The sequence below is a fragment of the Manis pentadactyla genome, chromosome 1, assembly GCF_030020395.1.
Source record: "Manis pentadactyla isolate mManPen7 chromosome 1, mManPen7.hap1, whole genome shotgun sequence".
NCBI classification, from domain to species: Eukaryota; Metazoa; Chordata; class Mammalia; order Pholidota; family Manidae; genus Manis; species Manis pentadactyla.
In genome coordinates, this window is record NC_080019.1 from 212,291,670 (window position 1) to 212,363,758 (window position 72,089).

The 72,089-nt window shown below is 41.8% G+C and overlaps 2 protein-coding genes across 5 annotated transcripts in view; one reads left to right on the plus strand and one right to left on the minus strand.

Moving 5' to 3' along the window:
- Window positions 1-3,206: 3,206 nt before the first annotated feature.
- IL5RA (interleukin 5 receptor subunit alpha) lies at window positions 3,207-36,223 on the plus strand. The gene is made up of 11 exons (XM_036878416.2): window positions 3,207-3,255; window positions 6,658-6,742; window positions 8,268-8,410; window positions 9,396-9,534; window positions 12,212-12,365; window positions 12,440-12,627; window positions 14,431-14,576; window positions 17,880-18,018; window positions 29,902-29,998; window positions 30,651-30,735; window positions 34,028-36,223. Exons 2-11 carry the CDS (start codon window positions 6,670-6,672, stop codon window positions 34,112-34,114), a joined length of 1,251 nt encoding a protein of 416 aa, XP_036734311.2. The 5' UTR covers window positions 3,207-3,255; window positions 6,658-6,669; the 3' UTR covers window positions 34,115-36,223.
- Window positions 36,224-50,719: 14,496 nt separating this feature from the next.
- The window catches only part of CNTN4 (contactin 4), a 979,742-nt gene continuing 958,372 nt past the window's right edge, over window positions 50,720-72,089 (minus strand). For all 4 annotated transcript variants that reach the window (XM_036878225.2, XM_036878221.2, XM_057507209.1 and 1 more), the window contains 9 exons: window positions 71,082-71,240; window positions 68,757-68,906; window positions 67,152-67,222; window positions 65,956-66,190; window positions 63,745-63,857; window positions 62,980-63,166; window positions 62,436-62,548; window positions 55,270-55,438; window positions 50,720-52,549 (listed from right to left, as the gene is read on the minus strand). In XM_036878225.2, the coding sequence (XP_036734120.2) occupies window positions 52,449-52,549; window positions 55,270-55,438; window positions 62,436-62,548; window positions 62,980-63,166; window positions 63,745-63,857; window positions 65,956-66,190; window positions 67,152-67,222; window positions 68,757-68,906; window positions 71,082-71,240 (1,298 nt within the window). In that variant the 3' untranslated portion in view covers window positions 50,720-52,448. The remainder of the gene's footprint in view (window positions 52,550-55,269; window positions 55,439-62,435; window positions 62,549-62,979; window positions 63,167-63,744; window positions 63,858-65,955; window positions 66,191-67,151; window positions 67,223-68,756; window positions 68,907-71,081; window positions 71,241-72,089) is intronic.

Consider the following 72,089-nt stretch of genomic DNA (forward strand, 5'->3'; position numbering starts at 1 on the left):
GCTTGGCATAGTGCACAAGTGAATAAGTGAGTTTATTAAATGAGTAATGAATGTGAATAAATGAATGTAAGAAACAGATCGCTAACACAGCCTATCTGGCCATAAATTCCTGCTTGCACATTGAGTAATAACTATTTTTAAGGCTTTTATAGTGACAAATACACTAGATCTAAAATTAGATGTGCAGGACTTTAAGTGATGTCTAGGGCCTCTGGCCTACTCCTTACATCTAAACTTTTCTGGGTGCTTTGTAGCAAATAAATGGATCTCTGTGTTCTTTCTTCTATTTTCCCTTTCCCCAAGAAAATAACAATTTCAGGTCATCTAAGAATGACTGATATGGTTTCATTTTGGCACCTGCTGAAATGGTTACCTTGGGACCCCTGCTGTTCACACACGTTATACCCACTGAGCCTTCCCCAATGTCTCATTCATGGTGCCCGTGGCCTGGCACCTTGCGAAGAGAACCCTGACCTCCCTGCCAAGCTGCTGAGGCTTGGGAGGCTCCCACTTCTCCTGCACTGGCTTCCCATCTATGTGGGCTACACCAGAGGTCCCCTTCCAAAGGCATCCACTAACTACCTGGCTCAGACACTTCATACATTCAGCACCATTCCTGTCTAGTCACACTCTTGGCCACATTTTTAAAAAGTCAGATTTGCTAGTCAGTCACTTCAAAATTTTCAAGAAATGAGACAAAGGACAGGAAAAGCCAACTAGTTTTACTTAAACTGAAGTATATACTGAGGACAGCAGAGGAGCCGAGTTGGAAACCAGGAGATGACAGGAGCGAGAAGGTCCTTGACAGGAAGGGAAAAAAAGGGACGAAAACCCTCCTCAGTCTGAAAATGAATATAGTTCTGTTTGGTGTTTCAACCATATTCCCTGGAATTTGGTTGTCCAAAATGCAAGTTAATGAAGTGGGAGGCAATTTAATGTAAGGCCTTGGTATAACTGGAAACAGGAACTATTTTAATGTTTTGGGGCTATAAAGTTTACTTAACATACTACAGGGTATAAAGGTTTTCTTAACATCTAGAACAGATTAAACAATCAGTATAAATTTTCTGCATTTAAAATGGATGGGCTGCCATCCCCATTTGTACAGGTTGGGTCCAGGCTATGAAGCCAGCGATTTCTCACACCCAGAAAACTCCCTACACTGCAGGATTTTTACACACTTATTTACTTGAGTACACAGGACGTGCTAACAAAGCAGAGAAGGGCTAAAGCCTTCCCCAGACAGAACTGCCGCCACGGCTCAGCATGCACAGACAGGCGGATTCCTCACGCCCCACTTCTTTTCGTCCAATCAAGTGCTTGGTGCTGTCTGCCGCACAGCTGCAATAAATGCCCTGGCTGCAGGAAGGACATAAAGAAAATAGAAACGCAACGCTTTAGAGTACCCACAGGAAAGTCGACCACCTTGTCACCCAGGCGTAAACATTACTTTCAACTCCTAAATAAAGCAAAAAACATCTTGCAAGAGAATGAAAATGGAGATGGGACGGCTATCAAATAGTGGCTCTCTGGACAAGAGACATCCTTGCATCTGACAGCAGTCTGGTCCTTGGGAGCTTTGGTTGAGGCTCGCCTATTACGGCCTTCTTAAAAACTCTGCCCTGTATTTGCTAGAGAAGCCCCACTGCCATCCTATCACAAAGGAAACTGCCTGTGAGTTTTTAACCATTACAGCTGCGATGATGAAACAGTGAAGAACTGCCTGCAAGTCCAAAGGTGCGCCCAGAGATAAGGTTCATTTTTGTGCCTGCAGCTGCTTCTGAGGGCATCGCTTCTCAGTAAGTGGGGATCCAGGGCTGATTCAGCATCGAGTGAGCAAATGCCTTTTTTCTGTAACGATACCCTGTGCTCCACCTTCTAATAATTTCGTTACATCAGGGGTGGCGGCGGAAGTATAGGAAAAGTGAGAAATAATGCCTTATAAATATATGGCAAGCTTTTAAATAAAGAAAAAGGGGAAACAAAACCCCTTGTACATATTATTAGCAGGACAGAACTAATAATGGTGCTATAAAACGTGCAAGTCATGCCAATTCTGGGCAAAGTGTTTTCTTCCTCTGCACTGGCTGAGTAACTGAGGTGTGCAAATCCAGGGCAAGGTGAGTCATAGTAAAATAACACCTGGAGTTTTTGTTGATGTTTATGTAAGTTTTGTTTCCCTCTGCTGCACATACTTTAGAGATTAAAATGAGAACATGTATTCTGCCAAGACTTCTTAGAAAATGCATGAGTTTAGAAAATAGGGTATAAGATACAATGAAGTATCTCGGGGAGGAAGTTTCAGAGTGAATTAAGAAAGCTACAGATTAAGAAACACCAACGATGAAGAGAGATGATCGCATGGCCTCTGAAGGCTTTCTGCTCTTTGCTTCTCCTGGGGCTTCGGGGTGTTCAGGATTGCTCGGTTTTACATAAAATATACAAAAGTTTGCTGAAATTTCTAACTTGGTTTTAAGTTTATGTTCACTAGCTTATTTATCTAAAGTGATGTAAACCTATTTCCACATATACAGAAGAAAAGGATGAAATGAAAAAGAAAAATGGAGGGAAAAAGAAAGGAGGAAAGAGATAAAAAAGAAGAAAATAGAATCTATTAGTACCCCATGAGCCTAACTTCAGAATCACATGAAAAAGTGACTAATTTAATAGCTATATTAACATATTTGATGCTCGATTAAATGAATTATAATGCTGAAAATTCATTACCTCAGTTTCTATTTTGTGTGAAAGGTTATATACCTGCTGTCAGGTTATTGAAAAATACACTAATGATGTAGCTATTTGTTAACTGCCTCTAAGTCCAAAGGTGCACCCAGAGATAAGGCTCATTTTCTATGCCTGCAGTTTGCTTTTCAAATCATAATAAAGTTTTGGAAATCAAATGACCTTATTTGTTTTCATTACCTGAAATGCTGCTTGGGGAAAATCACAAGTTGCCAAACGGACCACACTTCCCCCAAATGGACCAGACTTGATACATGCTCCTAGCCTGCTGTGCTCAGATTTAACCTAACCTACACTAGGTGTGACCCTACAGAGTTTGACTTGTTAAGGGGTGTGCGTTAATTTGCCTCTATTCTACACAATCCCAGGCACACTGAGCATCTGCCCCATGCCTGACACTGTGCAAGGTGCCAGGGCCGCCTGCGGCTGAAAGCATGAACATGATGCACGAGGTCCTGGCCCTCTCCCACTGAATACGGGCACTGGAAGAGAGAGGACCGCTGGAAACAGGTATGGCATGGATGTGGGATGACCAATCACCCCATGTGAAATTTAACCACTGGGAGATGTGCCTTTAATTCCTCCTTTCTCCATATTCAAAATACTTAGGGCGGCAGCACTATTTATACTTGGCTAAAGATTGTCTGTGGCAACAATTTGAACCTACAAATTGTATTTTATGGCCATTTCAGAAAATTATTAAGTCCAGTAGTAGTAAAAAAATTTTTTTAATTCATGCATTATATGTGGTCCTTATTTACTCATTTACACTTTTAGGAGTCTGCAGTTTTTCATCTGGGGGCAATGCAATATACCCAGTTAAACATGAAATCTGCATTTTACAACTTGGTTTATTTATTTATTCTTCATCCCCCAAGAGATAGGTTTTATTGCTGACTACGCTATACAAGAAAAAAAAGAGGAAGTAAAAAGTAAACTCTTTACTTTTAAGGGACTAACAGAGCATAAATCCTCTCAGTTGGTTTTTAATTTCTGTGCACTGAGTTTGTGTCTGGAATTAAATGTCACCACAGCTGACTCAAAAAGCTCTAAAAACAGGGCTTCAGTACAACCTTAAAGTTATAAAGCAAATGCCCCAGGCAGAAAAATAAGTAGAAAAGAAAAAAAAGGGGGAAATATTTGTAAGTCTGCACTTCAGTAGAATTTGACCAATTTTTAGAAACACTGGGGAAATCCATTGTCAGTTGTCAAAACTTTACCCAAGTCTCTAGAAACATTTGTAGTGCAAGAGATTGTGCTCCTTTTTTCTCCCAAATTTCAAAGGATATGACACCAACCAGAAGTCAGATTCTCAGAGGGAGCTTGAGAAATTTTCGATAGAGTCAATGAAATATCTTATGAGCAAGTAGTCTATGATATCTCTACGAGACTGAACATATCTTTCTGATGATTGTAGGTAGCTTATGTTTGCTTTATTTTGCTTACTTTGAATCTTATTTTAACAATTTAATGGTTTTCTGCTGAACTTTAACTGGTAGCCATGAGAAGAATGAGTTGAACATACTACCATTTCGATATGTTTTTTAAGCTAGGCAAGTAGCTCTATGTTTGCCCAATTAAATGTCGCCCAGTTGACATCTATGTAAGGGTGTATCTTTGGATTAAAGAGACAACCCAGCGAGACTTGGGTTTTTTTCCAGTAGAGATGATGGCTGTGCCTGGGCCCAGACACATTAAGGGGCCAGGGCAAAGGCTGAGGTAGCTTTCAGGGCACAGAGCAGAGAGTGAACAGTATTATGGAAAATATGGGTCAACTGTTGAAGCGCCAGTAATTCCCTGCCTGTGTGGAATTTATTTGGCTCACAAAATATGGATATTTTTGCAAACATTTAGACTCCTATTTGGGTATCTTGTGTTGTCTCTATAAGATGACTGATTTTCTTTCAAGGTTATCTTTTCGGACAGAAAATGTGACAATGAGATGTGAAAAAAATGCATGGCTGTGGTATGGCAAAAAAAGAAAATCACAAAACATTTTTGAATCATCAAATTTGAAAACTAATTGTACTTTCAATAGCTATAAAAATCAGAATACATAACGAATTCTAGGGGAGAGGGCTTAGTTGTGTAGAACATTCAAATTATCTCCCCACTGAGATATTCAAGTTTTATTACTTCTAATTATAAAGGATAAACATTTATTATTTTTACACACATGGTTACCACATACCACTTACTTATCCAGTCACCAGAGAATACCAATTTTGCATTTTTTTTCTGACCTAGAATTCCTCCTAGGAATAAAATAACATAAATAATATCATTTCAGGGAATGCTGACATTTCAAAGACATCATCTTACCTTGATGAGGAAGCTACCATTTTTGTGTTTTTTATCTGTGCTTCTCAAGCTTCCCTTTAATTCTTTAAAATTCTCACTTGTTGAAAAATTTAAAAATATCAGATTACTTCCTTTTATTGTCTTTGTTTTAAAATTTCTTTTTCTACCTGGTGTGGAATCATCAGAGAAAAAAAGAATTGTTTTTGTCAGAGGTGGCATAATTCTGATTAGCAATACTTAAGTTAATTTGAAAAAGGAATTGAATGATTTATGTGTTTTCTGTCTTCTACACTGTGACACTTAAGTTAAGCAGTGATAGTAGTTAATTAGTTCAAGATGTAACACTAAAGAGTGGTTTTGCTATTTCCTGAAGGTATCCATTCAGCTAAGGTCTTTCTTCTGTGGTTTTACCAAAACTTTATTTGGAAAATACCAAACCATCTAAATAAGTTTTTAAACTGGAAATAATAATCACTTAAATTAGTACAGAACATGTATTTTGCTGTTCGAGGAGCCAACACTGGGCTTACGTTACACTATTTACCAGCTGTTGGATCACTGACAAATTATTTAACCTTTCAGACTCCTTCTCTTCATTGCAAACTGGGTAATAAGCACAGAGGCACACACAGGACCAGCAGGGAAAAGCCCCGCAGCTTTTGGAAAAGGGCAGCTTTGTTACTATTTGGACTTCAAAATTAAGTTCACGTGAAAAATACCTCTCAAAAGTTTCAGAAGTGCTTTCTAACCTACAACTCCTAACAAGAGATCCTCAATTCTCTTCTTCCACATATTAAACACTCTGAAATGACTTAACCACCTTTCCAGACCGACACACACTGCATCATCCTAACAGTTCTGCTCTAGATTGATGTTCATTGTCCAGTTGTTTCAAGTAGGCAGAAACATTGTTTTTTATTTTCTCCAGGCCTATAACTATGTTCTTAATTCCCTTCCTACCCTGCTCCCACTTGAGTTTGTTAAAAAAAAAAAAAAAATCAGCCTCTCCAAAGCTCAAAGTACCACAGGTTTATTCTAGACATGTGATAGAAAGTTTCTCTTTGCAACATTATAATTGTTCTACATTTAAGTCTGTCATGTTGGTTCACATGTAAATATTCATTCATGAAAATGGTAATGGTGTTTATGTTCAACCTGATTAACTGTGTCTCAAATTTGTACTATTCCAAGATAGGCTCTGCCTCCCCCTGAACACCCTCCTCTCCCCACACTTCCCTCTCTCCGGGCTTCACTCTAGCGCATATCCATCCCACCACGAATGCCCTGCCCCACTTTGTGTCCAGAACTCTAGTTCATCCTTGCGGAGTCAACTCAGCCGTCTCTTTGCTCCTCCTCTACCCCATACATATTTTTATTGAAACAGCTTTTAGACTGGTCCGCAAAATTCTGATTTACATTTCATTCTGCCTGAGGCTATGGATCTACATTGGAAAGACAAAGTCCAAAATTGTTCATATTTTTAGCTCCAGCATATAACATATACTGCCTAAATGTTAAATGGACAAATGACTACACTTTACTTTAGATAGTACCATTGAACTTTCTTACAAATGGCAACAGGTGGCGATTTCAGTTTTCATCTTTCTGTAGGATGTGATCATCATGGCACCTGCATTATTGTTTCTTTTGGGGGCCACAGCAATACTGCAAGCACACTTACTTCCTGATAAAAAATGTAAGTACCATCATCTATTAAACTCAGTGTTTCCTTAAAAAAAAAAGTAAGTACAATACAAAAATGTTAGCATGTTCTCTTCTATATTATCCCTTAGGAAACGATAGGTGGATTTTTTAAAAAAGGAATAGATTATTCATTCTTATCAGAAATACAAGCTCTTTAAACGTGCTATATTTTAAGAAAGCAAAGTTGGTCGCAGTGGATGTTTTATGCTACAATAGGCAATCATATTCCAAGTGTGGGTGTACAGCCACAATGGAATAAAGCTGGAGCTGGTGTCCACATGTCTTCCCATGCAAGGGAATGGTAAGACGACCTCACAACCAAACAGTAAAACATCTAATTTTTACTGTTTGATTCAGAAACTTGTTGATCTATGGGCGTGGTGAGAGGACAGCATCTAAGAAACTGTGACATGGTCCCTATCGCACTGTGGTCTGAGAGGACTGTGACACGACAGTGCCCTATACCTGCTCTCCCAGCGCAGCGACCACCAGCCATGAGCCACTATCAGACACCTAAAATATGGCTCATGCACGTCTGATGTTATTTTACTAATTTAAACATCCGCATCTGGCCAGCGGCTACCAAAGGACAGTGTGGTACAGACAGAACCCCAGCAGTTGGTACATGGCAAGTCTGGATGCAGTTATGGAAAGTTATGAAATATTATAAGTCAGTGGAAACACCCTGACCAGGAAGCAAATGAATATAAAAGGAGGGTTCACAAATTTGTGTACCATATTTTCCTAATTAAAAAAAAAATGTGTAAAAACATATAAACATATACTCCTAAAAAAAAGATAATGAATATATCACATGTTCATGCCATTCTCAGTGGTGGGGTTGTGGGTAGTTATGTTTTGTTTTCTGTTTTTTTGTTTTCTCATCTGTGCTTTTCACAAAATTTCTAAACTGAATAGGAATTGATTTTGTAACTTAAAAATCGTGTTTTTGAAAGCAAAGGTAGAGAATGATTCATTAAGGAAAAAGTACCTTTCTTTCTATAAATGTCTACTTAAGTACTTTTGCTCACAATTTTTTTTTTTTGGCTTTGAAGCAAAAGGAAGAAATCCACTTTACATCATGAACCTGTACACACACATACATAAAGAGATTTATATAGTGGAAATCAGAGATTCATGAAACACTACTCTATTTCACGCACCCTGTTGTTTCTAGTCTATTTTCTTCCATGTCTTAAAAAACTATTTGTTAGCTTAAACCATTAAATTTTCCAAGCCAATCAATGGATAATGACCCTCAGTTTGAAACCTACAGTTATAATGAACAATGATATAGAAAAACATTCCTCTTTCAACAAAAAACTGTAGATGATATAGGCAAAGTAAGAAAGAGAATGAGTTTAAAGCAGTTTTAAAGATTCTGCTTCTAAAATTATTTTGGTATTACACATCCTAATGGCCATGTCGAATACCACACTATGCAAAGCATTTTGAAAATTTTGAAAATGCTGCTGTATACAACTGACCACTGGGTTGCTTTTTTTGCTTTTGCCTAGCCGTTTTGCTTCTCCCACCTGTCAACTTCAGCCTCACTGCTACTGGTTTAGCTCAAGTGCTTTTACGCTGGGAACCAAATCCTGATCAAGAGCAAAAGGATATAGGATATCACGTGAGAATACACACTCCACAAGAAGAAGATGTAAGTTTATTCTGACAGAGATCCTTGTTGCAATCTTCATTTTGACTGTGTTTTCCCTGATAGTTGAAAAAAAAAAAGAAAGAAAGAAAGAAGGAAAAAAAAGGCTGTTTATGTTCCCCGTAGTGCCTCCATTGAAATGGCTGGGAACCTGTGAACCTGTGCTAAGCATGTCACCTGGCATTTAACAGCAGCACAGAATGGTTTCAGTTTGGGACAATGCTTTCGCCGAAAAAAAAAAAAAAATTAGCAACTTCTAAGGTATAGTGGATTTGATAGTGGTTTTATGTTTCCTATAAGACAGCCAAGAGAAAAAAGAGAAGCTGAGTAAAATGGGAGGAGGCAGGGTGCTGAACCCAAGGAGCCAAGTTCAAATCCCGATTCATCCACTTCCTGCCCAGACAACCCCGGACCAGCCATCTAACCTCCCAGAGTGTCAGGTCACTGTAGGGATATATAAGGCACCTGGTACCTAGTCTGTGCATAATAAAATTAAATGAGAGGAGAAAAAATTGGTATTAACTTACTTTTCACTCAGTATGGAATTCTGGAGAATTTACTGTCAATTCTTTACTCTGGAGAGACTGGAACTAGAGATGGTGGTCAAAGGGAATGTGGCCTTAATTCTGACATTTTGTTTGTTTTTAAGAATGTGTTCATGTATCATTGAAGAATTACTATGTTATTATCATATTGCTTTTTAAAAAACATGTCCAAATACTAGACTTGGGCAATTTACTAATTTTTAAAAACAACCTTGAGGTATGACTGATGTGTACAAAGCTGTATGTATTTAATGTACACACCCTGCTGAGTGTGGGGTAAGTATGCAGTCATGAAACCAGAATATTACTTTTGTCTGGCAAAACAAAATTGATGCATTTTATTTATGTGACATTTCAAAAAATGGAAGAAATGCACATTAGATTAAAATAGTTTTAAGGCTATTTCCTCTTTATGTATCATGACTTATGTGTTGTGTTTTTAGTATGATACCATGAACACTGCAAGCAAGCGTGTGGCCATCCTTCACGAGGGCTTCTCAGCGAGTGTGCAAACCGTCCCATGGGACGGCCACTCTCTCAGGCCAAGCTGCTGGGTTTCTGCTGAACTGAAAGCTCCACTGGGTAAGGTGGGCCTCCTCAAGTCCCATTTTGTATTTTGGACTTTGCAGATATGGGAAGGTTGAAAACAACTCACTTTTCTTTTTTTAGTCATTGCTTCCTGCCACATATTCTTCACCTTAGCAACCTCCTAAGCTAGGCTGTGACCGCTTCCAAGTGTCATAACCCATCCGATTCCGATGGGCACGTCCCTGCAGGCACTGCTTATACCTCTCACTCCCCTGCTCCCACAGCCACAGGGCCACACACACATCAGGGCCCATCAGGCCCCTCATGACGGTTCTGAGACATCTTTCCAGCCACACCCTACAGGAATCTGCTGCTCTCCTCAGAAGGATTTCTAACCATGGCCCACCCACAGCCGGCTCATTCTTGCCTCAGAGCCTTGACTTCCCTGGGTTCACCTCCTCTGCTTGCCTTTCTGAATCCTTCCCATACTCCAAAGCCCAGGTCAAGCCACACCCCCTCTGTAAAGCCCTTTTATTCTTCACCCTGTGCACTGGCGGTGCTCTTCCTCCTCAGAATCCACTCACGGGCTGTGCTCCTCACTGGGTTCTTACCACGTAACTGACCTTTCACAGTGAACCAACTCCCAGGCGGCCATCCCCGACTGTGCGCCCACGGCGGGCAGAGACACTGCCTCACGCGTATTACATCTAGCACAGCAAGCAACACACACCTTCAACGGAGTATTCCCCTGTGTTGTGTTTGTAGATTTGTTTTCAATTCTATGGCTTCTCATACCAAACTGAGTAAAACTTTGCTTACAGTTCACAGAAGCCATGAAACTAAACCACCGAACTGCCATGAGGATCCCAGTGTCTGCATACTGTTCTCAAGGGGCAAGTTAGGGTTCCTAATACATACAGCCAGGGACACTTGTGATGAAACACTTGCAGACACACACGAGGGAAATAGGAGGAGCAGGTCACCAAGGCCGGGGATATGTGAGTGCACTTAATAACAGTCATCCTAGCCAGTCTGACCCCTGGGTAATTATAAGATCTCTTGCATGTCACTGAACGAAAAGGCCGTGCCCCGAGAATTATGTTGGCAATGAATGCAGCATGGTAAAGATTTTCCTATTTCCTCATTGTGACATGTTGTCTAGACAATACAGCAGCCGATCCACAATGGGCTTGATCTCAAGTACAGAGAGTAATACAAGAAAGACACAAGATGACAGACAGGTCTTTGTGTACCTACTTAGCCCACTTTTCCACCTCTCCATAATATATAACTAGAATTCACAACTATGTTTCACAATTCAAATGCCACATTTGTCAGGTGCTCACTGTGACACCTTGACCCCTACCACTGTGGGCCTTAGTATTTCCAACTGTAAATGAGAGAGTTGGTCAAGGAAGGTGTCCAGTGTCACTTCCCATTCATTCTTTCACAATTATATCTCTTCAATCCTAGTTATTCTCTGAGCATGCCAATACAGGTTGACACTAATGAAAAATTATTTCTTCATGAATCAAAATGAGTTCATTCTGAACAATTCCTTGCAAGGGGACTGGGAGACAGCAGACATCAGGGAACTAAGCTGTACAGGCATGGCTCAGTCAGTGCAGGAATAGCACATTCAGTGCAAGGCATGTGCATTTCTGGGTTTCCACATTCGTGCATGTGGATGGATAGAAACAAACATGCCTGACAGTGCATGCTGATAGCGCACAGTAGCCAGTCTTCCTTTTGTCTTTAATTTTTCTACTGACAACAGGAGGGGTGTGGGGTTGTCTCTTCCAGAGAGGAGACATCGGAGAGAATGACACAGGCTGACACTGATAAATATGATCTCACCCCTGACCTAAGCTAGGCTCAAGACCCCTTTCTGTTGTTCAGGATTGAGTCTGCAGACTCCCGCTTTGATGAGGTCCTCGCTGCCCCTCAGCCCACCGTGCTTCTTTCCTCCTCTGAGCAACCACAAGGGCAGTGTTCCCAGAGTGTGTCCTGAGGAACACCAGTCAACATGCTGACAATGGGGGCCAAAGGAAAACAAGGCTTTCCAGTCAAATAACCATGGGAAATCCTGGGTGAAGTGAACATAACAGGTTCCACTGAACATCTCAAGATTTCCTGATGACCCTGCATCTTAAAGAGGACTCTAACTGCTAGTCTGCACTGAGTCTCCAAAGAGGTGGTATTATTTTGCAGTGAAGACACAACTCATTCCTTCTGAGCAGCAATCTACATTTTTCATGATGCATTTGTGTACCACCTAATGAATCATGCCAATTCAGGATGGGACGTGGCATTGGACACCTTCCTTGACCAACTCTCTCATTTACAGTTAACTGGAAAAACCGAGGCCCGCAGTGGTAGGGGTCAAGGTGTCACAGAGAGCACCTGACAAATGTGGCATTAGAACCAGGCTGCTGAACACCAACCTCTGAATGACAATACATTATTCTGTTCTTGAACTGTCATACATGTATGTTATGCAAAACTCCTTCCTAAGTAGCTAGAAAGCATTTTCATGTCAGAAACTCAGGCTTTGCAAGCCTAGCTTCTTCCCCTTTGAAGTGGCCCTTTGCAAATCATAGGTTTCCCTAAAGCAGTGATGACTACTTTTTGATGACAGTTAAGATGTTCCCAATCACTACAGTATCAAAGGAAGTACAAAATTCACAAGGTATTGAGAGCAATGTTTTTTTGCTTATGTTTGACCACCCAGGATCTCCTGGAACCTCAGTTGTGAATTTAACTTGCACTACAAACACCATGGTAAACAGTCATAAGCACTCAAGGCCATACCAAGTTTCTCTTCACTGTGCCTGGCTCGTTGGCAAGGATGCCCCTGAGGATACGCAGTATTTCCTCTACTATCGGTTAGTACCTGTTTTAACTTATGCAAATGGATTGTTTCCTCCGCCTTAAAAAACTTTTGAGTGTCCCAATTTAGGTATGGTTCTTGGACAGAAGAATGCCAAGAATACAGCAAAGACACACGGAAGAGAAATGTTGCATGCTGGTTCCCAAGGACGTTTATCAGCAGCAAAGGGCGGGACACCCTGGCAGTGCACGTTAACGGCTCAAGCAAGCATGCGGCAATCAAGCCACATGATCAGCTGCTTGCTCTTCATGCAATTGGTAAGGCAGACTTAACTCACAGCTAAAATAACAGAATCCCCAGATCTCAGCATTAGCAGGGGTTATAAAGATTGCCTAGTCTGACCACTTTTCTGATACTATGGCTTCTCAACCTCAGCACCACTGATGTGTTCAGCTCCCCGAGTTGTACTCACTCATGAAGGAAGCCCATTACATTTCTTAGCAGCTCTGATTTCATCAAAATTCTGTCCACAGGTCCTGTGATGGATCCCCAAACAATTCTGGTCTCTTTCCCCACAAGAGAGCCTCTTAGCTCTCGAAAGGCAGCCAGGTTTCCCATCCTGAGATTTCTCTCCCCCAGTCCTTCTCATGATCCTTCCCCATCCTGGTCTGTCTCCTCTGGATGCACTTGAGTTATCATGCCTCTCTTAGCATGTGATTCTCAGATCTACACATAGTATTTAAGACTTCATTTGCTCAGGTCTCAAAACAGGAGATATTTTCCTTCATCCTAGATACTTGCATTAGTGAAACTCAGGAGCCTTTCACATAGCATTCTTGGTTAGTAATGCTTGTTTATTAACTGATGGCAGCACAGTTAACTAGTGTGAGCTGTGGAACCAGGCTGCCTGGACTTGGATCCTGGCTCCATCACTGACTAGCTGAGTGTTCTCAGTCTTCTCATCTAAAAAATGGGCAAAAATTAATGCTTCCTACAAGGTTTTAGTGAGAATTAGGTGTGTTGATAATGATAATGTGCTTACAACAGGGCCTTCTGTAAGTATCCAATAAATACACAAACTACTATTATTTAAAGGATATGATTTGGCTTGTGATACACCTATATTTATATCTATATCTAAATGGAGTATGACTCTTGAAAGAATCACAGAGCCTACTAAGTAGGTTAGGCAATTCAGTTCTGTAATATATTTCTTAGATGACCTAAAAATGTCACTTTCATGAAAACAGGTAATAATAAATGCTGAGGAGGACCTGGAAAATAATAATATGAAAATGGACAAAACCTGGTACAGCCAGGAATTCATTTTCTTGTATATTTTCCATTTCATTGAGACAAACTCCTCAGATTACTAAAAGGAATAAATATTTTCTTGGTTAAAAATGCTCTGCTTAGGGACTGCCAGGCTCTGGCACTGGGGGGGTCTTATTCTTACTTTGTCTCTACTGTTCATTAATCATGAACATAATCATAAGTCGCATAAGTTAAGGCAAGAACACTGACTTAGAAATAATTTCACTCACATCACATAGCCTTTAGAAAATCAAGTAAGATTCCATGGGAAAGAATTGTACAGTTGTAAGTAAAGACACATTTAGCCCAATCCATTCTTTTCATGCAAGAGCTTCCTATTCTACCTCCCAAACAAATCAAAACAAGACGCCTAAAACAAAATGAAACAAAAACTGAAGCCCAGAGTAGGAAGTGATCACTCATGGTCTCCCGCCTGCTCAACAGAGGCAGGGCTTGGCAGGAGCTCCAGGGCAATTACTCTCCAGGACCAGGTTTGCCTTTGGCTTGGTCCCACGCAAGAAGTAAGAAGGATGGTGGCGGGGTGGGTCATGCGATGAGATGAGGGAGAAGGGATTCAACCATTCAGTGACAACTGGGTCAGTCCTTGAAGGTTACAGGAGGCATCTCTACCTCTTAATGATAGAAAACAGGAGGCAAATATGAACCACTGAGTCCTGTGGCTGGGAGATAACCTAATTAAATCCTGAGGGTAAGTACTTGAGAAGATGCTATTTTAGAAATGCCTTGAGGGGCGCGAGTGGATTAGATTTGTCAGCCCATCACTGATCTCTCATTCTCTAACCTAGATCGAGTAAATCCTCCAATGAATGTCACAGCAGAGACTGAAGGAACATCTCTCTCTATCCAATGGGAGAAACCTGTTTCTGCCTTTCCAACCCATTGCTTTGATTATGAAGTAAAAATTTATAACATAAGGAAAGGTTATTTTCAGGTAATTCTTCAGATCACTCCAACAGTTGATAGCACTGTTTTAGAAATATTTAAAAAATGATCTTCAGCAACTGCTCTGGTTACAGCTTTGGAACTAACAAGGTCACAGGTAACTTCCATTTACCCAGTTTTTATGAAAATAAACCATACCTTAGTGGTCTTTTATCTTGAAAAGACTTACTTTTGGTTGAAAATAATACAAAGGTCAGATTAAAAACTCCTAAGCACTACTTCTGGTGAAAATGTCAAATGTAGTTTGCAAAATACTATGGCAGTTTCTCAAAAAATTTAAAATGGAATGAACATATGATCCAGTGATTCTATTTCTGGATATACAAATCCAAAAAAATTTGAAGCAGGTTCTCAAAGAAAAATATTTGTATATCCATGTTCACGGCAATGTTATTCACAATAGCCACAGGAGGAAAAAACCCACGTGTCCACGGATGGATGACTAGATAAACAACGTGGTACATACATAGGACACAATATTATTCAGCCTTAAAAAGGAAATTCTGACACATATTAGAACATGGATGACCTTTGAGGACACTATGCTAAGTAAAACAAGCTAGTCACAAAAAGACAATTACTGTATGATTGCATGTATACGAGATACCAAGAACAGTCAAATTCAGAGAGACAGAAAGTGGAATGGTGGTTTCCAGGGGCTGGGGGGCAGGGGTGGGAGTTGTTGTTTCATGGGTAGAGTTTCAGTTTTGCAAGATGAAAAGAGTGGACATTGGTTGCACAACAGTGTGAATGTTCTTCAACTGCTAAGCTGTATCCTTACAAATAGTAAAGATAGTAAATTTTATGTATGTGTATTTTACCCCAACTTAAAAAACTCTTTTGCACCAGTGGACTAAAAGTTCAAGGGGAAAGGAAATGAGAAGAAAGCCAACATTTATTGAGCTCCAATATGTGGCAACGTTTACTATGTTAATTTATTCTATCCTCATAGTAACTTGATTATATACTTTTACTTCCCATTTTACAGGAAAGGGAGGAACAGAGAGAGTAAATGACTTGCCCAAAATCAAAAAGCTAGAAAATTATAATAGAGAAATCAGGATCAAAACTTATGCCTTACTGATAGTAGGCAAAGCAAATTCAGTTTGATTGAACAAACATTTATAAATTGGCTTCTTTGTGGGTGATAATAAGGAGAAGACAGACACTGTTTCTGCTATCCAGGGGCCCAGCTAGTGGACACACTCACCCAGCCTCAGAGTCACCTCACCATAGTAAAGGTACAAGGGAGCGAGAGGGCAGAGCACCTGCCAGGCTCCACATACAGGAATTGAACGGCATTTTACAGGAGGAATCAAAACTTGCCTGGAAAGAGAGGAGAAGGACTTTTTTAGCCAGTGCTTCCCCAAATACCAGTGGTGAAAGACTGGCTTTCTTTGTTTAATTTGTAATCCACCACAGATTGGTACTTTTGTAAAATACAGTAAAAATGATTTGCTAGAAAAACCAAACACTGAGACATAAGGGCAATGATCACAGACTTAGATGACGCGGCAATGTCGAATGGCTACGAAGGCTCCCAAACGGACATCTCAATGTCTGTATTTACCTCTCTGCAGATCTGTGATAAACTGCTCCTGACCTGCACTAGGCAGCCAACCACACTTTGAGTGGTGGGGGGCTAGGGAGAAGGAATAACTTAATGGCTTGAGAGCACATGATTCCTTAGCCAAGTGGCATAATTTAGTCAGCCTGGACATGAAGCCTGCATTGTAATCATGACTCTAGATCTTACACTGGGACTTCTCCCAGAATGACCTATAAGATTTTACTTAAAAAAGAAAAAAGAAAAAAGGAAGAAAGATATTGTTTCTCTTTTTAAAACCACAACCATAGACCATGGAAGCCACTGAAAGCTTAGTATTAAAATATGACCGAATCTGCAGTCTAAGAGTAGTTTTGGTAGCAGATTGAAAGCTGGAAGTGTGTGGGGAAGGGTCATAGTGAATGGGTACTACAATAGTCCAAGCAAAAAGTCCACCAGACCTAAAACAGGCAGTGGTCATGGGGCAGGTATGGGGAAGAGATAAACACATCCAGGAGTATGTGAGATGCAGTATCCAAGCTCAGCACTGGTTTGGGACACAGGCAATTAGCTGGATAGCGGTTGCAGCCTCCAGTAGATGGAATACAGGAGAAGGGCTCATCTGTGAGAAAACAGCCTCATTTCAACACTAGACATTCAGACTAAATTGCGTGTGGCAAACTAGCCTTTACTGAGGACATGTTATTTGAGTGAACCATCCCAAACTGGTATTTTTGCAGGTCAAAAATGGTCTGAATATCTGCAGTTTTTCTATGATTCAACTTAATCATCTTAAGCTTGGGTTTTACAAAGTTAATACCACTTAATTCAATAATACATTAGGTTTTGTTATTTCTATTTTACAGATCAGAAAACTGAGGCTTAGAGAGGTCAAAGAATCTGCCCTGCACTTGGTTGGAGGTAGAGCTAGTATTCAAACCCAGCCCTTCCTAGATTCATGGTCTCTGCAATTTCCTCTTCTTTATGCACACCCTCCTCCCAACTTCTGGCTCCAGTTGTTTGAGACATTCAGCGAATGTTTTTTTTGTAAAGAGCCAGCTATTTTAGGCTTCCAAGGCCATGTGGTTACTGTCACAATTATGCACCTCAGCAGCTGCAAAACAAAAGCAGCCATAGATAACACACTAGCAAAGACGCGTGGGTGTGTTCCAGGAAGACTATGAGCGGACACTGAAGTTTCAATTTCATGTAATTTTCAGGTGTCATGAAGTATTATTCTTTTGATATTTTTCAATCACTAAAGATATATAAATCATTCTTAGTTTGCAGGCCCTGCAAAAACAGGGAGCTGGCCAGACTGGCCTGCAGATTGTAGTTTTCGGATGCCTGCTAAGTATGACGGAAACCAAGTGATAGTGTAGTGATGTGACTACAGAATGTGGAGGGACAAGGTGAGGAGGATCATGCAGACGGCCATAGGCCACTCCAGTCTTTCAATCGGGAAATGTCAATTAGATTCGATGGCTCAGCTAGACCTGACAGTTGCCCATTTTGTTTATTGCTGGTTAGAAGAGAGCTTTCCACTGAAGGAGGGGGGCAGTCGCCAACACAAGCCACACTAAAAGACTTTGAGTAAACTAATCAACAGGTGTCCTGTTGATTTAAAATAGGTCACTGTACAGTGAGTCACATTTCTTACATATATATGATCTCCCAATCTGATAATTGGCATTCCTTAAATTATGTGACCAGAGATTCTTATAATGTCCATTTTTTCCCATTTAGACAGAAAAAATGACAACCAATACATTCACCGTGGTAACTGATGATATTTCTAAGTATTCCATTCAAGTGAGAGCAACTGTGAGCTCCGTGTGCAGAGCAGCGGGGCTCTGGAGCGAGTGGAGTCAGCCTATTTATGTGGGTAAGTATCCTGTGTGTATTTTAAAGCCAGTGGCCTCACTCCTGGTTAAAACAGAGAATCCTGGGAAGTGTGTTACCCATTCACTGTGGGTCTTGAGCTTTCACATGTCTACTCTACCTCCTCCTCTGTCGGCCCACTTTTTGATGAGAGATGGATTTACGTGGAAGCCAATGAAGCTTAAGTGTGCAAGCTTCTTGCTACCAGGAGCCTTTCAAAGTCTTGTGCCTATTTTTTTTTCATATTATCTGATTCTAGTTCTATTCAGTTTTTTTACAAACTCTTTTTTGAAGATAATTGTAGATTTCCATGCAGTTATAAGATATAATAGAGTATTTCTGTAGCTTTTACCTAGTTTCCTTCAAGGGTAACATCTTGCAAAACCACTGTCTATTATCGTCACCAGAAATCTGGCATGGATACAGCCCACTGATCGTATTCAGATGTCATCCATTTTATATGTACTCATTTGTGAGCCCACTGAGTTCTGGGCAATTCTATCCCATGGGTGAGTTCACGTGTCCGTCGCTCTTTTCTAAATACTTCCTCTATTCCTAACCCCTGGAAACTACTAATCCCTAATTCTCCATTTCCAACATTCCCCTTACCTAAATATGAATTCATACCTTTGTTTCCTTTTTTAAAGAAAATTCTATAACTGAGTAAGCATCAGGGACCATAAAATCTGGATCCAGCCCTGAAGCCTTCGGTGTAACGTACATAAAAGGACCGGGTATGGCCTGGGATCCTTTGTTGGTTCTGCAGCTATTTTTGTTTATGACCAAACTGACTAGTTTTCTGGGCAAATAAGATGATCACTGTAGCTGTCAGTGGGATTTGTGAAGGGTAATGAACTACCCCACGGAGGGTCTGAATGAAAGGGGGCCTTCCCATCCTCATGCTGCTGCTGACAGCAATCCCATAACCTTGCACCTTGCAGACAGAAAATTCACACACTGTTGTTTGCTACTATCTGGGTGTCTTGGGCATTCACAGGCATTTTATGAGAGGAGATAGCTAAAACATATGCCACAACTGTGCAACCTGGGGATGCATAGGTGGTTACATGCCACACAAGAGCTATGAGAACACAGGATGGCAGAAAGAAGAGTGGAATCTTATACAGAGAGCACAGGTGAATGCCCAGTCTTGGTATATATGGACTGCATCCCCTTAGACAAATCACTTGTTTCCACCCTTGCTTTGATTTCTAGGATAAAGGAAAGTAATATCCACCTTGCCTGCCTCCCAAAGTACTGTGAAACAAAAATAATGATAGCAGATGACACTTTTTTGATGACTATTTTGCCAAGCATTGTACTAAATGCTTTGTGTGCATTACCTTCTGTAATCCTATCAACAAACCTACTTTGCAGGTGAGAAAATAAGTTTGGAAAGTTTAGGCAATTTGCCTAACTCTGCTTTTCAGAATGGCAGAAATGGGACTGAAACTCAGGCTGACTGCCTCCAACACCAGAGCTCTTAGCTTGACGGCATGGTGTGACCAGATTCTGCAAGCTGTAAAGTGCTTAATAAATTAGACTTACTTACTTGATTTCTAAAGGAGCTAATTTTGTGCTGATGGCTAGTCAAGCATGTAAACACAATCTCTCACTCATCCTATGGGGCATCTTGAAGAGTATTTGTAAGGAGGAGAGATTGTTTTCAGGTACATGCTAAAAATTCCTGTTCTTTAACTCATCCACTTAGGCTACCGGGCGGGTCTTCAGGAGCTGACAGGGCAGTGGCACACTGGCCTAGGTGGATATGAGTCAGGACACATACCAGGTAAATTCCTAGAGATGAGCAGTCTGGGAAACGGAGGCTGTCCTTAGTCTGCAAGGGGACTAGTCATGCAGAGAGGCTGAGTTTCCAAAGGGGAATGGTACCACCTGAAATTGTGCAATGCGTAACCTGCACAGCCTTACAGGGTGGCCCTGCCATCATCTCTCTGGGACTCAAAGGAGCAGCATTAGCCTTCCTGGCAGAGGCAACCGAAAGGTGGCTAAAAGGAACCAAGAACAGGCCAACTGCACCTCCTTCCTGATTCTGCCACGGCCAGTCTTCCCTCTCCTCCTTTCTCGGCTGATGCCCTGACCTGACTAGAGAGACCCAGCACACACAGAAGCTCTCTCTGTGTGGCTTCACTGCACAATAAAATGCTCTCTGCTCACCAAGAGGGAAACATAAGTCACATTACTCACCCCAGGGTTTTAATAAGGTTATTAATTTTATCAAATGCCTATGGTAGAAGGTTAATTACTCAAGCATTTGGTGGGTTTCTTTTTTCAAATGCTTTATTATCCCCAAGGCACAAAACTCTTTTGGCCCCAAGATATTCCTACGTGTCTTGCCCACATTACTACACTTAGAATTAAGAGGTTCTTTTAATGCTGTCCAAGGACCTCAAACCAACATGGTGGAGACCAAGGTGGGAACCCTGGCTAAGGGGCCAGTTCTGTTCCCGTTTGAGTTTTGAAGTCCTACTTAGTGCAAATCTTGGAGAATTTAGGACTCGGAGAGTAAGGAAGAAGCGAGAGACAAATAAGGAGAGCCACGTTTCAGCCATGACACTGCAGGGCCGAGCTGAGTAACCGAAGTTGGACACAGCAAGTGTAACATCATGAGCCAAGCACACAGAGCCTGCTGAGAGGGCTGTGACAAGGTGGATTCTCAGGGAACGTGTAGGTCCTCAGGTGTGGTGATCTGTCACCACTGCAGGGGACAGTGACGGCGAGTAGGCCAGGTCTCTGCCGCTCCTGACTAGTGAGACACGCTTAACCTGGGTCTGTTTCCTCACCCGTGAAATGTGAGCCCTGCACCCCAAAGTTCATTCCTACCCTGCTGTTTTCTTACTTCAATGCTCCATCAGCCCATCACCAAAATGCTGAGAGAGAAACTGGTCTACAATGAGTTTAAGCTTGTTTTTAATTTATTATTCATTCTCCACATTTCCATTATTATTTCCTAAATAACAGGTTCCCAGTTTGGAACTGGGCTCAAGACCCCCCTACCGGGTGCACCTCACTGCCATTATCTATGGCAGATCCCCATTTCATGTGCTTCCACCCTTTTCATTAAGATGAGCTGATTGATAGGACTACTCACCTTACAAATCCATTGTTTCTAGAATTTACTCCCTTGCTCAGTTTAGGATCGTTAGTGAATTTAGTCAGTGCACACTTGCCATTTTCATCAAGATGATTAATAAACATAATAGGAAGTCTAGGCCCCTCTGGGACATTTCACATGGCTCTTCGTTACCCCTTGAGGATGCAGCAATAATTATGCTCAGCTTGCCATCTATCAGGCAGTTTTGCCGCTACATTCATTTCCTCTAGACACCTTCCTCCTCTCCTACCTTGTTGTACAAATGGCACCCTGGAGTCTTCCCCTTCCAGTTTCACTCCAAGGTCCAAGTTAACTATCACCTCTTTCTTAGATGTTATTAAGTCCATCCACCTCTTTTATTTTCAGAAAATGGAGGCCCAACAATATTAAAAATTCACTAGTTATCAGACAGCCAAGAAGTGGCTATTAATGGACAATTTTCTCAAACAGGTAACATCTGAATCAATTATCAAACTGAACTAGATTCAATTCACTAATCGACCCATCATAGCCCAAGGTGTGAATAAAGAGCGAGGGCCAGGATGAGTGAGCTTTGGTTGACGAGGAGACAGGACTGCTGTCCAGCTTGCGGCGTCAAGGTCCCCCGACAGGGAAGCGGCACAGGGGCCGGCAGCTGGGGCACAGGCAGGAAGCGCACGCCCACCCTCCCTGACACTCTGCTCTGGGTGGCCCGCTCCTGCTGGGATTTCCAGAGCATGGAATACTCGGTTTCTTCCAAACGGAAGTAACAGCTTCATTTTATCACTACTCGTCATCAACTGGCCTTCCTCAACTGGCTCCACTTATCTTAAGAGCTAACTTCCCACTTTTAATGGTCTTTCTCCTTTTGAAACTTTCTTCACTTCCGGATTCTTCTGTTGCTTTATTCTCTGTGTTATCTCCCATTTACCAAAGCCTTCTGTCCCCTGGGCCTGTGATGAAGCTTTTTCTTTCCTCAAGTTTGCCCTTTTCTCTTCTCTCTCCTCCATGAAGCAAGCAATCAGGAAAATAGTTCCCTACAGTGATTTGGTGCATTGAGCATTTTAAGGAGTCCATTCTGTGTTTATTTCCTGCCACGTCCTTGGCCAGTCCTTCTGAGAACTGTGTTCAGTGACGGGTCTGACCCACAGTCACAGGCATGATGGCACCTCAAACAGCGACTGGGGTTTGCCCTGACCTCACTGGAAGCTCTATCTGAAGGCCAGGATTGAAGCTACGGTGGAGTAGGTACCATGAAAATGTGTTAGTGAACCAGGGTTCCTTAGGGTTGTGGTGTGCAGCACCTGCACCCAGTGCAGGAGAGCCAGGCTCAGGGCAGTGCTCCGCTGGCTCCGACATGCAGGGGAGTGGGCATCTCCTTCCAAAGACGTGCTACTCACAGGAAACCCTTGGCTTCCCTGGCACAGTGTGGGGGGTGGGGTTGATTCTTAGAGGAAAGTGGCTCATCCTAGAGTCCAGAAGGACTTAATGACAACAGTTTGAGGCATAAAACAAGGAGGCGTGTAAGAATTTGGGCAGAGATGCAAGTAAGCTTCCCACAGGGAAACTAGTTCCATTGTCCTCTGACTTGACATTCATGGGCGTGAAAGTGCCACAGAATCTGGTACATTGGCCTGGGCACCCAGAACCCAAAGCTGGAGGGCTTGCAGCCACTTCTGATGTCTACTTCATCTCTTCATTTCACACTGCAGGCATCATAGGGGGGCGTGCGGCTCCTACCCTCAGCCCTCTGCCCTCTTTCTTCCTGTATCTTTTTCCACATACTCTTTCTAAATTCTCACACTGTGGTGAAACAGAGAGAAAATCAGAGAATATAAACATAGAGTGGAAACACTGTAGTGGTCCAAGATTAGGCTCTCCTAGGTCTTCCCAAAGAATTTTGCAGGAAGCTTTCCTGAAGTAACTGATGGCACCCTCTGGGTCAACAGGTACAAAAAGTGGTTGGAAAATAAAAAGTTGACCTGAAATAACCTGAAAAACATTGAGGGTTCCCTCAGTAGCCTGAAAAACACACTGAGGCTTACCTGACACTAATACAACTTGGGGTGATCCTGGGTTTCCCACACCAGTGGAGGATTTCAGGTGGGTAAATTTAGTAGTTGGTTAGGTCAGCAGCCGCCTCGTACGTAGCTCCTATGGTTTCAAGGCTGGTTAGACCATGCCTGGCGGCCCCTCCAGGGTTCCCCGAATGGGGTCAGGACCCCCGCATCCCAATGGTGGTCCTGATAGCCAGGAGGAGGGTAGCATGAATTTTCAGATTTTGTCCCCAACTGTCAGGAGTAAAGCGTTCCACTGTGCTTTCAGGCATGGCCACCTCCAGCAGTGCCTATGCCACGCTGGGCCCATCCATGTGTGAATTCTGCATCATGAGTCTGAGATGGGACATCAGCTTAGAGGAAGGACAGCCAGGTACTGAGCTAGGCACGTCTATCTACATTACCTTATGTATCTTTACAAACACCAGGTTTTTCCAATTGTAGATATTAACAGATGAAAAAACAGATGCAGAGAGGTTAAGGAAATGCCCAGAGTGACAGGACCCGGAAGTGGTGGGCTGGGCCTAGACCAAGCCACAGGACCAGCTCCACAGCAGTTTCCCTGTGATGCTTTATCATCCCATGGGTCATGGTGCCAGCCAGGGAGACTGAGGCAGGAGATGGGCAGTGGGGGCTGGGGTTTGTGCCAGTTCACAATCAGCTTGCATATAATTTTCATTTTAGTATAGATCTCAGAGGGCCAGGACCAGGCATGCCCTATGCCCCCTTCAGTTCCCTAGTTTCTGGATTATTTGGTGTGCTTTTCTCCTCTCCAGGGGTTGATTGCCCTGCGTTTTGGGGATTCTCACAGTACTCACATTTTAGTTTTTTTAAATGACATTTAGTTTTTTTAAATTACATATAGTATCGTGATGCTTCAGTTCTGAAACATTGTGTGTAACCCTAATTATAGTAGCTATTATTTATTGAACACCTACTATGTCCTACCACTGCGCTAAGCACTTTATGCATATCAGCTCATTCAGTTCTTATCCTCATTTTGCACAGCAGACATTGGATACTGGAGGTCTCACCCTGCTTCAGGTCACCTCCGTGGCAAGTCGCAGAACCAGGATTAAACCTATTCACCCTGTGTTTCTTATTTCTTTGTGATTTGTGATAGCTGCAGCCAGCTTTCTGTTGTTTTAGTAGGTTAGCAGAACAGGACTAGCAGTCCCTTACACTTGAGAAAGTTCTGGGTTACGTAGGGCCCAGGAGGCACATCGTCTTTGGTGCTGTGTAGGGAAGCCCGCACTCTCCATTCAGCTTCAACAAGTGTGGCCCTGTGCGGACTGGGAGGAATGTAGACAGACCACACCACAGCGACCCGTCTGGGGAACCCTGAACATGTGCACACATACACGCAGGGGGTCACCATTTCTTCTCCGTATTTCAGTTTGCTTGAGCCCAGTTTCCAGAGATAAACACAGGGCAAGTTTTGTGTTATTTTTCTCTGGGCCCTGGACAAGTGTACATTTTGTCCACTAAGCCTGTGATTACTGCCTCCTCTCTTTTTCTCCCTAAGTCAGGTAAAGCCCATGGTCCACCTGTCAGCTGTTTCGGAAAGCTTAGCTACCCAAAAGGTTTGTTTCTGACCTTTGCTTGCATTGTAAGCCTGACCTGGTTTGGGTGCCCCTTCACGAAGGACGCCAGAGCCCCTCCCCACAAGGAGAGGCAAGCCACAGGAGCTCTCAGACTAACACAGCAGGGTTCTCTCCATGACCCAGCCCTATTGCACTTTTGCTCCCTGTATTTGCTGGTTTTATGAACACAGAGTAGGGCTGTTTCAGTGGATGAGTCCCATCAATTTACTAATTAGCTCTTTTCCCTGGAAACCTGTGGCTGAATCTGAAATCAGATTCAAAATCAATATGGAAGCAGTTAAGGTCATATTTGTATGGACAATTTACAGTGGAACAAGCCACATCAAACTGACCTCCTCAGAGTTGTTAGTCTGAACTACATAGATCACAGAATTCTAGAACAAGAGGAGCTGCAGCACAAGGAGGGAAGTGATTTGGCAAAGCTCCCCTGGCAGCCAGAGGCACATCTGGGATGAAGCTTGGACCGATGCCTACAACTTTCTGCCCTCTTGGTTGCCACCATCCCACCCCACCCCTTTTCATCCCCCTGACCCCACATATACATTCTCACATTCTACAAGGGCAGAATTTTCATTAGTTGGCTAATTCTCAAGGTCAAATGGTTGAGATGTGAGGAGCAATGGAAGCCAAGGTCACCAGAAACCACACACCTGAGCTCCTGAGCACTCGAAGCTGCTAGTGTCCAAAGAGCAGCCAGGAATGAGGTGGAGGGTCTGAAGGGCTGCTCCTCCTTAGAAGGACAGGCTTGCTGACTTCCCCTTTCTAAAACTCATCTCTGCATAACCAAATAGTGGTGCTCATTGATTTCTTGAAAAGAAACATCTGTGGCTTCCGTTTTAATGGCAGGAAAGGCATTCTCCTTGAGTCAGACAAAAGATCCAAGTTATCTGGAAATACTTGTTCTCAAGAATGTCTCTAAGGCCAGAGATCCCAGAATTCAAATGAATGATGTACTCAAGGGCCTCCCAACCTGTACAGTATTGAACTTCTTAATCATTTGCCCTGAAGGATATATATTGTCAGTGAGCAGTGAGACCTGTTCCCCTTTTCTACCTTCAATGAAACCAGGGTAGAAGCTAATTTTAATTCATTTATTTGTATAACTGACTCAAGTTTTTGCATTAATAATTAAACAGTAGATAATCCACAAATAAGTTCCATTTGGTGGTAGATGAAAGCTTTTTCTTGCACTAAATTTACCTGCCAGTTTCTTTTCTTTGTGGTAAAATTAACCTTCCCTCCACTCTCTGGGGGTTAGTTCTGTTCTCAAATGGCAGTAGGGGATTAGTTCCAAGGCACTCCGGGACAGTGCAGCAGCCATGCCAGGAGAAATGACTAATTTGCCAACTCCCTCCAGGCAGCGACCATCATGTTGCTTCACACCTAATACCTTGCGTGCATCAATAACTTTTTTTGATTGCATGAAATAAAATAAGTTGCCTCTGTATTTTTGCCAATTCAATGAGAATCTTTGCTAATCAAAGTGAGAGTGGAAGTGAATAAATACAGAGTGGTTTAACTGAAAATATTTTTGCAATTGTGGTAAAAAAATAAACGGTACTATTATCAGGACTTGGCATATCAGGCGATGGAGCATTACAAAATTTGAGACAAAAATGGGACCGACTGTGCAACCCTGATATTATTTACAACACTGCTCATTCTTTCTACAGGACTCGAAACCTACCTGTCTTGTCTAACCTGGTTGTAAACAGGGTAACTTTTTTTTTCTGCTGACACACTAAATTCATATTCCATGTGTATGAGTACAGAGTTTCTGAACATACGGATTAGGTTACTTGCATAATGGTTAAGAGCATGGACTGGTGAGTTTCAGAGAGGAGGAAATGAAGCAGGCAGACTCCCTTATTCAGGAAATTGGACTAGGAAATAAAGCAAGATGGTATTTTACTTGATATTAGTTCATCCCAGTTGCTCTTGATATTAGCTATGAGCAACTGCAATAGAAACTAAGTTGAACAGTGACTATGATGCTCAGTTACAATCCAGACAACTGAATATTAATCCTAGAACCACTGATTATCTGTAGCTTTTGGGAAAATAAAAGGTTTGCCTCTCTGAGTCTCTATTTTCCATCATTTTACAAATTGTGGCAACTGCTTGTTTGTAAAATAACACATGTAAACACATATAATACTCTGGTTGTAGGTTTTGATAAAGTGATTCAATCTCAATTAAAGCTTAGGAAATGTCAGGAGAATGGTAGTTTGCAAAGCAGCTTTTCTACTGGAGAAGCAGCCTGCACACCTAGCAACCTCCCACAGTCACGCAGGACACAGGGCGGTCGCTCCCCTGCAGGGCAGTGCGATCCCACCAGGAAGATGACTCTGCTCCGGAGCTGTTCAGAGACGGAGAAACACTTGGGACGTTTTGAGAGAAGCACCCACCACCTGTTCTATCCAGAGCATGGTGGGGGTGGAAGCAGAAATAGTATCACTGCTCCATGCTCTTTTAAGAGCATTACCGCTGGCCCAGTCGTGTGCACCCCACCCACTAGCTGTGTGCCCTCAGCGGACTTCCTCTGCTCCATCTGTAAAGTAAGGATAGCGGTGCCCTCCTCGAAGCATTCCTGTGAAGTTACACTGAGAAGGCACATTAAGCATTTCTGCACTGCATTTGTTACCTATGAGCTCCCAGACAAAGCAAACATAAAAATATGTATAGAAAATAAGCTATTACTTCCAGTTACTAATTATTTTTGTTTTAGTTTTTTACACTTCACTATAACTTTCAGTAACAGAAACATACATATACACTTTTCTAAAGTAATTTTTGTTAGAGGTATGTGTACAGGAAATGACAATACCCTGGACTGAGTCAAGGGTACTAGAAAAGGCACTGGGATTGGAGGGATCATTGAGGTCATATATGCCACCTCCCTGATTTGTATAGATGAGGGAACCAAGGTCCATTACAGACACCTTCTCAGCAAGCTGGGAACAGAATTCAGTCTCCACACTAGGCAAGGATGGATGTTCACTTGCATTTATGACTGGCTATGATGTAATGATGCAAATCAAATAAATGAGGAAGGCAGGCAGGGCTACAGAGAATGTGAAGAATCAAAGTGACTCCAAGGATACCAGTTTGGGAAGTTGGAAGAATCTCCACTCTTCCAAGATTGGGGGAGTTAGTGAGAGAAGTTGTTTTCATGTGAAGAAGGGCAAGAGTTTGAATTTGAATGTTGTCCTGCTGGAGAAACATCTGTGCAGGTCTCACCCATGGGCAGTTTCAGAGTTGCATGTCACGGCTGGGCCAGGAATAGAGGCTTGGGAGAAGAATGCATGGAATTAAAAGGCAAAGCTGTGCTCAGCAAAGGTCTCAAAGTTTAAAGAACAGACCATGGTGGAAAACATCAGAGGATGAAGGACTTAGCTGAGAGAGTCAGTTGAAATTAAAAAGAGGAGAAGGAAATTCCCCTGAAGAGGAGGAATTTGGGGGAAAAGAGGCAATGGCTTGGTTTCAAGGTAGGTGCAACTGCTAAGCTTAAAATTCAGGAGGGAAGGTCAGGAAAAAGAAAGTTGGAACAAAGAAGCAAAAGCCCTTTGAATTCAACTAGGAGGAAACCACCTGTGAATAAAGAAGCAATTTCTGGAATGGGGAAATGAAACAGCCTGAATTCCCTGCAAGAAATTAGCCTGGAAAATAAAGTCAGAATGCATTTGATGATAGTTGGGAGACATGGCAGAGCAAAGGAATGGCTTATTCAAGATACAGGACTCCACGAATATGTGAAGGAGGAAGCGCAGAGATGAAGGGGGAGAGGTGAAAGCTTTAGGGAGGTGGAGATAAGCCCGAGTAAGAGCTCTCCGGAGGCAAGCAGAGAGATCAGGGCAAAGTTGGATTCACTAGCCTTAAACCCTCAAGGCATCCCTCCCTCTTGGGACCTGGACATTTTGAGTTTGAAGTGTTGTGGGAGCTTTTCAAAGTCTTAGGATATTTACAGGGACTTGAAAATTCCACTTGTTCACTTCTCACGTGACATAAGAAGAGTTAATGGAAACTGAGGCCTGGGAGCTGCCTCTCCTGGCGCAGGGTGGCTTGACCATCACCTCGGGACTTTGCGCATCTCTCACCGGATCAGCACCTGTGTCAGGACTTGCTTAGTGTCCGTCCTCCCTGAGGGATCCTGATCTGCGAGGAGGGAGAGCCCACGTGTTATCGTGACCCACCTCCCCGCAACTTGTGCAGTGCCAAACACATAACAGGACTCAGAAATATGTGTTGAATGGGTGAATAAAGGAATGAATTTGCTACTGGCCTCCACCACAGAAAGCGAAAGTTGTATTCAGGGATATAGCTCTGGTTTTGCATTTTCATTTGGAAGTGAATCAGGAAATTTAGCAAGTGGTTACCTCTTTAAATAACATTTGGTAAATGGCCCTGGGTTTTTCTCGAATGCATTACCACTACCTTAAAAAAAAAAATCACACACACCCTGGAGCTATCCTCAAAGCCCACAAAAGTGGGCAGATTAGCAACAACTTTAACTAGAGAGTAAGGTGACATGCACCATATTATACTTTCTGTACTGACTTAAGAGCAATTTCCTCATACTTTCCTGTCTGTGTAGTGGTAATCTGGAAAAGGGTGTGTTCAGGATAGTTAAGATTGCAAAGCATGTACAGCAGATCCTGATGCCTTTACTGTTAACTATGAGCATCATTCCATACTTTACTTCCTGTAAAAGTTCAATTTCCAACTTTGTATTTTCATTGTAATGTAATAAGGTTACTAAGTAGGTTTACGTTTTTGTAGCTTTTCAATCAAAAAACCTTACTACTCAACCAAAAACTGATTAAGCTCCAAGATGCAGGTGGCACAGTACCTGGAATGTACTCCATGAATACCTGCTGATAGATGAAATAATACTGTAACATGAAAAGTGGCCTCACTGCCATTTTTCATTTCATCTTCAGATTAGCCTTTATGAGGTGGAGATTAGCCCCCCAGGCCCACCCCATTTGACAGATGACAAATTTGAGGCTCAGGAAGGCTAAGCTACTGGCCTGGCCTCACCCAATGCCTACACCTCAAACCCACGCATTCGATTGCCCACACTACTCATTTCTCTTATCTGCTGCTGATTCTAGCTGATTTTTCTTTTTAATCAGGAAATGATGAGCAGAAGCCCTCAACAGAATGGTTTCTTATTGTGTTTATGGCAACCATCTGCTTCACCTTGTTAATGTTCTCACTCATCTGTAGAAAGTAGGTAATATTTTTTATATTTGGGGTGCTTCCTGTGGGGTCTGAGAACTGAATTTTTACCTTCTTGCTGTGCATCCATTAGAGTCCTTGTTACCAGATGGAATTTATGGCACTTTTGTGTCTTTTGGACAGGCTTTGCAAGATGAGGGCGGACCATATCAAAAAATGAGAAACATCAGATTATCTACAGAGCACCGCATAGCTCAGCCATTACATTGCTCATTCTTGAATTTTGGGGGTCTGTTCATTTCTGAGGCGGCTTTCACATTAATGTTCTTATGATTCCACTCATTACCAAAAAGAAAGTGATTTCTGTGAGCCATCACAGCTGGAGGGCTGCCAACGAGCCCTGTAGGTAACAGCGGGGCACTGCACACATGACAGAGATCACTCATTTTCAGAAATTAGGCCTGGTAACGTGTACTGACATGAAGCAATTACCATTTTGTCTTTTTTGGACAACTAAGAGGGCAGATACTGCAGAACCTTGCAGTACCCCTAGGGTAATGTAGGCATTTGGAAGCCTTGGTCAATAGATTTTCAATTACAAAACAGCAGGTTTGGGGATTAACTAGGTCAATTACTGTAGTAGCTATTTAAGGATAAGAAAGGACACTCTTGCTCATGTAACTCCCTCCTTTCTTGCTTTCAGATGTCACTTATGGACCAAGTTGTTTCCACCAGTCCCAACACCGAAAAGCAGTATTAAAGATTTCTTTGTAAACATCAACTATGAGGTAATGTTGAAGGTCCTTATGATATGTCATGTCTGCCTATGGCTGTGTCCACAGTTATCTGCCATTGGGTTACTGGTTCTCCACCTTACATGGCAGGGTCTTTACCCAGGAGGCCACATGCCTTAGTCACTCTGCTCTCTGGCAGGTTGTTCTGTTATACATGTTCATTATTGTCTTTGAATACTGGAAAGTTCGTATTCAGTTATGCATGTGGTCACCAGTCAGACTTGAACTTTAATTTTCTATCAGTCATCTCTTAACAGACCCTGGGCAATTCTTCCAACATGGACTTCCCTTTTTTTAGGGTAAGGAACAAAAATGAGCTGTCTGATGTCCCTTTAGCTCTGACATTTCAAGAATCCATGTTTCTGCCCACAGGTACCCTAATCACTAAAGTTTTTCAGGGGATTTTTCCTAGTTCCTTTGTATAAAGAACCAGTGAGAAGGCAACTGATTTCTCCAAATATTAATTTTCTTAGGCCCTATTCACTATTCAGAGCTCTTAGGCTTAACTGAATACTCACTTATGACTACCCAAGTGTTCTAGCACCATTGGTTAAATACACACACACACACACACACACACACACACACACACACACACATATGTCATCCTTTTCCCCAGTGAATTGTCTTGGCATACTTGTTGAAAATCAGTTTTCCCATATATGTGCAGGTCTATTTCTGGTCTATTTAATTTTATTTGCCTGTTTGACTGTCCTCCTGCCAATACAATCCCATTTGAATTACTGCAGCTTTATTGTATACCTACCTGGAGACCAGGCAGTATAAAGCTTCCAAACATGATCCTCCCCCCCAAAGTTGTTTTGCTTATTTTAGGTCCTTTGCTTTTCCATATAAATTTTAGAGCCAGTTTATCAATTTCTACAAAAAACTCCAAACCAAACAAAAAAACAGCTGCTGGGATCTTGATCAGGACTGTATTGTATCACAGGTAATTTTGAGAGAAGTGACATCTTAACAATAATGAGTCTTTTGACTTGTAGTAAACATCACACATCACTCTAGTTCTAATTTTTCTCAGCAATGTTTTGTCATTTTCAGTGTAGTTACTGCACATTGCTTGTCAAATTTGTCCTTAATTTGAATGGTTAAGAGTAGGAATCAGCAAACTTCAATAAAGAGCCAGATACAAATATTTGAAGGCCGAATGGTTTATCGCAACGATCCGATGCTGCCACCATAGTGTGAAAGTAGCCACAGACAGCATGCCAATGAATGAGCTCAGCTCTGGCCAGTAAAACTTTATTTACCAAAACAGTGAGCCAGATATAGTCCACAGGCTATAGACTGCAGACTGTTAATACAAGTCAAGCAATTTCCTTAACAACTTAAGTTCCTTCTTTAATAAGGTAACACAGGATTGGATGAATCAGCTGGTGACTGGTTGGAGGGACAGCTAAGGTGAAATACTCATCAAAATGGTTCATTTTAATAAGCTGTGACCTTTGTTTAGGGTTTGCAGTTTGGGTTTGGGAATGGTTGTAAACAATGAGAACCTCTCACCTAGTGACGGAGAACTGAGGCCGGCAAAAAACCCACTCCACTCTTCTTTCCATTCCTGTGTCCTCCCTTTTGGGGTGCAGCTGATTGCTCATTAACCCAGAGCATTTCTGGAAGGACAGGGGGCTCCAGCGTGGTGCTCTGTTTCAGTGCATCTGAATTTGGGCTTTCAAACCCCTCTTCTCATCCTGGAGAAACTGTGTTTAAGCAGCAGACAGAAGTCATCTGTCCTGGCCTCTTAATGCAACATCTTAATGCTGTTATTTAATTTCCCTACAGAGTCCCCAAAGATTTCCTTTAATATTCTGAGGTTGGTGAAGGGAACTGGCTTAAGAGCTTATTATATAAGCTTGTGGTTTGTTGTTAATTAAAATCAAGTCATGTGTACAAAATAACCACTTGGGGTTGACAAAGCTGGTTTCAGAACAAACACAGGATTAATGTCAGAGCTCAGCACCACCAGGCTCCTCACGACAACTTACACTCTTCTCAAGTGGTACACTTTCATGTAAACAGGCCAGTGAGAGGGACAGAAACAGAGACAAGGAGACCCAGAGACATAGCAGGTAGAACTGGACAAATGAGATGCCACTGCCTGCTCTCTGCCCTAGAGCAAAATCCTCTATTTGCAAGAATAAGTCAGCAAGTGCAGAGCTGACCACAGGGGGGCCACATGGGGCAGCGCCCCCACCTCCACGTCCACCTCCAAAGGCAGAGCCTGGCCGTCCCACTCCTGGGGCCTCTGCTACAAGGGCAGCAAGAGGGCCCATTAGTGTTATTGGCAGGGACAGTCTGGCCAACCACCAGGAAGCCTTCAGCTATGGGAAAGTAAACCCTCTGCTTTTAATTACAACTTGCACCCCTGAGTTTGGCATGAGAGCCCACGTCCTGGGATTAGAGGGCGTCTGCCATCCCAGAGCCCTCATTAAGCAAGCTTTTGCTTGTCTAGACCTGAGTTAGGGATTTTTTTGGTAAAACTCAAGAGACAGATCCTGGAGTTGGAGGGTGGGTTGAAGGAGGGAATAACTTGGCCTTTAGCAATAAAAAAAGTAGGCTTATTGTAAAGAATCTTATTCTGAGCTTTCAATTTGTTAGACTGGTTTCCAGCTGTTCTCTGTTTCTACAGTGGGAACCAGACAGTAACTATAAACTATTTAAGGTAAAGTCCAGAAGGCAGAGACCATACCTGTTGTGTTTATTACTGCATACCCAATGCACAGCAGTGTCCAGGGTAGGGTAGGTATTAAAAATCTGTTGGATGAATAAATGAGGTGGAGAAATATGATCTTACAGGTGATGTTATTTTTGTCATGAATTTTCTAATTAATATCTGCATTATTTATAATAGCCCCAAATGGATATAACACATATCCAAATTTAGGAGGACACTACAATAAACATTGGATAGAATGTGATGGTGCTTTAAAAAATCATTCAGCCAAAGAACACATAAAATATAATTAAAAATATGATATGATGCCTAACAGAAATAAATCAATTTATAAAGCTGTTTATCCATTTGCCTTCATAGAACTGTGAAAATAACTGTATACCTAGAAAAAAGGGCTAAAGAGAAACAGTAGGTACTGTTTGGGATGTAGGTTTATGGGTATTTTTTTTGTCTTCTTCCTATTGTATTTTCCTTATTTTCTTCAGTGAAGTTTTATTACTTTTATAAGCAAAACAGACTTAAAACCAAATGCAAGGAAATTTGAAGAAATGAGAAGTTCTCTAAAAGACAGGTAAGGAAGGGTGTTTTGTTTTGCAGAAAAGTGGTTCCAATGAAACAGAAACTGAAGTCATAAGTTACATGGAAGAGCCTGGACTGGAGATCCTCGAAGACTCTGTGTTCTGATGGCCCACGTGCCATTCCAAAACTGAACTGATACTCAACATGCCTAAGCAGTAAGAACAGAAACTGCTGTTTGTTCGCTAGAAGTTCAGAATTTACTGAATACTCAATTAGCGGTAAGGCAATACACCCAGACAAATCTCTCACAAGCGTAGATGCCTCATCAAAATCTTCTTGCTCACTCAGGGTGACAGATTAATCTGACCATTCAGCCATGTCTATCCTTCCCACTCCACACAGGGTAGCACCTTACCTGCCAGGCTTTGGGATGTGCATTACTTCCCTCAAACTTCTGTGCAGGAGACAATTTTTATAGATAATATTAACCGTGTTTCCTCTGGGAATGCCAGCTTGGCTGTTTAAACTGCCAGTGGTAAGACCCAGCTAAAATCCCAGGAAAAAAGCATTTTGTACCAGCCTGGCGAGTTTGGATTCAAGACTGTCTTTCCTATGGCAAGTGGGAGCCATGGTGCTTTTTTTCCCCTGAGTTTTAGAATCCTTTTTACCCCCATTTTTTCCAGGTAGTGTGTGTGGAGGGGGACCAGGGGCAGGGTGGTGGTGAGAGAGATAAAGATTATCTCAAGTTCCATAAGCATGATTTCAGTAGCATAATTTGAGGCAAACTAATTATAAAATGAAAACCTAATATATTATTTCACACCAAATGAGAGGACAGGATTTTGCTTGAAGATTATATTACTGAAGGCAGACTTGATATTCTAGGAATGTATTTAGAAAGGTAAAGGGTGGAATTGTGTTGTGAAAGGGATCACTTGATTAAGGATGAACTTGCTAAAATAAAAAAGATTGTGGCATGAGAAGTGGGGCAGAAACCTCTTCCCAAAATCACATAAAAAAATGAAAATACAGCAAATACAACTAATCCTGAAAATGTGACCTGAAGACTGCAGAACAAACTGCCTACATTTGGGGAAAAGAGAAGACATAACAGAAAAGGGTAAAGTAGCAAAGTCACAGTCCTGCAGGACACAAGCCCTTCCCCAACCCCAGCTAACAGGCAGAAGAGAAACAAAGCAGAGAAGGAGTAGAATCCAAGGACTGCTGAACACCCAGCCCTGCAGATCTGCTCCAGAAACACAAAACCACATTACATGGTGCTCTGGAGATTAGTGGGGTTGGAAAGCAAAGACGGGCAGAATACTCAGAGAGGCTGAGATTTTAGCTGCTTGTGTAGAACAGTTATGAACAACCAGCCCACTGGGACAAAAGAAAAGCAGGCAGTTTGAAAAACTTCCCAACAAGAGGAGTGCTAAAGGGGCAAGGATTACACACACCTTGCTGCTCAGGATAAATGACAGGTAGACAAAACCTTTGTGGCATGCTCAGCTCAGCATGTTGGGAACTCTCAGGAGCTGCAGATACTCCATGCCCCTGGCTGACAACACAGCCTGAAGCCCTCCACTGTGGTAGGGAGCCAGCCACTCCTTCCTCCCTGCTGGCGCTGGTCCAGCTCACTGCTGCCCCCACCATTGTGCCAGACCAGCTGGAGGGTGGCCCCACCTACAGCAGCTACAGGGGCATAATGCAGAGGCTCCTCCCTGCACACACAGCTCACTGGGCCTGGCAGTGGAGGCAGCGTTACAGCCGGGAAGGCAGGAAACCCTCCCAGCCAAGTTCTTTCCTTCCGGCAGGCACCACTTCCACTCGCCTGCAACCCCTGCCATCACCACAGGTGCACGGCAGCTCCAGAAAGTAGAGCTTCTGGGCACTAAAGGGCACCACACAAAGTTATTATTCCACAGAAAACACTAAAAAAATGAAGTGGAAAAGGAATTTGGTCCAAACAAAACTACAAGAAATAAAATGCCAGAACGAGGGCTTAGTGAAACTGAAATCACAAATCTTAACATTTCAAAATAAAAGTCATAAACATGCTCACAAAGCTACAGAAAAATATTCAAGAACTCAGGGAAGATTTCAACCAAGAGAGAGAAATTTTGAAAAATACAGTATCTGAAATGAAATATACAAGGGAGGGATTTAAAAGATTAGATTAGGTAGAGGAGAGAGTAAATGATATAAAAATTAGAGAACAGGAAAACAAAACTGGGACACAAAGAGAAAAAAGGATCTCTAGGAATGAGAGAATAGTTAAGATATTCACATTATAGGGGTACCAGAAGAAGGAGAGAGAGAAAAAGGGATAGAAAGTATCTTTGAGGAACTAATTGATGAAAACTTCCCCAATCTGGGCAAGGAAATAGTCTCTCAGGTCATGGAAGCATACAGAGACCTCCCAACACAAGGAACCCTAGGAAGATAACACCAAGACATATAATAGTTAAAATGGTAAAGATCAAGGACAAGGAGAGAGTATTGAAAGCAGCCAGAGAGAGAAAAAAGATCACTTTCAAAGGAAATCTCATCAGGCTATCAGCAGACTTCTCAGCAGAAACTGTAAAGGCCAGAAGGGATTGGCATGATATATTTAATACAATGAAACAGAAAGGCCTACAATCAAGAATACTCTACCTGGCAAGATTATCATTTAAATTTGAAGCAGGGATTAAACAATTTCCAAATAAAGCAAAAGCTGAGGGAATTCACCACCCACAAACCATCTCTATAGTCTATCTTAAAGGGACTGCTCTATATGGGAGTGCTCCTAAGGCTAAATAGCTGTCATCAGAGAAAATGAAACCACAGTAAAGGAAGTAGACCAATTAATTACAAAGCAAATACAAAATTAAATCAACTACACACAAAGTCAGTCAAGGGATAGAAAGAGAGTATGGAATATGACATCTAATACATAAAGAGTAGAGAAGGAAGAAAAAGAAGGGAGAAAAAAAAGGATTTTTAGATGGTGTTTGAAATAGCATAGTAAGTGAGTTCAGTTAGACTGTTAGACAGTAAAGAAGCTGCCCTTGAACTTTAGTAACCACGAATCTAAAGGCTGCAATGGCAGAAGTACATATGTACTGATAATCACCCTAAATCTAAATGGACTGAATGCGCCAATCAAAGACACAGAGATGCAAAATGGATAAAAAAACAAAACCCATCTATATGCTGCTTATAAGAGACTCACTTCAAACCCAAAGACATACACAGACTAAAAGTGAAGGGACGGAAAAAGACATTTCATGCAACTAATAGGGAAAAAAGAGCAGGAGTTGCAGTACTTACATCAGACAAGAGATTTCAAAACAAAGAAAGCAACAAGAGACAAAGAAGGACATTACAGAACGATAAAGGGGTCAGTCCAATAAGAGGATATAACCATTATAAATATCAGTGTACCCAGCATAGGAGTGCCTACATATGTGAAACAAATACTAACAGAATCAAAGGGGGAAACAGAATGCAATGCATTCATTTTAACAGACTTCAACACACCACTCACTCAAAAGGACAGATCAACCAGACAGAAAATAAGTAAGGACACAGAGGCACTGAACAACACACTAGAACAGATGGACCTAACAGACATCTACAGAACATTTCACCCAAAAGCAGCAGGATACACATTCTTCTCAAGTGCACATAGAACATTTTCAAGAATAGATCACATACTAGGACACAAAAAGAGCCTCGGAAAATTGAGAAGGATTGAAATTGTACAGACCAGCTTCTCAGACTACAAAACTATGAAATTAGAAATAAATTATGCAAAGAAAACAAAAAAGCCCACAAACACATAGAGGCTTAACATGCTCCTAAATAATCAATGGGTCAATGAACAAATTAAGAGAGAGATCAAGCAATATACAGAGACAAATGAAAATAATAACTCAACAGCCCAAAATCTGTGGGATACAGTGAAAGCAGTTTTAAGAGGAAAATATATGGCAATACAGGCTTACCTCAAGAAAGAACAATTCCAAATGAACAGTCTAAACTCACTATTAATGAAACTAGGAAAAGAAGAACAAATGAGGCCAAAAGTCAGTAGAAGAAGGGACATAATAAAGATCACAGCAGAAATAAAGTTGAGAAGACTAAAACAATAGAAGGAATCAATGAAAGCAGGAGCTGGTTCTTTGAGAAAACAGACAGAATAGATAAAGGCATAGCCAAACTTATCAAGAAAAAAAGAGTATACACACATAAACAAGATTCAGAAATGAAAAAGGAAAAACAACTATAGACACTAAGGAAATACAAAGAATTATTAAAGAATACTATGAAAAATTATATGCCATCAAATTGGATAACCTAGAAGAAATGGACAACTTTCTAGAAAAATACAATCTTCTAAGACTGACCCAGGAAGAAACAGAAAATCTGAACAGACCAATTACCAGAAATGAAATTGAATTGGTCACCAAAAACCTACCTAAGAACAAAATGCCTGGTCCATATGGCTTCATGGTTGAATTTCATCAAATATTTAAAGAAAACTAATACCCATCCACCTTAAAGTCTTCCAAAAAGCAGCAGAGGAGGGAATACTTACAAACTCATTCTATGAGGCCAGCATCACTCTAATACCAAAACTAGACAAAGACACCCCAAGAAAAGAAAATTACAGACCAATATCCCTGATGAACATAAATGCAAAAATCCTCAACAACATATTAGCAAACCAATTTAAAAAATACATGAAAAAGATCATCCATCATGAACAAGTGGGATTTATTCCAGGGATGCAAGGATGACAGAGTATTCGAAAACCAATTGACATCATCCACGACCACATCAACAAAAAGAAGGACAAAAACCACATGATCATCTCAATAGATGCTGAAAAGGCATTTGAAAAAATTCAACATCCATTCATGATAAAAACTATCAACAAAATGGGAATAGAGGTTAAGTACCTCAACATAATAAAGCCATATACAACAAACCCACAGCCAACATCATACTTAACAGTCAAAAGCTGAAAGCTTTTCCTCTAAGATCAGAAACAAGACAAGGATGCCCACTCTTCCCACTTCTATTCAACATAGTACTGGAGGTCCTAGCCATAACAATCAGACAACACAAATAAATAAAAGATTGGTAAGGAAGAAGTTGAACTGCCACTGTTTGCAGATGACATGATATAATACATAGAAAACCCTAAAGACTCCACCAAAAAGCTATTAAAATAACTGAATTCAGCAGTGTTGCAGGATACAAAATACACAGAAATTTGTTGCATTCCAATATACTAACAACAAATTAGAAGAGAAATCAGGAAAACACTTCATTTATAATTACATCGAAAATAATAAACTACCTAGGAATAAATATAACAAGGATGTGAAAGACCTATACTTTGAAAACTACAAGATACTCATGAGAGAAATTAAAGAAGACACCAACAAATGGAAATACATCCCATGCCAATGGATAGAAAGAATTAATATTGTCAAAATGGCCATCCTACCTAAAGCAATATACAAATTCAATGCAATCCCTATCAAAATACCAACAGCATTCTTCAACAAACTAGAGCAAATAGTTCTAAAATTCATATGGAACCACAAAAGACCCCGAATAGCCAAAGCAATCCTGAGATGGAAGAATAAAGCTGGGGGGATTATGCTCCCCAATTTCAAGCTCTACTACAAAGCCACAGTAATCAAGACAATTTGGTAGTAGCACAAGAACAGATCCATACATCAATGGAACAGAATAGAGAGCCCAGATATAAACCCACACACATATGACCTATTAATATACTTGATAAATGAGCCATGGGTATACAATGGGGAAAGGACAGCTTCCTCAACAACTGATGCTAGAAAAACTGGACAGTTACATGTAAGAGAATAAAAGTGGATTACTGTCAACTCCATATACAGAAGTAAACTTGAAATGTATCAAAGACCTGAATTTAAGTCATGAAGCCATAAAACTATCAGAAGGAAACATAGGCAAAAATCTATTGAACATAAACATGAGCAACTTTCTCTTGAACACATCTCTTTGGGAAAGGGAACAAAAGTAAAAATGAACAAATGGGGCTACATAAAACTAAAAGCTTCTGTAGAGTAAGGACACATCAGCATAGCAAAAAGGCATCCTACAATATGGGATAAATATTTGTAAATGATTTATCTGATAAGGGGTTAGCATTTAAAATATATAAAGAACTCACATGCCTCAACACTCAAAAAGTAAATAATACATTTAAAAATGGGCAGAGGATTTGGAGACACTTCTCCAAAGAAGAAATGTGGACAGCCAACAGACACATGAAAGATGCTCCACATTGCTAATCATCAAGGAAATGGAAATTAAAACCAGAATGAGATGTCACCTCACAACAGTTAGGATGGCCAATATCCAATAGACAAGAAACAAATGTTGGCAAGGATGTGGAGAAAGGGCAACCCTCCTACACTGTTGGTGGGAATGTAATTTAGTTCAACCATTGTGGAAAGCAGTATGGAAGTTCCTCAAAAAACTCAAAATAGAAATACCACTCAAAAAAAGAATAATAAAACAAAAACTCTACTTAAAAAATACCATTCAACCCAGTAATTACACTCATAGGAATTTACCTGAAGAAAACAAGTTCTCATATTCAAAAAGACATATGCATCCCTATGTTTATCACAGTGGTATTTATAATAGCCAAGATATGGAAGCCACCTAAGTGTCCATCAATAGATGAATGGATAAAGAAGATGTAGTATGTATACACAATGGAATATTATTCAGCCATAAAAAGAAAATGAATCCTACCATTTGCAACAACATGGACAGAGCTAGAAGGTATTATGCTCAGTAAAATAAGCCAGGTGGAGAAAGACAAGTACCCAATGATTTCACTCATTTGTGGAGAATAACAAGAAAGTAAAACTGAAGGAACAAAACAGCAACAGACTCACAGACTCCAAGAAGGGACTAGCGGTTACCAAAGGGAAGGCGCTGGGAGGGAGAGAGACAGGGATCAAGGGGTACTATAATTCACAATCACAACATAGGTAGGTCACAGGGAAGGCAGTACAGCATGGAGAAGACAAGTAATGACTCTATAGCATCTTAGTATGCTGATGGACAGTGACTGCAATGGAGGGGTGAGGACTTGATAATATGGGTGAATGTTGAAACCATAATGTTGGTTATATGAAATCTTCATAAGATTGTATATCAATGATACTTTAATTTAAAAAATTATATTAAAAAAAGAATGAACATGCTGGAAATATGTTTGCTTGCAGAGTTTAGAGTAACTTACTGGGCATCTGGTCAGGCAGTACATGGTTGACTTAGGTTTGCAAGGCATCCTAGGCATCCCAGAAACATCTTAAATCTAACCTAATGCCTCGTCTCAACATCCTCCTATGTGAGTCTGCCCTCTAGGTCAGACACCTTTTTGATGGGTGATGTACAAGCAGGACCAAGGACAGGTATGGCCTGAGCACAGAGCAGGAAGCAGGGACAATTAGTCCTTGAAGGGGCTCAAACAGTGCTGACTGCACATGGCCCTGGAACAGGAAGCTGAGGATAGTGGCAGCTGAGGAGGTGGCAGTGCTCAGGGCCCCTGCCACGGTGGCACACACGATGTGCTTTCCAGCTGCTGTGGTCAGTTTGATCCAAGAATGGGTACAATTACTAACAAAAGCTTCAAGAGCCTGTAAGTACCCAAATCATCACTGCAACGAGCAGGGAGTTGGGCACAGGGCAGCAGGCACAATGGTGTGACAGCTGTTAGTTATTGCTTGTTTTCAAGTGTTACAGGCTGTGTGTCTCCCCCACCCCAACACCCCCATTCATATACTAAAACTCACTCCCAGTGTGAAGTACTGGGAGGCGGGACCTTTGGGACTATTAGGTCATGAGGGTGGAGCCCTCCTGAATGGGACTACTGCCCTTACAAGAGACCCCAGAAAGCTTTGTCCCCAATGTGATGATACCAGAAGTGGGCATTCTGCAACCGGGAAGAGGGATCACCAGAACCTGACCATGTGTGCACCTTGATCTGGGACTTTCAGCCTCCAGAGCTATGACAAATAAATTGCTGTTGTCTATAAGCCACAGACTGCAGTCCTTTGTTACAAAGGCCTGAGCTGACTGACACCAAGTGTCAGGAGCTGTCAGAGATACTTCAAACATGCCATCTCTCACCCCAACAGGCCACACCATCTGTGTTACTGCTCCCATTTTACAGATGTACTCACTGAGGTTCAGAGAGATTTTGAGATAGGAAATGGCATAGTGGAAGGTTAAATACCAGGCCCAGGTGACCCATAATGTGGAGGGGGCTGTGAGAAAGAAGCAGGAACCTGCTTAGGGGTGGGACTGAGAGCGCATGGCCCATGGAGCGGCTGCAATAACAGGCGAAGTGTTTGATAACCTGACTGATCCAGAATCTCTGTGAAGGGGGCTCAAGGACCTGCATTTTTAATGAATATTCTTAGGTAGGCATTTTCAAACTTGAGCATGCATTTCAATTGCCTGGAGGATCACTACAACAGATTGCTGGGCCCACACTCAGCCTTTTTGATTGAGAAGGTCTGGGGTGGGGTCCTGAGAATCTGTATGTCTAGTGAATTCCCAGGGGATGCTGACACTGCTGGTTTCTAAACCCGACTTTGAGAACTGCTGCCCTGGGTAACTGTGATGAAGACCAAAATTTGAAAACCAACTGGTAAGGATTAAGTGATGGAGAAGTCCTGCAAAAGAAAACCTCTGTTCCCCCACCTCCACCCATTTTTTTTTTTTTTTTCTTATTGAACTCTGTCTCATCTCTTTCAAACGAGCCTGGAAACCTAGGATTTCAGAAACTGCTCCAGCCTAGGAGGCTGGAGAAGATGGGAGCCATCCTCAATGTGGCCAGTTCTATTTTGGTGCTCAATTCACAGACGCTTCCCTCGACCTCAACAGCCAGTTGTCACCTGGGTACTGAGACAGGCCACAATCTGGCTCTTGGTACAAGTGTGTCAGGAGCAACACAGAATAGTCATGTGGTCCCCCCAGAGGATTATGACCTTCCTCTTCCTTGCTGCTCGGCTTGTGGAAATCATATCCCTCACCACCTCCTCTGTGAAGCCTTCAAAAGGAGTTTGGTTACTCTTGCCTCTGGGTTCTCGTTCTCGGCCTCATCCCTGCTCTTGGAGCTGTCACACTATGTTCACAGTTCGAATGTCTCTCCTCTAGCCTCTGAGCTCTGGGAGGATGGGGCTCATGTGAAATCCACCTTTTTATCTGCAGGATCAAGGGTAGTACCTGGCCCGTAGAAAGCACCTTCTTTTAAGCCCTCTCCTCAAACATGGGTAGGAATGAACACTATTTGTCAGAGATCAGGTCAGGGCCTGCAATAATATGGGAAGGAAGAGGATGTCTAATGAGAACACAGTTGGAAACAAACAAGAGGTACATGTGTGCCTGACCATCTGGCTGGTGCAGCCTGGGTCTTGTTTTGCCGATGATGTCGCTAAGTTGTGATGCATAAATTGCCATATAAAAAGAGCTGGGCTTGAGAAGTGGCACATTTTGAGGGGCCTGTTCTGCTTTCACTAGCCTTGTCACGGCAAATCTGTGTGAAAACTCACATGCCAGGAAATACCCTTGTGGGCTGGTTGATTAGACACGGGCACCCACATCTTCTCACCTCCCACAACAGGGTGCAGAGCCAGCCACCTTCCTCCTTAAAAGCCTTCAGTCACAGACTTGAACAAACTGTGATTCCCTAACACATCCTTTCCAGAAAGATTTCAGCTCAGTCTCTTTCTTTGGCATCTGTAATTCTCCAAGCACAGCTCAGGGAAAGTGCTGGGAAGTCTGGGGGGGAAAGTTCAGTTTGCCAACAGCCCAGCCAGCTGAGCCTCATTGAAATGCCTCAAGGCCTAGAGCTACTAATGCAGGCTGGGGGAGAATTCCACGTGGGCAAAAAGCATACCCATTAAAAATCCAAATGTTTTCATGGGGAGATTTACATGTGTCAAGACCATCTGTTGGTGGAATTAATGAAACTTAGGTGCTAATAATTTGGTAAAGCAAGAACAAAGAACGGAAAACAATCTCTGATGGCACGAGTAGAGGGGAACTAATGAGAAAAGGACTGAACCCAGGATCCTGGTGACGACTGTAGCTGTTCCTGCCCCAAGTCCTACACATCAAGTTCCAAAGTAGAAGCATTTGAAAACCATTCCTTTTTTAATATTATACTGAACCAGAAAAAAATCCTCCGTGCTCCCATTATCCCTCTCTTTTAGGTAGTAATGTGAACATAAATGCAATTCGAAATGAGAAATGTTTAACACCCATGGCAGCGAACTAAGGTGGCAAACTGAACAGAAGCACATTTCTCGCGTTTCCCCTTGAATCCTTCCTTGTCCGCACTACTGACCTTCTGCTAGGCCACACACCGCACTCCCGGCAGCCCTCATTTCCTGTGTTTTGAAGGATCTGTACAAAGGGCACAGCTGCCTCCCTCACCCCATCCAAAGCCCCGCATGCCTCCCTCAGGCCGAGAGAAGCCCCCAAAGCCACGTCCCCGCAGCGCCCCTCGGGCCCCCGGGGGATCTTTCCCTGGTAGAAAAGCCCCTTCAACCTCTCTGACACTTTATTTCCCAAGTCCCGGAGGCCTCCCGCGCCGCTGCGGCACCTCCCGTCCGCTTCTCCTGTACCTCATCCTATGAGGATGCATGTCGTCTGGCTTAAGGCGGCAGCGCTCCGAGGCCCGGGCGGCGTCCCGTCGTGTCTGCGCCTAACAGCCGAGGAGGAGCTGGTGCAACCGACCGGAGACAGCACGCAGGTTCTCACGAGGACACCACACAACAGAACTACCTTCGCCTTAAACCTACACAACTCCGCGGGGCCCCTTCCTGACTGAAGCTGTCCGGCGCCCGAGGCTGAACCATCATCAGGGTAAGAATAAGTCGCAGAAACTCACAGTGGCCGCGGCGCCGGCCTCCGGGCAGGCCTCCGCGACGCTCCCGCCGACCCGAACGGCAGCCACGGGCTTCTGTGTAAAGCGGCAGCGGGCTCTTTTCACCACGGAGGTGTGTTATTAGCAGCATTTATTAAAACAAAAAGCAAAGACTTGTTCCTGTCCGCATAAAATGAAGTAACACAAACACCGGAGGGGAACATGGCAGAATGAAAATGGACCAGAAGGCACCGGGTCATAGTTCAAAGGTCAGCCGGCCGCGACGTGAGGCGCCCGGTTGTACTACATTCAGCTGCCTTCCGATCCCTGCCATGGCGGCATTGCAGCCCTAGAGCAGCCACGGGCCGCATGGGGTGAGCATGCGGGCGCCTCAATGTGACTTTATTTACAGGAAACAGGCCAGGAGCCACATCGGGACAGGTGGTCGCTATTTATCTGCATCTGACCTCATGGATCCTAATTAGGGGTTATTTCTCTTCAAGGAAAGGCATAGTAACCAATTTGAGAAAATAATTATGTTAAAATAAAAACCACTCTTATGTAGGGGGACGGATGTAGTGGTGGAAAAATGTGCTGTGTTTGATTGAACTTAACCTTATAAATTGGTTTTGCAAGAAACATGGGGTCAGAATTCTGTTCATACTTTTTATCTGTTCACACTTTCATACAGTCTTTCAACTAAATGTGTGTTTCTGTCACCTCCCATGAACTGTGAGAAGGGGAGCTTTAATGCTGTTTACTTCTGTTTTCCAGTACCCCCGCACCCAACGTGTTATTTGTTGATAAATAAAAGGGGAACAACTAGACCAATTCAAACTTCCAGTTATTTGGTCTCAGATATTTTGTTCTAAACACTGATAAATGGTCCATCAACCACATAATGTGTTTTCCGACTAGTTGTGCTATGGTTATGTTCTGGGCAAGAAGCCCATTTTTATCACCCTTCAAAATGTTTTTGGAACTGCCTGTTCAACTCCTTGTCACATAATCTTGGCTTTGTGCTGGAAAGATCCCTTTATCTTAATGTGCTCTGCTGCCAGCTGTAACAGGAACCTCACCCACCAGGCCTAGCTTCCTGGACAGACACACAACACACACCCATCTAAAAGAAGGGGTAGGACAATTCAGCAAACCAAAAAGAATTCAAAACAGCAAACCTCGTGTTGCATCCTCAGAGCCAATCTAGAGATCTAATACCACATCAGCAAGATCCTGAAATTTTGGATTAGAAATTACCTCAATGAGGATGCATCTTCCTTGCAATATGGTTGCCAGACTTAGCAAATAAATGTATTGAGGCCCAGTTAAATTTAAATTTCATTTAAATATTGCATGGCACATAGTTATACTAAACAAATATTAATTTTTAAATCTGAAATCCAAGAGCCTCCAATATTTTATCTGGCAACCCACATCTTGCAGGATAGCCAGAGTTTGAAAAACAATTCTGAGACACCTGAAATTAAGCACAACGAATAAGCAAAAAAACATCATTTGCAGTAAAGAAAGAAGCAGCCAAACTGGGCCACGTTGGAGCAGAGAAACCACCATGCCTGAGCTGCACGGACTCCCTCTGCAGGAATTCTACCCCTGGGAGCTCAGCCCTCATGCCCTGGCACTTTTCCACAAACCCGTGCACAACTTCCTGGGAAGCCCACTACTGTATTCTCTTGTTGCCGTGTGGGGGCCAATGTCAGTCTGTCTGTCTACCTAGCTAATGTTTTGGAGTGGTGCCTGACTGAATTCCTGGCCTCCCTGATGGGCTGTGTGACCTGATGCTAGAAGCGTAATGGTTGTCAGTTACTACTATCATTGCATTTTCCCCTATTGTGACAAAGTATCATTACTGGGCCCTTGGCTCTTGCCCCCACACAGCCTGATTCCAAACCAGGCGACTTCAGCCAATCTCAGAGTGTCTTCATCTCCATTCCATGGCACACATGGGATCTTTTTCTGCCACACCATTCCCCTGTGCCTAGAACAGTGCTTATACACAGAGTGACCACTAGTCCCTCACTGAACGATGAGCTGAAACCCACTTTAGGGACTGTTCCTCCAAGTGGCTAGGCCCGGGGCCTGTCATCACTAAGAACTCCGCTTCCACATCTCAGCCTCACCATTTCCTTTTGCCTACCCATGTCCTGACTGCTCTCTAGTTGAACTTGAGACGAGCACCTCACTCTTTCGTCTTTTCTTTCTGTAAATACTTACTTCTAGGTATTAAAATGCACTGAATTAAGAGCTCTAAACTCTAGCACTGACTTTCCAATTGTCTGTTATGCTGGACATGTACTGTCACTTCTTTGCCTTTATTCCATAAACAGAAAGGAATAAAGCTTGCATCTCCTGCTTCTTGGTGTGAAGAGGACTTTGAACACTATAAAAACAAATTAAACATCTTCCTCTTTTTAGTTAAAATCCTAGGACACATGTATTTCCAGGTACCGTTTGTACTATTTATCCCAGTTCGTAAGCACATGCAGGAAAAGACCAGCTTTCAGCCACTGGGAGGATCACATTTAAGTTACTGCAGCCTTGCAGTCGCCAGTCAGATCTACATGATTGACTTTTTTAAAAAAAATTACTTTCTGTCAGTTGTGCTCTATGCTGTTAGAGCTCTGCTCATCTACAACTGGCCATAACTCTTGATGAAAAGGGTCAGAGGCTGATTTTGTTTAAATTGTTAGCTCTGTTGAGTATTGTAGTTCACACTTGAGTTGTGGAATTGGAACTTTTAATCTGCAAGGCCCATTTAGCACGAGGGGAAAGAGGCCTCCTTTTGGAATGAGCAGTCTGACTGGCATACTGTAATCACACCCTGGCAGGAAGGCAGGGGTCAGGGAAAAATCACTCGAAATGGGGCCAGAAAAGTTTCCTCCCTCTCACTTCGTTAGGGTCAGAGATTGGGGAGATACAGCATGCAGTGCAGAATCACATCCAATCTCTAACCCTGAAATGTTCTCCGTCTCCTGGGAGGAAAAAAAGATACGAACACAAGTGATTTAAATACCAGGTGCTGGGATGATAGACGGGGGAGGGTACTAAATGGCATGCCCTGGAAGTCAGAGAAACAGGAGGTCAACAACAGATGGCAAAACTGAGGGAGGCTTTGTAGAAAATCTGACATCTGATCAAGGACCCTACTGCCTAACTTCTTTTAAAATACTAGTATTATTAAATGCTTTTATTTATTTTATTATATAAAAAGACATTAAAATTTATATTAAGGCATTAAAATATTTAAATAACATGATAGTAGATGTGTCCATTGAGTTCAACTCATATTGCTTATGGGCAGCATCCACACTCTACGTCTGGTTTTGGTGATTGTCTCAAGGCAGCTCAGAAAGAGAACAAGAGCTGATTTACAAGATTATTTTAATGCTTGGAGAGCTGTGTGCTTAGAACTTTTGCAGACTTTTTACCCTGTGCATTAAGTGGCCAATAGTCAGAATGCATCCCAGGCAGTCAGCCTCCAGAAGCCATATTCCTGGTCCCTGTGTAAGGCCCAAGGGTGAGTCATTTGTGATAGACTAATCTTTGATTTTAAAAGGTGTTCCCCTCAAATCACAATTGTTGGACAGAGAATTTTTTTTAATTGTAACAACAGGAAAATAGTCAGTTCTTGATTATCTGTGTTGATGGAGGGGAATAGTGGCATCAATAACCCAATATGGTATAGAAAAAAAATCATCTGGTAGCTGATTACATTCCACTAAATTACTTTAAGATGACATGACATTTTAATAACTAATTATGTACTATTTATGTGTTTTTTATAATTCAACATTCTTTGAGCATATTTGCAGTAAGGCAAGGGTGGCAGGAGAGACTGGGAAAGGATTAATCAGGATTGAATGTTGCTTTCCAGATGTACATAACCAAGAATTTGGTTAAAAGAAATAACTTATTCTAGCTCTTAAGATGAAAAGTTGATGGCAGCTGCCACCTCCCAGGCTGGAAGAATTCTGAGCTCACCTGATAAATGAAATTTATCACCCATGTCTTCTGCCCCTGTGAAAGGTGCTATTTTGTACATAGGGTGTGTTTGCTCCATAAAAACTCAGGGACATTGAGAGAATCCAATTATCTGGCAAAACAGAAATCCCTTTCATACAGTTAAGTCACATGCAAAAAGAGGGTAAGAGTAAGCACTTGGAAAGGTTAAATAAGCTCCTTGTTCAGAGTCACTGCCAAAAGTCCAAGCAGGAATACATCCCAAATGACCTATGGCCAATTGGGCCTAGGGCCTGGGGAGGTCCTCTTGGGTAGGTAAGCATGGGAATTGTGTTGCTTAGACCTTCCCAGCATCTAGTATCCCATCTTGTGGAAACATCACCTCAATTTTCCTTTAGGAGCTAGTCCTCCCCTGTTAGTGCAGGCTTGGCATGATCAAGGTGTGCTGGCTGTGTGACACAAATTGGACTGATCAGACTCCTGGGAATTTGGGTATGGAACAGAGTGACATAAAAAGCAGAAACAGCCAATTCATCCCTACAACAGCTCCCAGAAAAGACTGTCCAAAGTGTGTACAGCCTGGAGCCCCAGAGTGGCCTGGCTCTGATCCTCATCAAGGCACAGTCATTCATCATCTCCTTGGCTCATGCATTCTAACGTGTCATTCCTTTTCCTGCGCTCGAGTTAGCTAGAGCTGCTTTCTGTTGCCTGCCTCCCATGAACCCAGCCTGCGACGGCCATGGAAGCCAACAAATCAGACACGTTTGGGTGAAGGTGCCTCTGAGGCATTTTCTAAAACACCTTCAAGTCAGTCAGACTCGGCTAATCCAGGTCCTTATTTATTAATGATGAAGCTGAGAGATTAGACTTTTTCAAGGCACAAAGTTAGAAGCCAGGCCTTCTAATGCTTTCCATCACCTCATAAACGCAGTGATACAGTCTTAGTTGGTGGGGTCAGTATGGCACACAGGCAGGCAACTGATGCAAAATGCTACTTCAAAGACCCCTTCAATCAATTAATCAATGATTATTTATTGCAAGGCACTGTGCTAGGCACTATAGAGAGTACATGGAAGATAAGACCAAAGTCCCTGCCCTCAAGGAGCTTACAATCTAGTTGTGAAGACAAGGCATAAATACAAGGAAAATTAAGTAACAGTACAGGAGTTAAGTTAAAATGCAAGATAACAACAGTACAAGAAATTTCCAAAAGCAGTACCTGATTAATTACTAAGTCAGTTGCATGGACAGGACTTTCAGCTGACTCAGAGCAAGGACGTCACAAGGACCACAGTGCGGGAAGGCTTCACAGATGAGCTGAGGCTGGAGCTACCCTAGGATAGTGGAATTTGGGTGAGAAAGAAGAGTGGGGAGGGCATTTCAGGAAGGGGTATCCATATGGTCAAAAGGCACAGAGGTGAGACCAAAAGCAAGCAGGGTTCAGGGGCCAGTGAGGGCTCAGCATGGCTGGGCACAAAGTTAAGTTCTTATTAGACTAAGAAGGGCCTTAAATGCTCAAGTTGAGATTTTTTTTCCCTTTGGCGGCAGGGTTGGGGAAACCTTAAAACAAGAGACATCCTTAGGTTGAATATACAAAAGACATAGCTAATCAAGAAGAAATATTCAAGTCTGATCTTCAGGACATTTATCTGTGGATTTTGACCCTCTCTACTTTCAAACAAGATTTGACATGGTGTCTTTAGGGCTGTCAATTCCAAAGGAATACCTCTGGGTCATCTAGGTTTAGATCAGGGCCAGAGACTGAGTCCCTCGAAGATCTCAAATTACAACTAGCACAACGGTGAGCTAACAGATTCCCTGACAGGCAGGCAGGAAAAATGCTCCCAAAAGACAAGTATCTTTACAAATGACAGAATATTTATTAACAATACCTTTAAAAAAAGATTACATATGCTAGATCACTGGTAAATATCATTTACACTGGGGCTGGGGACTACCTGGGCATTTTCTTTTTTTCATTCATTTTATTCTTTTGTTGATTTTTTTTTTCTGTGTGTGATCTTATATTTTGTTTCATTTTAACACATAAGTAACCATATCAAACTAAGAAAGCAAACAGTGTGAAATACTGACAATATTTTTTCCCAGTTTTACCACCCTAGTTTTTACACAAGTGAAATCCTGATTATGACTTTATTGGATAAATATAGCTAGAAGGTTGAAAACTTAAATGATTTGTAAGCAAAAATGACACATTACAGGTAAATCTGAGTTATCTGAGAAAGAAGAAAAGGTGGCAACATGTTTACATTTGAAAATTTTTATAGAAAATTTCATTGCCTTTTATATGCACTGTTCCACTAGCATCAGCTTACAAAACCTCCCCCATTATAACAAATAGCTATTTTCATAAGAATATGGTTTTGTTGATATTGTCATTTTCCAATGTATAATTTTTAAAACTTAGAAGATAAAGCTTATAAAGCAATTAGGCTACCTATTGCAAAACAGGAGAATCATCAAGATACCATACAATTGTACTAAAGATCTTTCATAGGGTCACGAAAAAAATTCTTTGTGGAAACTATTTGCTGAAATAGGAGAAATCTGCCAAACTCCATACATGATTTTGATTCAAAAGAAGGGCTCTATTATTAAAGAGATACATGTATTATATATAAAGAAATTATTAATCCATTAACAGAAAATTGCCTTAAAAATGTACATTCAAAACAGATACTTTTAAAGAGAGTAAAATTATCTTTTATCTTCTGAAAGACTCAGTTGACTATAGTAACTTCTGGCCTATGTTACTACAGGATATGTAACTTCCAATGTAATGTGTAAGATAATGCTACTTACAAAGACAATGCTAACTTAGTTGAGTGAAAAGAAAATCCTACCACACAACGCTAAATTCAGGGATGGGGGTATTGCACAAGGCATCTGTTAGGCAGTTAGTTCAGGTTTTGAGACTGCAGCCATTCCTGGAACTATCTCAAGTTGTGTTGAGCAACAAAATTCACAACAGGGTGGGCAAACACATGGTATGCATCAGAATGACTCGATTCGCTCCATTAACCATCCACAAAGTCATTTGCGTACAGCAGCCTTGAGTTAGAGACCAGGTCTTCAGCTGCTCTGCCGCGAGATCCTTGGAAAACTGCACAAGTAATTTGCAATTTACTTACCAAGATGAGTTTCAAACTCTGTCCTTAAAGGAAATGTTTTCAAATAATAATTGTGTGATTGGGTCACCCATAGCATTTTATAGCACAGGAAAAAAACTGATTATCTACATCTCATGTTAACTTTAAAAAATTCTATAAAACACTAAATATATAATAAAAAATATGCATATAAGGACATATGTAAACTGCTTTGGTAACATCATATTACAGATGTCTTCAGTGCATTGCAGAGTTTCCAAAGAAGCTTCAGACAAAGCTAGATTTGCTTGGAGGAAGTACTGTGTAATGCCATTCCTAAAGAAGCAAAAAACGTTTGTTTTTTCCAGTAATAAGATGTACTTGAACAACAATATTACTTAGTACTGGGTGTCTTCAGAACGACTAGCTAAATGTTGCTTATATTATGAACAGCAAGTCCTTTAGCTAACTTTTGTCATAAACTGGACCTAGCTGTGAGAGAAATCATGATCGTACTGATGGCCGACAGCGTACATGCATTTGAAGTGGAAGGCCCGGCTCCTCTTGCATAGGCGTCTGTAAAGAGAGAATAAAGTCACTCAACGTTGCCTCTCCCAGGCTGCCGAAGGAAGCAAGGCCACGGGGCTTTGGGAAGCAGCGGAACGAGGTGGATTCTACTGAAAATGACCATTTCCTAATGACTTCTTAATATCAATCCTATGACTACCTAACTGTGAAACTGGGAGCAGGTTATGGGACATCTATAGACCTCCATTTAAGTATTTGTGAAACAGAGGTATCCACGTGTACCGTGAGAAGAAACTTCAATATTACTAGTAACATTACTAATAAATATTATGATACATCAACAATGCAGCAACATGTGTATTGCTAACTCGTTGCTGAACTCTGTGTCCTGGGCACAGACCAATATGACACTTAATTCTTACAAAAACTAAGAATAGCCAGTATTTTTATTACACCATTGAACTGATGAGGAAAATGGGGCCCAGAGAAGTAAGATAATTTGGAAGATCACCTAGCGACTAAAGAGCTGAACTGGGACTCAAACCCATGTCAGTCTAAATATAGCCTAATTTTCAAAAAAAAATATATATATATATATCTCAGTCCTTTCAAATAAAATTCACTGTTACAAATCTTAGAATTTTCATAGTAAGAGGTTACCAATTGTCATTTGAAGTTTCCTCAAGACTGTAAGATCTCTGACCAACAAAATGGAAAATCTCATTAAGAAAAAGTGTGGGTTACTCAGTTATATCCTTATCATCTATCTAATAATTATACTAATGTACAGTTGATTATCAAACAATGTGGCACTTCGGGTCATCAGCACCTGCAAAGGTGAAAACCCACATATAACTTTTGACTCCCTATGAACTTAACTACTAAGAGCCTACCGATGACTAGAAACCTTATCAATAACATAATAGTTGACTGATGCATATTTTGTATCTTATGGATATCATATATTCTTACAATAAAATAAGCTAACAAAAAGAAAATGTTATTTTTCAAGTTGTTGTAAATCTCCAAAAAATTTTGCAACATATTTATTGAAAAAAATCCACATGTAAGTAAGTAGACTCAAACAGTCCAAACCTGTGCTGTTCAAGGGTCAACTACAATTGATTAAAATATGGTTTGGTGATGAATACAAGTAAGAATCATTAGTTAGCCTAAAAATAAAAAGAATAACAACAGAAAAAGAATCCCTGCAATGATAAGAAAATAAGTCAGATTTTTTAAAAGTAAGATAAATTAACCCCCAAAACAACCCCAATCTTGTGTTTTTGTGGCCCGGGGATTACCTCCACATCTTACTATAAATCAGGTTTCTTTCAACAGAAATTAGAGCTCTGGGCTTAGCAAAATGTAGAATCCAATTCTTCCCAGTTGTGTAAAAGATAGAAATGCAAAAAACCCCCCAAAAACATATAACTGTAGTAAATAGATACTTCATCTGGAAACTGGCAAATCACTCCTGAGTTTGGAGCAGGGCTTGAGGCAGCCTCCTACCTGGAGCCCTGTTCTGTTTGTTAACACTAACAAATGCTTATTCAGAAGAAGGATGAAATTACCAATGACTATTTTCTTTGCTGATCTGAGGAATCCAACTTTTACAGATGCGGTTAAAATTACTCAGTGGATGCTACACAACTTGGCATCAGCAAGACATACTGGCCCTTTCCTCAGCTGAAAAATACTATAATGGACACTTAGCAGAGGTGCTAAAACTCGGGACTCTGTGGTGAGGATTTTGCCCATGATTTAAAGTATCATCTCTCCACTGATGGCTTGAAAATTTATATTTCCAGGCTTCACTGAACCCTTATCTCTAAGCTGTTAAATCTGAAGACAAGTGAAAATCTACACTTAGGTATCTAACTTGAATCTCTATTTTTTTAATACTATGGTAAAATACACACAGAAGTTACCATTATAACTGTTTTAAAGTGGACAATTCAGTGGCATTAACTACACACCAATGTTGTGCACTCAGCACTGCTACCTAGTTCCAGAACTTGTCACCCCAAAAGGAAACCTAATACCCAGAGGGCCCAACTCACATCACTGGCCAGGTACTATCTGACTGTTGTCTTTATGGCTTTGCCTATTCTGTTTTTTTTTTTTTCAAATAAATGACAGAAAACAACAAAAAATAATAGGCTGCTGAGATATTTGCAAACATAGTATTTGAAAAACAGGATTGAATGTATTTGCTCAACAAATGATACTCTCAAACACTATTCAACAATCTTTGTAAACAAAGATAATCTTGACTAGACATAGACATGTTTATTTATATACATGTTACATCTACACAGTCAACATAAATAGGATCAAGTTCAAAATATTTTCAGCCGACGACACTGAACTGCATTGTTTTGGTAGAGACAGATAGCCACAGCATTTTAAAGAACCTTTTGCTTGTTCCTTCTGGCTGAGTCATGCTTTTAGCTTTGTTAGTTATAATTTTGGGGTTATTATAGATGCAAACCACATGGGTCCATGTGGAAAAACCAATGTGACCCATCTGGGGCTGCTTTATTCTGATTTTTGACTGGCAACTGATAGAACCAGTCAAACCGTCTTTGCCATGAAACTGCCTGTGTTTGGCCAACATCAGTCATCTGAGAAAGGGGGGTGGTATCAGGCATTTTTATTGTAAGCTTTTCCTTGTGGGCTTAATTTCTTCCAGGCTCTGACTCATCTGGGAAGCCTTAGGAGATGAGGCAGGCCTCAGAGAGAAGGGGAAAAAAAGACATTCTTACTCGATATCTTTGGAATTCGGATTTGTTCACTGCTGCTACCATCTCCCCCATCACTGAATGGCTTGATTTCTATTATGTAATCTTCGTCAAAAGGCAGAGAAAGCTCCACCGATGTTTGGTTTGTTTCAATGACAGAAGTGCTGCTTTGTCTGTTCCATCTGTACAAGACCTGCCAAAACAGGAGGAACAGGTGTCACTGCCGTCCTCACAAAGGCTCCAAAGATGGAGCATCGCTGGTTTTCACCTCCGGGCACCAGTGCAATGCCAGGACGCTGAGGCTGTCAGGCTGCCCACATGCACTTGGAAGGCTCATTTATAGCGAGGAATGTGTCTGCAGCAACCATTTCGTTATGAGAAAAGTTTGAAGGACCCTGCAGCACGGGGGCGGGGGTGGCAGGAGTCTCCCAATGTGCTGTGTGGCCTTACAAAACCTCTGGAAGGCTCAGTGAAAACTCCTGGAAATGGAATCCCTCTCTGAGGGGGTGTAGCCCACAGTTACACGGGAGTGGCTTTGGCATTAGAGCAGACTGGTCCACTTACTTTACCTCTCTGAACCTCATCCTGCTCATCTGCAAAGTGGGGACGATGATACCCACCTTTCTGGGGTGTTTTCAAGATTGCAGAAGGACTGAATACAGTGGAGGGCCTGGCTCAAAGAAAGCATGTAAGAAATAGTACCTAAGAAGGCTTAAAGACAACAGGAGACAAACACACCCTTGGCAAAGGTCAGAGGCACAAGACAGGTATGATAAGTTGTTATCATCACAAATCCTTTGGAGAGAGGACATTTCAGCACAGGGAGAGGATCTCTGAAAGGCAAGGGCAGGAGCCTCCTTTTCCTCCTTTTTGAGCTACGTACAAGGGGGGATGGTATGTATATGATCACCATCACTCCAGAAGTGTCTGCAGCTTCAACATTTCCCCTCAGGATCCCGTTTCCCTTCTTGGCCCCCTGGGTCTGGGTCTGAGTCTGGGTTGGTGGCTCATTTGGTGAGGTGGCCAGCTGGCTCTCCCGACACCACCCTCACCTGCCTGGCACTGCCTACTCTGGTCAGCATCAGCCCCAAACAGAAACAAAATATAAAGGCCTGGAGAAGCAGATCTACCTTTCCAGATCTAACAACTGTGATGACAGTTATTCCGCAAGTACTTGCTGATGTTTACAATGAGCTGAGCACTTTAGCAGCATTATACCTGTATAATCATGCCAACAATCCACCGAGATGGGCATTATTATGCCTTCCCACAGATAAAGAGGCTGAGGTCCAGAGGCATCAGCAAGCTGGCAAGCGGCAATGTGAGGATTCTGAAACCTGCACTCAAATAACTATAACCCACCTGGCCAGTGGCTCCTGCCTTAAGAAGATAGGGTTGGGTGGGATTAGTGGTCCTCAATCCTGACTGCATGTTGGAAGCCCTTAGCAGCTTGTGAAAATAGTGATGCCCAAGCCCAGCAGTTCACAACAGGGCTGAGGGGAGGGAGGAACAATTTTGCCCCCACTCTGCAGGGCATTTGTTGATTTCTGCAGGCAGGTTTGGTTGTTGTTACAGGTCTCCCAATGTGCAGAAGGCAGAGGCCTGGGATGCTGGGAAACATGTTACAGTGCAGAGGACAGGCCCGCACAGAGAATTATCCAGCTGAGAGGCAAAAGGCAGGAGACTGAGAAACCCTGCTCTGGCTCCACTGCAGCTCTCCTGAGTCAGACTCCATAGAGGCAGGGTTCCGGCTATGAGGTCCTACTACTTAAAAAAAAAAAAAAATCTTCAGGTGATGTTACTTTGGTCTGGGAACCCTGGATTAGATTAGGGATCCTCAAACCTGAGCATGCAGCAGAATCGCTTGTTACAGCACAGAGCTCTGGGCCCCACTCCAGAGTTTCTGATTTAGTAGGTCTGGGATAGGACTTGATAATCTGCATTTCTAACTAGTTTCCAGATAATGCCACTGCCTCTGGGCCAAAGACCACCCTTTGAGAACGGCAAAACTAGGTCATCTTTCCCTAAGATCCACTATAAATTCTGATCTGTGGAGGTCAGAGACATAAGGTCACTCTACTATTGCAAGAAAAACCAAACACAATAAAACTCAAAAAATTCCCTTAAAATGGTTGAGATCCTATTTGTTCCCTAGTATTTCATCACCTTAATTTCCTTAAGGTGTGTAACTTTAAATTGTACATATGTTGATGTGATGTGTTAATATATTGCAAAATGATTGCCACCATAGCAATACCCAATTTCCTTAAGGTGGAAAGATTCATAAGCGTCCCCTTCCTTCTCTGGAGCAGCAGTTGTATCAAACTCAGCAACCCCTTGCTAATAATTGGGCTCAAATAAATCCTCGGGTACATTCAGGAGTGTCAAAGCATCTCATCACAGCCCTTCAGGAACCTAGGCTGGCTGATGGGATGCAAGGGCACATCTGGCTTTGAGGAATAAATTGCTTCTTTGATTTACCTCTGGTTCTTGCCAGAGTGCAGAGAATTCAACTAGTTTCAAATATAAATCCAAAAGAAACACTTCCAGGAAAAAGCAGCCCTTTTATCAGCACTGCTTATCAGTCTTGTAATATTAGGCTGCAGTGGAGCCTAAATAAAGGCCTGTAAAACCTTTATTTATACCACACACTTGGTTCAGCTGATTGACCCAAAGGCTGTGCTCCCATTTCATACAACCCAGGGCAGAAGACAAGCAGGAAGAGTGGATTTGTGGCAATAATGGTAATAGCACCACACATTTTTGAATGCTTACTATATGTCTGAACACTGTACGTTCTAAGTGCTAACATGGACTGACTCTTGAGGGAGGCACTGTTGTTATGCTGATAGCAAAGATGAGGACATCTGTTTGCTGATCACAAAGTATTCTGGACAACCTGGAGGTGCTAAGCAGTTTTCCCACAGTCCATGGCGAGTAAGTGGTGGGCCCAGAATTCAAACCCAGGTAGTCTGGGTCCACAGCCTAGATTCTTACCTAAGACCAGCTTGGCCACCACCTGTGTGGCTGTGAGCAAATTAATTCCCCTCTCTAGTCTCTGTCTTCATGAATGCAAGACAAGGGGATTAGATAGTAGAAAGCTGGTGACCCATGGGTCACATGGCTGGCTAACTGTTTGGTCCTAATAGTGTTAACTGTTTGCCTCCTACAGTGTTCACTTTTTTTTTTTTATTTAGATGTCAATATTCAAAAACCAATAAATTATATGTGAAAAAATTGGGGTTCTACTGAAAAATGAGAAGGTATGGCAACACTGTTTATATTCCTATATGGCAACAACAGGCTGGGGCTCAGAAACCACTGAGTATTCTGGACAACCACAAACTGCAGTTTATCATAGTCTCCAACACAACACTTCCTGTTGTGTCACATTAGCATGTGCCTACCTCGGGACCTTTGCACAACCTGTTCACTCTTTTTAGAACACTCTTTCCAAGAGAGCTGCTTGTTTTACTCTCTCTTTCTTTCATGGCCAGATGAAATGCTCCCTCTTCAAAGATGCTGTTCATGGCCTCTATATAAATAAATGTCTCTCCTGTTATTCTATGGCACTGTCTATTCTATTACCCTCACTCTGAGTTATTTCTCTTCATACTATTTTATTAGCGTTTGATATATTTGTATACTGCTGACAGGAAGAAGAGCTGAGCAGTACACAGTATGGGCCCTTGGATCCATACTGCCCATATTCAGACCTCAGGTCTTCAATATGCTAGCTGTGTTAATAATCCTGTATCATGTACTTGAATGTTGCTGGGAGTAGATCTTAACTGTTCTCACCACAAAAGAGAAATGGTAATTATGTGATAGAATGGAGGTGTTAGGTATTGCTATGGTGGCAATCATTTTGCAATATATTAACACATCACATCAACATATGTACAATTTAAAGTTACACAGTGTTATATGTCAGTTGAATCTCAACCAAGCTGGGAAAAAATATACTGCATGAAGTAGAAAAATTACTAAATTCTGTGCCATGGTTCTACATCTGTAAAATTGGGGGCTAATAATTTCACCTACTTCACAGGTGATTATAAAGTTAAAATGAATTAGAACAGTGCTTGGTACATACATTCATAGCATTTGCTGAAAGGACTGAGTCTACTTAACCCATATAGGTAGCCTGTCTAGCTCTGTGGGTGGTTTAGTTTGTGATACTGAAACCAGATGTTCTTTTTGTGGCTCAAGTGTCATAAAGTAGCTTGAGGATTTGTGCTGACAGAACATCCTTGGCCTTACACTTTTTAAAGTCAAGTTCTTTTTGAGACTGTCTACCCAAGCAAAAATTATAGGAATGTAGGCATTTGAGGTGAAAAAGCAAAAATATGTACACATATGTGTGTGTAATTAAAAAATTGGTATATCCCTGAACATTTACATTATATAGATAGCAATTCAATATCTACAGCAAGTTATTGTGAGATTCCTTGGGATCTAAAAGGGGAGGTCTAGGGAGTCTGGCCGCTCCAGTCCCAGCCCTAAAAGAAGGAAAGGGATTGAGTCAGAAATCAAGAAGACTCAGAAAGAGTCCTTTCCTACCATCTAATTTAACCTTGTTACTCCCTCTCTTTCCTCTACCGTCAGCACACATGGTTTCTGCAGCATTTTACACAGTTGATATCCACCCATTAGCAATGCTTCCTTAGACACAAAATACCTATCTTGGAAGTGCCACTGTATTTCTCATAGACACAGTTGAGATCTACAAGATACAGTGAAGCAACATGAACAACCCTATTTGTGAAAGTATCTAAATCGACAGTTTAAATAGGTTATACCACCTCATATCTGGAAGAGTTCCATACTTTCCAGTTGTAATTTGTTCCAATGTTTTATTCTAGTCCCATAGAAATGAAAAAAACAAAAGCTTCCTCAGATCCTGTGCCAAGCCCAGCAGGTGTTTTCTAGTTGGTGAATAACCTGCTTCACTCCCTCCACCACACTGATGTTAACCTGTGCTGCTCAAGAGGATCTCCTAGATGTCTGCAAGTGTCTGCTGAGTTTAAAAAAAAAACAAAAGAAAGGGCTTCTTGGAAAGGTGCTGTGAAGACAAGCTCATCTCTATTTCTGAGAGGTGGCAGCACTACCAAGAAGGGAACTCAATGATACTTGGTCCACGATTTTCCTCCCAGCAGTGCCTGTGCTCTTAGACTCAGTTCACTGAAGCAAACTTCAGGGAGCACACAGAGCCATGCCCTGTCCAAGGCACTTTGCCCCATGGGCTCTGTTATTCACATCTGTAAAAAGAAGGGCTTTAGCTAGATGGTATCCAGGATTTCTTGCCCAGCTAATAATTTCGCTGAGTTACCTGAAATACTTCAGGTAGCTCTCTGACTTTTGATTTTATTTCAGCGTAAGCTTGAACATGAGCTTAATATCTAGTTAAAGGTTCACTCGTGGAATTTGTGCCCCTGCTCAGGGACTCCTAAAGCTTTCTGCATTTTTATTGTGCTTTCTCTGTCTGTTCTTATGAGTGGGGGCACCTGGGAGCTGGGAGGAAGAATTTCTCTCTCATGTATTGGTTTACACTCCCTTTGCTTTGGTTAAAGTAATTCAGCCCAGATCACATCTGCACTTTGTGAGGTGAGGAAGGTCGTGACTGTGTTAGCCTGGGTCAGAATTCCAAAGTTGCAACGGTCTGTCTTCACTTTTGCCTTCTTCCTTTTTCTCATTTTAGTCTGTTCTTCTCTCTTTGATCTTCCAGCCTACCCAGCCCAATGCTTCTCTTGTCCTAGGTAAAACTGATCAGATCAAACCTTTCACATGATTTCACATGAAAACATTAATGATTTCAGAGTTCAGGAAATGAAAGCTCCTTTCTAATACAACCACAGTGAAAGTGTTCATGTCTAGAAGAATCTGTTCTCTCGGGGCCCAAACTCTGGGTGTAAGGCATCAGCCAATTACAATTACCAAAAAGGATGGAAAGTACTTTAAAAAATCTGGAAAGCAGAGAGAGCTCTGGCCATCAGGGAAGGGTTCCAATCTCAGATCTGAAAGACAAGTGACTGGGTAAGAATGTGGAAGTAAGAGGTGATAATCCCAGAGTGAAGGAACTGAGATGCAAAGGCTCAGAGGAAAATGAAGATACTAGAAAATAAAATCTCTCCTTTAATAAAAGAGAAAGTGCAGTCTCAGAGAGATTAAGTGTTTTTCTTAAAGTCACATAGCCAGTGGAGGACTAAAATGTGGGTTTCCTATGTCTTTATACTATATATTATAAGATCCTTCCAGAAAGAGTTTGCTTTTAAACAAGGTCCCAGTGAAAGGCACTAAGATTAGATCTTAAGCAATGTTTCTTTGCTGGTAGAATACAAATCACTATGCCATATGGATGAAGGATAAATAGTCTGTGGCAGGGAGGGTTTTTCAAATCCTTCTCTTATCACATCACCCAAGGCTCTACCACTATGTCAACTCCTGATTCCAGCTCTGGTTTTACCGATCACTTTCCAATAGTTCCGTGTTCTTTAATTAGTACCTGACAGTACTGCCTATCAGCTGCTTTTAAGAACTCTGTGCAAAAATGTCATAAACCAGCAGCCAGCAGGCTTAATGCAGCCTGCAGACCACTTTTGTTTGCTCTGCACTGCATCACCTCAAGTGTTGTTCAAAAGTAAAACAAAACAAGTTACATGTAACTACCTTTGGTTCTGGCACCAAGGCTGCATACATTTTCTTTTCCAGGTCTTTCAAGTCAGGTTAACAGTTAAAGTCAGGATAAAAATTCCAGGTAAAAATTATTTTTCTCTATATAAACCTCCCTAGCCATAGGACGTGAATGAAAATGGTTAGCCATCAGTAATACTGAGACATTACTATTGCTGATTAAAAAAATATAGCCAAGATAAGAACAAAACAGAGCAGACAGTAGTAATGTTAAAAATGTGGTTCTTTGTGATTTTTTTGAGACCTAACCACACTGTCTTTAACCATTTCTGATTGACTCTGCCTGAGCCCAAAGTTTGGGCAATTCTCTGAATCTTGGCTAGTTGCCAGGAACCATTTATAAAACTCAGACCAAACCACTCTGGGGGCAGAGATTTGTAAAGAGGCTGTAAGGCATCATTGGAGAAAGTGAGAACATGGTTAATCTTATTTATGTGAAAAGACAGTCACCATTAACAGCGGAATTAGGTGCCTTTGCAAAAAAAGAAATTACCCACTTTGTATCCTTTTACTTCTGACTCATTATCCAGGGCCTTCACTTGATCCCAATTCAGGATAATTTTGGAGTCTGATGAATTCCATATGATGTTTCCAGGGGGTTGACTTGGCGCTGTAAAAAAATTAAGATATACGAAGTCACAGATTATTAAGTTTCAATGGATTCTGAGGAATATCTCCTTACTAGAATCCAAGAGCGGAGGCAATTTAATGGGCCATTGCACTAATATGTGTCTTCAAGGTCACTAAAATCTGACAAGATACAGCATTGCAAATGGAAAAAGATTCAGTTGGTCGCCTAACATTTATAGCTAAAAGTAGTAGCCCTTCCCAGTGAGGAGAAAAACATTTATCTTTCTGTCCTCTGGAGCAATGAATTTTGCATGGTATTCGGAAAGGTTCAGTTAAAATGTGAAGGTAAATCTGAATCCACATAATGATACCAATTAGTATGCAAATGAACAGTGGGAGGTGGGGTTGGGGAATGAACTTGGAATATGTTTGATGAATCCCTAAAATGTTTCTGAGCAAGGTTATTCTTACGTGGCTTTCTGGTTGTCACATTGACCATGGCACTGGAGGGGCCTGTCCCGGCAGAATTATAGGCTTTGACAGCTAAATGATACAGTGCGCTGCCTTTCAAGTTGGTAATTTTTGTTGATGTCTGATTTCCGATTGTTCGTATTTTTCTAGCATTTTCTTCCTTGTCATCATGTCTCCAGTATTTAACCTTAGAAAACAAAGAAGACTTTGGAAATCATATCTATTGGGGATATTTCCAGTGTCATCAGATAATTAAAAAAAAAATACAGATTCTTATGACAGAGTTAATTTTCTATACCGATTCTTAAACACAGCTTTCAGAACCAAGAGCTTTGTAGGCACTGAGAAATTATCCACAGTGAGAAGGACCTATTTTTGTTCTTGGCTTCACAGTGAGATGATAAATTGGCACAACTGTTGTTGGCTGTTTCTCCCTTTTGTCCAACCTTTGTTTTAGCCCAAGTGATATTGTGCATACCAGAGGTCAAAGATCTTTTTGCCAACCATCTTAGATATATGTAGAGCTGTATGTGTTTTGAAAAACATCTCTGGAGCATACACAGAAAAGGGTAATCTTGCATGGGAATGTTAGTGATTCCATTAATGTTCTGCTAGAAGCCGTAGCTCTCTAAAACAAATACCTCTACATGGGGATCTGTTTTTTTGTTTTTTGTTTTTTTTTTCTTTTCCCATTAGGTGTCTTGAAGCTTGCACTGAGGGGTAGGGACTCTTTTTCCTGATCTCAGGCACCAATCTCTTGCTTACCTCATAACCTTGTATCCGTCCTCTATTCTTCTCAATGGGGGAGGCCCAGAAAACTTCAATGTCTGTTGCAGAAAGACTTCTAGCAAAGATGCTGGCTGGTGGTTTGGTGGGTTCTACAGATGAGTGTGGAAAATGGTGTTACTCTACTAGTGGCATCAGGACAGGCTTCTAGATACTTCTAGATTACAAGGTACAAGGAATCCTTGGTTGTTTAATAGCCCTTTGTGATTATGACCCACACCTCATTTTACAGAGGAGCCATGGTTAACAGCTGGGAGGGCATGGAGATGGAGACAGTGGTGAAGAGACGTGTCCAAAGACTTTGGCTTCTCAATGTGGGTGTGGATGGAAGGGGAGTAACTCAGTGCTACGTAAGTTTAAGTACCAATGTTTCATAGCCAGTGATTCCCTTAACAGACATCCTTCTATTCCCTTAACAGACATCCTTCTTAACTCAGAATTTGTCATAAGTGAGAGTCACTAGATTATGAAAACGAGAGCAAAAGGAAAAATAGTCAAGTGGCTTCACTAAGATCCAGGGGAGCCAGTGATGCTTCAGCTGTACACAGCAAGCTGTGTGATCAAAGATGAGTCATTTATATAATTTTGGACCTCAGCACCTTCCAGCTGTAAAGGAGAATCTGGACCAAGACTGTCCCAAATTTCAGTTATATTTGCCAGAGCTCTGTGCCATTTTCCTGTGTTTATGTTTTTCTTTCAGTGGTCTTTCTTAAAGAAAATCCTAGTCATGTTGTGAATAGTAATATTCATGAAATCCTGGTTTTGATTTGATAGTTGTTTTTTTCCTAATGTAATTAAAATCTATATGTAACTATTGCATATTTTTAAAAGTTCACCTGGTACCATTTACAATCAACTTGTGACTCCCTGTGGAACCCACGTCATGTTCCAGAGAGCACTGGACAGGGAGACCTAAAGTTTTGTGTGTCTATAACAATGCAAAATTCAATTTATATGTTAATTTGGTGTTTATTAAGGGTCTATGTGTCATGGACATTTAGACATTGGTGACACAGAAGTTAAAAATAAATAGCCAGTCCTCAAGAAATACATTTTAGTGAGGATATAAAACTAAAGATCAAAATCTATACTACATTAGGTGAGAATTATATCAGACAAATGTTAATATATTGACAGTAGTAATGTTAAAAATGGAGTTCTTCATGATTTTTTTAAAGACCTAACTACACGGTCTTTAACCATTTCTGATTGACTCTCCCTGAGCCCAAAGTTTATTTCTGACTGGAAAATAGAAGGACTATATTCAGCTGGGATGTAGAAATGAGATAAGGCCTTGGTTGTTCAAGTTGAGTCTTAAAGGATGATCATGAAATCCCAAGGTGGGCAAGGCAGGGAACACCAGAGGAGTGGAAGCATATGCAGGGGGCTCAAGCTTGTTCAGATGATTGCAAATCCTTTGGATGTGGTTGGAGCATGGAGTGTTTGGGGAAAACCAGCAGAAGTGAAGACAGAACAAAGAGGCAGGGGCGAGCTCATGGAGGGCTGCTGCATCTCGGGGGCTGCCTTCTTTACCTGGGGTAAGAATTTATTGCATCTTCACTTACTGAAAATCAACAATGCAACTTTTAGATGTTTTAAAATGGTCTCATACTGAACGCCACTTTGAAACAACAATGATGAACTCCAGTGGTAATGAAGAGTGTGTGAGAGGAATCCAGAGAGCAGGCATAGCACATGGGCTGTAATAGTGAGGGGGAACCCCTAGACCTGGATCATGCTGCAGATGAGGGTGAGGGCAATCCTGCTGCTTCGTGAGTTGCTCTTTTCTTTAATCATAGGATAACTTAAGAGCACACTATGATTTATACAAGCATAAGTGGTGAGAGGGGATGCAAATTACTTTTGGGTGTTTGCTTAATGGCAAATAAAATAATTCTTTTGAAAGGAATGATACCATATAAATAGATATGAAGACCTTACATGGTACTTGTGATTTGGGTCCTGAGCAGTGGACTTAGTAATGGCCAGCGATTTGTTTTTACATACAGTAGCACTGTCATCTTTCTAAGAGATGGGCAGTGGATGACAAACCATATTTTTTACATTATGCTTTTCTCAAATCAGGGTATGTCTTCAGTGTATGGATACAGTGCTAAATTGATTTTATGTCCTAAAATTAACATTTCAGAGTTGAAGAAATACCAAATAACTAGGCAGCATAAACTGTACCTTCTTCTGCAGAATATACCACCGTGATGGGACTGAAAGGCCCTTCTCCTTTGTTGTTGAAGACCCCCACTCTAACCTCAAAGGGAGAGAAGGGGCGCACGCTCTCGTTCCTGAACACGTATCTGGAAGCATCGGCTGAGGCCAGCACCGTCAGCATCCAGATCATTTTGCCATAGGGCCGGAAGGCCACCACGTAACCGAAGCCTCTGCCATTCTGTAATTCCTCAGGGACTGTCTGAGAAAGAAGGAAGGTATGCTTCAGAAATCACAGTAGTTTGATTCAAATGCTAGAATTGTTTTATCCCCTCCTACCCCTCAACATTCTTGTCGAAGTTCTTCCCCACCTGTCTTCTTTCGAGATTTGTCAAGAGTCTTATATTTGGGGGTTGTCATAAGTCTACCTTAGATTTTCATGAGGTATTGTAGCAAGGGTTAAAAAAAAATAATCAATGGAAATATGCAGTGGAAAGCCTGGATTCTAGATGGGAGAGACTGCTCTGAAATCACCATAAATAACTAAGAAAGACAGAGGATAATTAATCTGGAAAGTAACATTTCCAACATGACCACATAATATGAATCTCCCCCCAGTGCCAAACGAACAAAAGATCTCATTGAAGAAGGAAAGATCGTCTTGACTCAGGCAAGCTCCTCCCTCTCAGAACCAAAGAGTTGAGCTTGAAAGGGCATGATTCCTTCCGCGGCTGGGGCTTTGGTTAAATACAAGCCTTTATGCCTTTAACTTCTTGTCATCTAGGATCGTTCAAGACATTAAGAGCACTATTTAACAGTCAGACCACCTCTCTCAAAATCAGTGTTTAATTAATTGGTGACTAACCATCCTCCAGGTTGTTTAAAAAAGTGCTTAATAAAAGAGGGCCCCCGAAGCAAAGCCATATATATATATATATATATATATATATATATATATATATATTTTTTTTTTTTTCCCCTTGTGTTGTCTTCCTTTTCATGCTTGTTTTTCCTATGATAATTTGAATTAAAACTTAACTCAAATTAATGGGCAAGCACCATCCTTTCTGGCTACCCATTAGCTAGGTGAGAGGGAGTGTTTGCAGTCAAATGAGCATTAGCTATTAAAGGCAGAGGAGGAAACTTTCCAGAAATGTTTAACAGAGGGACAAAATAAAATAGCCTAGACTACTGTACTTCTCTCTGTTCTGCACATCATTTACCTCCCAGGTTATAACCAGCTCAGATTTGCTGCCTCCACCTCCACTGACGTTAGCCGGGGTGACTTCAGGGACTGTGCAGGAGACAAAAGACAAGTCATGTCAGGTGGCAAAGGCAGATGGTGGCCAGGAAGGTGGCCTGGCCGGGATGACTCCCTTTAAGTGAATACCTTGATGTACACACCTTTATCTTCTGAGATCAGAAATGGTGAAACAGTGTGGTCAAGGGGCCCAATGCTTGAGGAAGCAAAATATACCAAGGAAATTGCCAAGAGTTACCTGTTTTGCATTCAACAAGATACACATGTTATCTGACATGTTTGACCAAATTGTTCAGCTCCATTCCTAAAGGCCGAGGTTCAGTGGGATGAGGAAAGAACAGGTTCTGGTTCTAATGCTTGGGTAGGCATTTATTAACCAGGTGGTGGTACACAAGAGACAACATACACTCTGCCCGAGCAGAGCTTACAATCTAGTAGGTGGGACAGGGCACATGCAGGACAAGTACAGAGCAAGGCTAACAATAAACAACGGTACAGTACAGACAGAATGGAGTAGGGCAGTGATGTTCTGGAGTAGCAGGCTGCTCAGAGTAGGGTTGGGCTAATGGCTTCTTGGAGCAAGGTGAGTTTTGAGCTGGGTGTTCAAGGAAGTGGTGGACAGAGGTTGACCCTTGGCTTACTGTGCTTAACCTCTTTGATCTCCAGTTTTCTCTGTAAAAGAGGGGAATCTATGCTAGCTTCCACCTCAGGATTGCTTCCACCTCAAGATTCCACCCCAGGATTCCACCTTAAATTGTGGTTTTGAAGGGGGAAAAGAAAGCATGGGAGTTTGCTATCTTATCATGTGAGGAAAAGACTTCAGACTGAGTTTTAGAATGTCTGGCTAGAGCATATACTTGGTGACTGGGTATATCCTCTCGGTCAGCCCATGAAATAGATCTAGATGGATTTCTGTTCAAGACTAGGGTCAGAGTTCCCATTCCTTCAACTAACATCTGGCCTCATCACAGCTGGAACTCTATGCAGACCCACATAAAGCAGAAATGAAGGTACAATTGAGGCAGATGAATATCTGTTATTCTCTCCCAGGGTTCATTCAAGCTGTGTGCAGAGAGAGCCATACTAAATTGCTGACTAAGCTTGTAAAGTTTAGCAGGTTGTTCTGAATCTCAGCTTCTAGGAATAGGTTATATATACCATAAGAAAATCTTACTGGGCATTTCTGAAGAACTTATTCCTTGTCAAGAGTGATTGCTGTGAGTTGATTCATTTGAAATGTGGGGTGTGCATTTAAAAAAAGTCCTGTTGGAGAATCTTGGTGACAAATGAAGCATTAAGAAAAGAGTTGGTATCTGAGAGAATGAAGCACAGAGTTCTGTCCTCTACAGGGGACCCAATGAAGAGTGAGAACAGAAGTATTGATTGAAGGTCACTGCTGGTTAAGCTGAACATCTACTGGTCTGATTTCTGATCATTATAATGATTCAAGGGAAGGGTGTGCTCATACAGAACCTCATGAGGGCCGAAGAGCAAGCATAATTCAAAGCCTTTCCCTGTGGAGCGGAAGCCACTGGGATAGAATATCTGTATCCTGGGTGCTACTCACGAGCCTCTTCTGTCCTCCGCTTCTCTGAGGGCCGGCTGGGCTCCCCAATCCCAATCACGTTGGCTGCAACTGTGCGGAATTCATATTCGACCCAAGGGTTCAAACCCACCACGGTTGCTGTGAACGTCTTGCCATCAATGAGTTCCGGGACTGAAAGACATCAAAGGGTGGGGCAGTTTCACTGGATTCCATGTTAGGAAGATAGCAACTTTCATCCATCAAAATCACCATGATTGTGGGTGGTCTGAGAGTAGCTACACAGTTAGTTGTTACAGGGAGGCAAACCTAGAACTCTCCGCGCTAAACTAATAAGCTCAAATCAGATACCAGCAGATGACATCACAAAAGACACAGCCTTCAAGGCCCAAAGCTACTTGCCTGTAATCATTACTGTTACCACCTAATATGTTTTTTCAGTATTTATTGTATGGTGCCAGGTATGCTGTTTAGTTCCTACAACTACCCTGTAAGGTAAACTTCTTATCTTCATTGTTACAGCTGAGGAAAATGTGCCTTATAAAGGCGAAGTGGCTCACCCAAGGTCACACCGGATTTGCACATCTGTCTGACTGCATGGTCTATAACTTATACCAGGGGGAGTGTAATGTTATAATACTACTCTGAGACAGCCTCCATAATACCACTGCTGATGAACTGTATTAGCAGGTTTATAGAAAGATTCTGTAAACATAAAAGGGATGGCCCATGCAAACACAAAAAGTGGGAGTCAGAGGTGCAGAGTTTGATGGTGTTCATCCTCAGTATGTGGAGAAGGGACACAGCCCACTGCTCAGCACCCAAGCAACGAAGCCCCAGACATTGCTTCAGTGCTCACCACACAACTGTTCTATTTTTAAATTCATTACCATAAAGACTTCCCAGCCCTAAAGACTCCAGAGAGATCCCTTGTGATGAAGCTGAGTGCACTGTCCTGTGACCAGGGCTCCCTGGCTGCCAGCCTCCTTGGGCCACACCTGCACCCCTACCCTCCAGAGGTGAAGAGTGTGGGCTCTGGATTCAGACCACCCAGGTCCTAATCCTGACTCCACACTGAGTAGCCAAATGACCTTGGGCAAGTTGCTTGATTTACCCAGCCCTTGGTTTCCTTCCCACAGAATAAGGCTGATTAACAATACCTATTCACAGCACAGTTGAGGAAATGTAAGAAAAGCACCTAGTTGAGCAGGTGGTATATTAAGGGCTCAACAAATTCTGGGTTTTTTTTTAAACCGTCACTATCATCAGCCAAAGCAACATCACCACCCCTCTCCTCCTTTCTTCCATTACGTTTGTGGAGCACTTCCTATTTTTTAAAAAGTTTCTCAAACATTTCTCTTCTGGGTCACAAACAATCCTTATCACACCCATTTAAGAGACGAGGAGAACAAAAATGTATCGAGATGGAAGTAGCAGAGTCAGGACTGGAATTCTCATGTCCTGCCTTCCAGGTTTTCCTACCTTTCCTTCTGTGACTCAGAAGAGCCAGTAGTTCAGCTGGAAACACAGAAAGCCATTTCTGAGGTTGGATACGTTAAAATGAAAACAAAAACCTATACTGTTAAAATCAATACAATTCACCAGAATTGCACAAAACTGGGCAAGTTACTACTTCTACTTGAAAACACAAAGGCTACATATGCCAGTAACCCTTGGGGCCGAAAGGAGTATGCGTCTTACTTGTAATAACTATTTGTTTGTCCATTTTTTCCTTAAATGAAACCTAAATGAAATAACAGAACAAGTCCACCTGGGCATGTTGGTAAGGGCAGGGATGGTATGGCTAACTCATTTTTTAAATGTAAAAAGTCTCTCACCTCTTCATGCCCAAATTTATCTGTCTAAAAAATGGGCTGCGAGTCAAGAGGCTTCGTGCGGTCCTTAGTTATTAGTTTTTCGAGAGCCATGTATAAACTTTACAAAGACTGTGATCATAGACTAGCCTAGACCACTGCTTCCCAAAGTGTACTGCTAGCAGCGCACAGATGATTCTAGGTAACACACAGCATGATGCATTTTACTTTACAGCTAATGTACTTTCAAATGTGTGTTAAGAAAAAAACATAACCAACATTTAGAACTATCATTTCACTGACATTATTCCCAAGTCAAAAAACAAACAACAAAAAACATGAGTTGATATGAAGAGAATTAAGAGACAAATGACAGTACAGTTGGCTGAGGTCTAGGCAACACCGCCACAGTGCATCATCTGTGGCTGTGTCTGAATGAGAACTGAGATGCCCCTCGGCCTCTGTCCAGTGCTTCGTTCGTTCCACTGAGTTTCAGTAGCTGCTCTGACACTGCTGCTGGCACCCCATGTGGTACCTGTGCTGACTGCTTGCCAGCCCACGGAGAATGGAGTCCTGGCTTGAATGACGTACATGGTGATGGGGCTGCGGTTGTCAGGCCCAGGTGTCCAGGAAAGCTGAGCGGTGGTGTCTGTAATTTCATCTATGGTCACAGCTTCTGGGGGGCCTGGGGGACCTGCAAGAGATCAAGACCCTCAGAAGTGGAGCAGTGTGTTCAAATGTCCAAGGGACCGACCTTTTAATCGAATGAGGTGCTGACCCATTCAACCATTTTTCACCCACTCACAGAGTCATCACTTGTCCATTTCTTTTTGAATACCTGTTGGGTGCTTGGCATTTTCTAGACTCTGAACCTACAGAGATGAATGAGATGCAGCCCCTTCCTTCTGGGGCTTACAGTATAATAGGAAAAGCTGACAGGTAAATAAAGAATTACAATAGAATATTTGTACTAGTTACTAAAAGAGAATTTTGGGGTACCGTGGTACTATTAATTTGCCCATCATTTTTTGCAGGTTCTTATTATGGGGCAGGCCCTGTCATCTGGGGATAAATGACAATTTGCCTTTGGGAAATGGTTGCTCCTACCAGTGAGGATGCGGATTTGAGCAGAAATGGTTTTAGAACATTGGCGGTCACAGTGTTGCTCTGTACATTCCTACCACCCTGTAATGACTGACCTCGGTCCCTGCCCCACATCAAATGTAAGCCCACACTTGTGTGCGAGGGGACTGCTGTGAAAATGGCCAGTGCTGCAGAGTCACAAGACTGCGGCTTCTTCAAAGCAATTTCAAAATTGGGCTGGAGTCTAAAGACCCTCATTTGCAGTTTCTGTAAGCCATACCTGTATTTTTCTACTTATCCTCCTGGTGTTCATTGTTTCGGCCCATGTACTTACACCATTGAAACAGGTGGAAATCAGTTTTAAATGAAGGCTTGGAAATCATAAACAGAGAGCTGGAGATGGTTGGCAGATAAACAGAAAATATCAACAGAGCCAGAGCAAAGACCCAAAGCTATCCTA

Bases quoted from the DNA above. Each gene is read 5' to 3' on its own strand.
- IL5RA (XM_036878416.2), top strand. From the start codon at position 6,670: ATGGCACCTGCATTATTGTTTCTTTTGGGGGCCACAGCAATACTGCAA. The intron at 8,411-9,395 runs GTAAGTTTATTC...TTGTGTTTTTAG, and splicing joins ACACTCCACAAGAAGAAGAT to TATGATACCATGAACACTGC. The intron at 29,999-30,650 runs GTAGGTAATATT...TCTTGCTTTCAG, and splicing joins TTCTCACTCATCTGTAGAAA to ATGTCACTTATGGACCAAGT.